The 70,939-nt window shown below is 44.5% G+C and overlaps 1 protein-coding gene across 1 annotated transcript; it reads left to right on the forward strand.

Moving 5' to 3' along the window:
* Positions 1-28,696: 28,696 nt before the first annotated feature.
* Positions 28,697-56,966, forward strand: ACADL (acyl-CoA dehydrogenase long chain). The gene is made up of 11 exons (XM_069733430.1): positions 28,697-28,837; positions 34,437-34,607; positions 38,675-38,812; positions 38,897-39,061; positions 39,143-39,209; positions 41,326-41,490; positions 49,166-49,267; positions 51,058-51,171; positions 53,556-53,683; positions 54,920-55,006; positions 56,699-56,966. The coding sequence occupies exons 1-11, from the start codon at positions 28,749-28,751 to the stop codon at positions 56,790-56,792; spliced, it is 1,320 nt and encodes a 439-aa protein (XP_069589531.1). The 5' UTR covers positions 28,697-28,748; the 3' UTR covers positions 56,793-56,966.
* Positions 56,967-70,939: the final 13,973 nt, after the last annotated feature.

The raw sequence follows: 70,939 nt of genomic DNA on the forward strand, positions 1-70,939 counted from the left end.
TATGTGTTGCAAAAGTATCTTTTTAGGGCTCATTCACACGTCCGAGATTAGACATGAATGTGAAAAACGCTACCGGAGTCATCAGTGTTGTGCATCAGCGTGTTCGTTTTTACCATCAGTCATCAGTGTTTTTCACAGTTGGGTAAATTACAAATCTTCTATTATACTTTGCAATATTAGACGCGGACACGACACAGATGGCACACAGATGGGACTTGTATTGCCCTTGTTATCCATGCTGCTGGGAAAAAATGGACATGACTCATTGTGTTTTACATGGACACATAGTCTGTGTAAAAACAAGGACATGTGAATAGCACCATAGGTTATAATGGGTACGTGAAAAAATAAATAACACACATACTGGAAACATGGACATATGAAGTCCTTAACCCCTCTCCGACCCTAGACGCATCCATATGTCCCAGTGGCCTGGTACTTACCTACCTCTGCGGTGAGGATACGTTTAGGAGATTTTGTGTACAGACGCTGCACATACGCGATCGCCACCGGGTGTCAGCTGATTCTGACAGCTGTCACCCGCACTCAGTGCCAGGACCAGTCCCGCACTTTAATACCCTAAATGCTGCAATCAAACTTGATTGCAAAATTTTGAGAGCAGGCAAAGGTGGGAAGAAAGCCCCACTGCCCTTCAATCGGATGACGTTGTGGGGTTCAGATCGTTGCCATGGTGACCGTAGTGCTCAGAGCATGATGAAGCAAGTTTGTTTGTGCAGCACTGACAGTTTGCATAGCATAGGGATGCTCCTGCTCTCCTATGATACAAGCGTTCAGCCTGGAAGAAAGTCTCATAGTAGACTAAAGTGCAATAGTGAAAAAAAATTGTAAAAAATATAGAAATAAAAAAATTAAATAAATATATATATATATATATATATTATAAGGCTGGGAGCGTCACTCTGTCCGAAGCCTTTATAGACTGCGCAAGCGCCGGCGCAGTCTGGACCCCACAGAGTGACGCAGCCCAGGAGATCGCGGTATGCGTAAACACTGAACGCACACCGCGATCTCCAACGGAGAAGCAGGGACGTGGCAGGAGGGTGAGTATGAGCTATATTCACCTGTCCCGTTCCAGCGCTGCACATCGCTCCATCTTTTGGGTCCTCTGCCTGTGACATTCACAGTTCAGAGGGCGCGATGACGCGCTTAATGCGCGCCGCCCTCTGACTGACCAGTCACAGCCAGAGGACCCGGAACACGGAGCGGCACGCAGCGCACGGAGCAGGGTATGGGGCATATGGATGGGAGCAGCAAATTAAAGAACGGTGGCGCAGGATGGGAGCAGCACATGACAGAACGGGGGCGCAGGATGGGAGCAGCACATGATAGAATAGGGCAGCACATGACAGAACGGGGGTGCAGAATGGCAGCAGCACATGACAGAACGTGGGTGCAGGATGGAAGCAGCACATGAGCGAACGGGGGCTCAGGATGGGAGCAGCACATGACAGGATGGGGCGCAGGATGGGAGCATCAAATGACAGAATGGAGGCGCAGGATGGGTGCAGCACATGTCAAAATGGAGGCGCAGGATGGGTGCAGCACATGTCAGAATTGGGGCACAGGATGGGAGCAGCACATGTCAGAATGGGGGCGCAGGATGGGAGCAGCACATGACAGAATGGGAGCGCAGGATGGGTGCAGCACATGACAGGATGGGGGCGCAGGATGGAGCAGCACATGACAGGATGGGGGCGCAGGATGGAGCAGCTCATGACAGGATGGGGACGCAGGAACGAGCAGCACATGACAGGATGGGGACACAGGATGGAGCAGCACATACCAGGATGGAGATCATATACCAATATAAATGCTCGCCACCCGGGCGTAGAACGGGTTCAATAGCTAGTATATATATATTTACTAAATGGTAGCCCGATTCTAACGCATCGGGTATTCTATGTATGTAGTTTATTTATGAAGATTTTAGAATAATACATTGAATACACAGGATTCGGCCGGCCGCGACCAATTAGCGAAGCGTGGTTCAAATCCTGCGCCTGTCGCTGATTGTTCGCGGCCAGCCACGTAGTATATAGCACAGGCACGTAGTATATAACAGCCAATGTAGTAAATAGTACAGCTACGTAGTATATTGCACAGCCACATAGTATATAGCACAGCCATGAAGTATATAGCACAGCCCACGGAGTATATAGCACAGCCCACGGAGTATATTGCACAGCCCACGCAGTATATTGCACAGCCCACACAGTATATTGCACAGCCCATGTAGTATATTGCATAACTCACATAATATATTGCACAGCCCACGTAGTATATTGCACAGCCCGCGCAGTATATTGCACAGCCCGCGTAGTACATTGCACAGCCCGCGCAGTACATTGCACAGCCCGCACAGTACATTGCACAGCCCGCGCAGTACATTGCACAGCCCGCGCAGTACATTGCACAGCCCACGCAGTACATTGCACAGCCCACGCAGTACATTGCACAGCCCATGCAATATATAGCAATGTGGGCACCATATCCCTGTTAAAAAAAAGAATTAAAATAAAAAAATAGTTATATACTCACCCTCCGTTGGCCCCCGGATCGAAGCGGTTACCGGCACTCCTCGCACTCTCCGGTCTGAAGAGTGCATTGCGGTCTCGCGAGATGATGACATAGCGGTCTCGCGAGATGATGACGTAGCGTATTTTTTAATTATTTTTAACATTAGATCTTTTTACTATTGATGCTGCATAGGCAGCATCAATAGTAAAAAGTTGGTCACACAGGGTTAATAGCAGCGTTAACCGAGTGCGTTACACCACGGTCAACGCTGCTATTAACCCTGTGTGACTGGAGGGGATTATGGAGCGGGCACTGACTGCGGAGAGGAAGGAGCGGCCATTTTGCAGCCGGACTGTGCCCACCGCTGATTGATCGTGGCTGTTTTGCCACGACCAATCAGCGACTTGGATTTCCATGACAGACAGAGGCCGCGACCAATGAATATCCATGACATACAGACAGAAAGACAGAGAGAAAGACAGACAGACAGACGGAAGTGACCTTTAGACAATTATATAGTGTGTATATATATATATATATATATACAGTGGGGCAAAAAAGTATTTAGTCAGTCAGCAATAGTGCAAGTTCCACCACTTAAAAAGATGAGAGGCGTCTGTAATTTACATCATAGGTAGACCTCAACTATGGGAGACAAACTGAGAAAAAAAAATCCAGAAAATCACATTGTCTGTTTTTTTAACATTTTATTTGCATATTATGGTGGAAAATAAGTATTTGGTCAGAAACAAAATTTCATCTCAATACTCTGTAATATATCCTTTGTTGGCAATGACAGAGGTCAAACGTTTTCTGTAAGTCTTCACAAGGTTTCCACACACTGTTGTTGGTATGTTGGCCCATTCCTCCATGCAGATCTCCTCTAGAGCAGTGATGTTTTTGGCTTTTCGCTTGGCAACACGGACTTTCAACTCCCTCCAAAGGTTTTCTATAGGGTTGAGATCTGGAGACTGGCTAGGCCACTCCAGGACCTTGAAATGCTTCTTACGAAGCCACTCCTTCGTTGCCCTGGCGGTGTGCTTTGGATCATTGTCATGTTGAAAGACCCAGCCATGTTTCATCTTCAATGCCCTTGCTGATGGAAGGAGGTTTGCACTCAAAATCTCACGATACATGGCCCCATTCATTCTTTCATGCACCCGGATCAGTCGTCCTGGCCCCTTTGCAGAGAAACAGCCCCAAAGCATGATGTTTCCACCACCATGCTTTACAGTAGGTATGGTGTTTGATGGATGCAACTCAGTATTCTGTTTCCTCCAAACACGACAAGTTGTGTTTCTACCAAACAGTTCCAGTTTGGTTTCATCAGACCATAGGACATTCTCCCAAAACTCCTCTGGATCATCCAAATGCTCTCTAGCAAACTTCAGATGGGCCCGGACATGTACTGGCTTAAGCAGTGGGACACGTCTGGCACTGCAGGATCTGAGTCCATGGTGGCGTAGTGTGTTACTTATGGTAGGCCTTGTTACATTGGTCCCAGCTCTCTGCAGGTCATTCACTAGGTCCCCCCGTGTGGTTCTGGGATTTTTGCTCACCGTTCTTGTGATCATTCTGACCCCACGGGGTGGGATTTTGCGTGGAGCCCCAGATCGAGGGAGATTATCAGTGGTCTTGTATGTCTTCCATTTTCTAAATATTGCTCCCACTGTTGATTTCTTCACTCCAAGCTGGTTGGCTATTGCAGATTCAGTCTTCCCAGCCTGGTGCAGGGCTACAATTTTGTTTCTGGTGTCCTTTGACAGCTCTTTGGTCTTCACCATAGTGGAGATTGGAGTCAGACTGTTTGAGGGTGTGCACAGGTGTCTTTTTATACTGATAACAAGTTTAAACAGGTGCCATTACTACAGGTAATGAGTGGAGGAAAGAGTGGACTCTTAAAGAAGTTACAGGTCTGTGAGAGCCAGAAATCTTGATTGTTTGTTTCTGACCAAATACTTATTTTCCACCATAATATGCAAAAAAAATGATAAAAAAACAGACAATGTGATTTTCTGGATTTTTTTTCTCATTTTGTCTCCCATATGTGAGGTCTACCTATGATGTAAATTACAGACGCCTCTCATCTTTTTAAGTGGTGGAACTTGCACTATTGCTGATTGACTAAATACTTTTTTGCCCCACTGTATATATAAACACACTTGTGCTCAAATTTTTATATACCCCGGCAGAATTTTTGCTTTCTTGGCCATTTTTCAGAGAATATGAATGATAACACCAAAACTTTTTCTCCGCTCACGGTTAGTGGTTGGGTGAAACCATTTATTGTCAAGCTATTGTGTTTTCTCTTTTTAAATCATAATAATGTAAGAAGGAGAGCTGACCCTGGTGTGCCATGTCCAGGACGAGTCCAGAACCATCAGTGCTGTCACCCGAGTTGCAGGGGGTAAGCTTAGTTCTCTGGACAGACCTTTAAACTTGAGACCGGGGTCGTGGAGAATATAAAAGGACGACAGTGCGTAGCAACAAGCAGAGTGGTGGCGGGACGCTGTAGTGCACGGAGGTCGACTGTAAGTTCTCCCTTGCTATATAGTCAGGACAAAGTAGGCCCAAGCCCGAGGAACCCACGGAGTCTTACCGAAGACGATAGGCAGTGATGCCTCCCGGTATCCCTGGCAGTTCCGACTCCCATAACGCCGCTGAGCCTGAGTGATTCCTCTTCACGACCCAACCGCAGGGGATGCACTTCGAGACAGGACAACCAGGCCACAGACCGAATACAGCTGCCTCATATATCTGCTCCCGCATACTGCAGTGCTGTGACGGCGCATAAAAGAAAGGACTGTCACTTCTCCAGCGATTCTTCTCTTGGATCCAGGACCCGCGACTGGACATCTCAGTACCACGGACAACATCAGGACTCAGGACCTCTTCCGGACCTGGACTACTCCGGATCCTTCAAGTGTTCAAGCCGGGACACCTCCACCATCATCGCAGAGACTGCTCCTCATCTACGTCTGATTGATAAGTTTGATACCTTTGAACTCTCCCCTACCCAATCTTACCACTGTTGCCCCTAAGTTTACCAAGTATAGCTTGCTTATCCTCCCCTCCACTTATTTTCTCCCTGTGTAGAGTAACGCTGTTACATTAAATCCCTCTGTTAACCCTTGTTCTGCCTCCGACTGTTACTGCATCCTGGTACCTGCTATAATGACAACCCAAAACATCCAATGACCCTGATCAAGAGTTCACATACCCCATTTCTTAATGCTGTGTATTGCCCCATCTATAACCAATGACAGCTTGAAGTCTTTTGTGGTAGTTGTGGTAGAGGTTCTTTATTTTCTCAGATGGTAAAGCTGCCTACTCTTCTTGGCAAAAAAACCCAGTTCCTGTAAATTCCTTGGCTGTCTAGCATGAACTGCATGCTAGAGATATCCCCAGAGTACCTCAATGATATTGAGGTCAGGAGACTGAGATGGCCACTAGTGAACATTCACTTTGTTCTACTATAGCCAATGACAGGTCAACTTGGCCTTGTGTTTTGGATCTCTGTCATGTTGAAACGTCCAAGTATGTCCCATGCGCATCTTCCAGGCTGATGATTGCAAATTTGCCACCAGTATTTGCTGATAACATGCTACATTAATCTTTCCTTCAACTTTGACCAAGTTTCCTGTGCCTTTGTAGCTCATACGTCAACAAAACAGCAGCGATCCACCTCCGTGGTTTACAGTAGGAATGGTGTGCCATTCATCATAGGCCTTTTTGACCGCTCTCCAAATGTAACATTTATGGTTGTGGTCAAAAAGTTCAATTGTGGTCTCATCACTCCAAATTACCTTGTTCCCGAAGTTTTGAGGCTTGTGCTGCTTTGTATTGTAGGCGAGATACTTTGTGGCATTTGCACAGTAATGGCTTTCTTCTGGAGACTCGACCATTCAGCCCATTTTTCTTCAAGTGCCTCCTTATTGTGCATCTTGAAACAGCCACACTGCTAGTTTTTCAGAGAGTCCAGTATTTCAGCTGATGTTATTTGTGTTTTTTTTCTTTGCATCCCAAACAATTTTCCAGCCAGTTGTGGATGAAATGTTTGTTTTTTACAGAGCCCCTGATTTTCCATTTGTTAATCACAGTTTGAACACTGCTGACTGGCATTATCAAATCCTTGGGTATCTTTTTGTATCCCTTTCCTGTTTTATACAGTTCAACTACCTTTTCCCATAGATCCGTTGACAATTCTTTTGCTTTCCTATGACTCACAATCCAGAAAGGTCAGTGTCTGGATGAAAAATGCAAGAGTCTGTCTGGATCCCAGAAACTCACTCAGCTTTTATGCACACACACTGATTACAAGCAAACAGGTCACAGGTGAGGATGTTACCTTTAGTAGCCATTCAAACCCATTTGTATCAACTTCTGTGCATGTTATCAGGCCAAAATCACCTGGGTATGTGAATTTTTGATCCGGGTTATTTGGATGTTTTGGGTTGTCATTATGATATAAAAAGAGAAAACACAGTAGTTTGACAATAAATGGCTTCACCCAACCACTGACCATGAGTGGAGAAAAAGTTTTGGTGTTATCATTCATATTCTACTGGGGTAAGTAAACTTTTGAGCACAACTGTATATACTGCTCTGGAAAAATTAAGAGACCACCACATCAAAACCCTGTCATGGGCAGCCAAATCTCCAGACCTGAACCCCATTGAGAACCTCTGGAATTTAATCAAGAGGATGATGGATAGTCACAAGCCATCAAACAAAGAAGAACTGCTTACATTTTTGCACCAGAAGCAGTGTGAAAGACTGGTGGAAAGCATGCCAAGACGCATGAAAGCTGTGATTAAAAATCATGGTTATTCCACAAAATATTGATTTCTGAACTCTTCCTGAGGTAAAACATTAGTATTGTTGTTTCTAAATGATTATGAACTTGATTTCTTTGCATTATTTGAGGTCTGAGTGATTCCTCTTCACGACCCAACCGCAGGGGATGCACTTCGAGACAGGACAACCAGGCCACAGACCGAATACAGCTGCCTCATATATCTGCTCCCGCATACTGCAGTGCTGTGACGGCGCATAAAAGAAAGGACTGTCACTTCTCCAGCGATTCTTCTCTTGGATCCAGGACCCGCGACTGGACATCTCAGTACCACTGACAACATCAGGACTCAGGACCTCTTCCGGACCTGGACTACTCCGGATCCTTCAAGTGTTCAAGCCGGGACACCTCCACCATCATCGTAGAGACTGCTCCTCATCTACGTCTGATTGATAAGTTTGATACCTTTGAACTCTCCCCTACCCAATCTTACCACTGTTGCCCCTAAGTTTACCAAGTATAGCTTGCTTATCCTCCCCTCCACTTATTTTCTCCCTGTTTAGAGTAACGCTGTTACATTAAATCCCTCTGTTAACCCTTGTTCTGCCTCCGACTGTTACTGCATCCTGGTACCTGCTATAATGACAACCCAAAACATCCAATGACCCTGATCAAAAGTTCACATACCCCATTTCTTAATGCTGTGTATTGCCCCATCTATAACCAATGACAGCTTGAAGTCTTTTGTGGTAGTTGTGGTAGAGGTTCTTTATTTTCTCAGATGGTAAAGCTGCCTACTCTTCTTGGCAAAAAAACCCAGTTCCTGTAAATTCCTTGGCTGTCTAGCATGAACTGCATGCTAGAGATATCCCCAGAGTACCTCAATGATATTGAGGTCAGGAGACTGAGATGGCCACTAGTGAACATTCACTTTGTTCTACTATAGCCAATGACAGGTCAACTTGGCCTTGTGTTTTGGATCTCTGTCATGTTGAAACGTCCAAGTATGTCCCATGCGCATCTTCCAGGCTGATGATTGCAAATTTGCCACCAGTATTTGCTGATAACATGCTACATTAATCTTTCCTTCAACTTTGACCAAGTTTCCTGTGCCTTTGTAGCTCATACGTCAACAAAACAGCAGCGATCCACCTCCGTGGTTTACAGTAGGAATGGTGTGCCATTCATCATAGGCCTTTTTGACCGCTCTCCAAATGTAACATTTATGGTTGTGGTCAAAAAGTTCAATTGTGGTCTCATCACTGCAAATTACCTTGTTCCCGAAGTTTTGAGGCTTGTGCTGCTTTGTATTGTAGGCCAGATACTTTGTGGCATTTGCACAGTAATGGCTTTCTTCTGGAGACTCGACCATTCAGCCCATTTTTCTTCAAGTGCCTCCTTATTGTGCATCTTGAAACAGCCACACTGCTAGTTTTCAGAGAGTCCAGTATTTCAGCTGATGTTATTTGTGTTTTTTTTCTTTGCATCCCAAACAATTTTCCAGCCAGTTGTGGATGAAATGTTTGTTTTTTACAGAGCCCCTGATTTTCCATTTGTTAATCACAGTTTGAACACTGCTGACTGGCATTATCAAATCCTTGGGTATCTTTTTGTATCCCTTTCCTGTTTTATACAGTTCAACTACCTTTTCCCATAGATCCGTTGACAATTCTTTTGCTTTCCTATGACTCACAATCCAGAAAGGTCAGTGTCTGGATGAAAAATGCAAGAGTCTGTCTGGATCCCAGAAACTCACTCAGCTTTTATGCACACACACTGATTACAAGCAAACAGGTCACAGGTGAGGATGTTACCTTTAGTAGCCATTCAAACCCATTTGTATCAACTTCTGTGCATGTTATCAGGCCAAAATCACCTGGGTATGTGAATTTTTGATCCGGGTTATTTGGATGTTTTGGGTTGTCATTATGATATAAAAAGAGAAAACACAGTAGTTTGACAATAAATGGCTTCACCCAACCACTGACCATGAGTGGAGAAAAAGTTTTGGTGTTATCATTCATATTCTACTGGGGTAAGTAAACTTTTGAGCACAACTGTATATACTGCTCTGGAAAAATTAAGAGACCACCACATCAAAACCCTGTCATGGGCAGCCAAATCTCCAGACCTGAACCCCATTGAGAACCTCTGGAATTTAATCAAGAGGATGATGGATAGTCACAAGCCATCAAACAAAGAAGAACTGCTTACATTTTTGCACCAGAAGCAGTGTGAAAGACTGGTGGAAAGCATGCCAAGACGCATGAAAGCTGTGATTAAAAATCATGGTTATTCCACAAAATATTGATTTCTGAACTCTTCCTGAGGTAAAACATTAGTATTGTTGTTTCTAAATGATTATGAACTTGATTTCTTTGCATTATTTGAGGTCTGAGTGATTCCTCTTCACGACCCAACCGCAGGGGATGCACTTCGAGACAGGACAACCAGGCCACAGACCGAATACAGCTGCCTCATATATCTGCTCCCGCATACTGCAGTGCTGTGACGGCGCATAAAAGAAAGGACTGTCACTTCTCCAGCGATTCTTCTCTTGGATCCAGGACCCGCGACTGGACATCTCAGTACCACTGACAACATCAGGACTCAGGACCTCTTCCGGACCTGGACTACTCCGGATCCTTCAAGTGTTCAAGCCGGGACACCTCCACCATCATCGTAGAGACTGCTCCTCATCTACGTCTGATTGATAAGTTTGATACCTTTGAACTCTCCCCTACCCAATCTTACCACTGTTGCCCCTAAGTTTACCAAGTATAGCTTGCTTATCCTCCCCTCCACTTATTTTCTCCCTGTTTAGAGTAACGCTGTTACATTAAATCCCTCTGTTAACCCTTGTTCTGCCTCCGACTGTTACTGCATCCTGGTACCTGCTATAATGACAACCCAAAACATCCAATGACCCTGATCAAAAGTTCACATACCCCATTTCTTAATGCTGTGTATTGCCCCATCTATAACCAATGACAGCTTGAAGTCTTTTGTGGTAGTTGTGGTAGAGGTTCTTTATTTTCTCAGATGGTAAAGCTGCCTACTCTTCTTGGCAAAAAAACCCAGTTCCTGTAAATTCCTTGGCTGTCTAGCATGAACTGCATGCTAGAGATATCCCCAGAGTACCTCAATGATATTGAGGTCAGGAGACTGAGATGGCCACTAGTGAACATTCACTTTGTTCTACTATAGCCAATGACAGGTCAACTTGGCCTTGTGTTTTGGATCTCTGTCATGTTGAAACGTCCAAGTATGTCCCATGCGCATCTTCCAGGCTGATGATTGCAAATTTGCCACCAGTATTTGCTGATAACATGCTACATTAATCTTTCCTTCAACTTTGACCAAGTTTCCTGTGCCTTTGTAGCTCATACGTCAACAAAACAGCAGCGATCCACCTCCGTGGTTTACAGTAGGAATGGTGTGCCATTCATCATAGGCCTTTTTGACCGCTCTCCAAATGTAACATTTATGGTTGTGGTCAAAAAGTTCAATTGTGGTCTCATCACTGCAAATTACCTTGTTCCCGAAGTTTTGAGGCTTGTGCTGCTTTGTATTGTAGGCCAGATACTTTGTGGCATTTGCACAGTAATGGCTTTCTTCTGGAGACTCGACCATTCAGCCCATTTTTCTTCAAGTGCCTCCTTATTGTGCATCTTGAAACAGCCACACTGCTAGTTTTCAGAGAGTCCAGTATTTCAGCTGATGTTATTTGTGTTTTTTTTCTTTGCATCCCAAACAATTTTCCAGCCAGTTGTGGATGAAATGTTTGTTTTTTACAGAGCCCCTGATTTTCCATTTGTTAATCACAGTTTGAACACTGCTGACTGGCATTATCAAATCCTTGGGTATCTTTTTGTATCCCTTTCCTGTTTTATACAGTTCAACTACCTTTTCCCATAGATCCGTTGACAATTCTTTTGCTTTCCTATGACTCACAATCCAGAAAGGTCAGTGTCTGGATGAAAAATGCAAGAGTCTGTCTGGATCCCAGAAACTCACTCAGCTTTTATGCACACACACTGATTACAAGCAAACTGGTCACAGGTGAGGATGTTACCTTTAGTAGCCATTCAAACCCATTTGTATCAACTTCTGTGCATGTTATCAGGCCAAAATCACCTGGGTATGTGAATTTTTGATCCGGGTTATTTGGATGTTTTGGGTTGTCATTATGATTTAAAAAGAGAAAACACAGTAGTTTGACAATAAATGGCTTCACCCAACCACTGACCATGAGTGGAGAAAAAGTTTTGGTGTTATCATTCATATTCTACTGGGGTAAGTAAACTTTTGAGCACAACTGTATATACAGCTCTGGAAAAATTAAGAGACCACCACATCAAAACCCTGTCATGGGCAGCCAAATCTCCAGACCTGAACCCCATTGAGAACCTCTGGAATTTAATCAAGAGGATGATGGATAGTCACAAGCCATCAAACAAAGAAGAACTGATTACACTTTTGCACCAGAAGCAGTGTGAAAGACTGGTGGAAAGCATGCCAAGACGCATGAAAGCTGTGATTAAAAATCATGGTTATTCCACAAAATATTGATTTCTGAACTCTTCCTGAGGTAAAACATTAGTATTGTTGTTTCTAAATGATTATGAACTTGATTTCTTTGCATTATTTGAGGTCTGAAAGCACTGTTTTCTTTTTAATTGACCATTTTTCTTTTTCAGAAAAAAAATACAAAATTTATTGCTTGGAAATTTGGAGACATGTTGAAAGAAGTTTCTAGAATAAAAGAATAATTTACATTTTACTAAAAAAAATATAGCTATAAAGAGAGAAATCAGACAAACTGAACATTTTGCAGTGGTCTCTTAATTTTTGCCAGAGCTGCATATCTATAATATATAGCCGCTGTGACCAGATTATTAGATCACATTCTAGACTGGACAGGTAATTAACTGTATGTCAACTAAGAAATAAGAATAAATATAGAATGTGTGACACAAATTAATATATTGACATACATCTGCTAGAATGTGTCCTGCTTCTGGCACCTTCTATTGGCTGCGAACGGTTTTTAATGCACCTATTTCCAGTATCATGCCTCCCCCGATGAAGGTTTGTACCGAAGCATGTGTTGGGGTGGGCGCCACATTCAATACTCCGGACCACCAAGTGTCACTCTCATGTGCCTTCTATCATGTTGAACATTTACGTGCCATTAACTAATTCATGTATTGTTTCTGAGATCTATCCATCATCCTTCTTTCTCCGCCAAGTTGTTACAAACTTATACAACTCCTTGTATAGACCCTGCAAATATGTGTGTACCCCGGTCTGTCTGTTATTTGTCCTTGTTCATTTTTCTGTCATCTGACAAATAGATATAAAGTAGAATTCTGCTTGGTTGACTCCACTATCCTTTACTTCGGCTATCCCTCTCTTCTTTATACACTATTAGCTCTCAATCATTTGTGACACCACACTTTCTATCTATTTTATTCTGACATGAGTCTTCCCACTATATTGTCTCATATTTGGGGGTGTCCTTATTGGGTCAGTTTTACATCTTGTGGTTCCCTTATTTTGACATACAGCCCCACCTTGTGGACTTAGACAGTATCATTCTACTTGTCAGTTTTATCCTACTCATACCCAGCATTTTATATTCCTTTTATTCAATCTTTCCCACTTGGTTATTCCTTTCATGTATTTTAGATAAGCATTAACCTAGTTCCAATTGCCTATGTTTTGTGTTGCTATTTGTGTATTGTGGCGGGTTGGGTGTTTATTTTATTTATTAAGGTTGATTTTTACGATAATTTTTCCCCTTGTTCTGTTTTTGGCATATACCTCTGTCCTGTGTGGTCTGGGGTGTTTTAGTTTATTATTCACCCTTGTATTTACATGTGTATACCTACCATTGATGTTTTTATTGCTGTGTGGGCACCTGTCTTCTGAAGCGCCACCATATGGCCATTGTTTGCTCATAAAGGTTTTCTACTTTTATTATTCTTGTTCTGACTTTTTTGATGACCACAGGTTTGGTTTTTCTTCTTTGGGTATATATTTTCTCTGATTGATCTGGCATTTCACATTCTAGTTGATGTTTGTCAATATATTGATTGGTGCCACACATTCTGTGTTCATTCTTATTTCTCGGTGATGCAAGGTCAACTTCCCGAGTCCAGAAATTGACGTGTCCACCTGATGATGTCAGCAGCGGCTGCAGCCAGAGCAGCGAGATAGCGCCACTCAGAGGCAAATGTGTCAACATGATGTATTTACAAAAAGGCTTATTTGAAATGTTTAAATGAATGTGCATAATATAGATTATAGTGGACCACCTCTTTAACAGTTGTGTTAGGAAATGGGCTCCCTCCTCATCATTTACATCTGGAAGTCATACTTTCTCTGCCACATTTCCAAAGTTGCGTAATATTGCTATATCCCTAAATATGTCTTCACTTTAACCTGTAAATTGTTGGCTTCAATATGTTTTTGTTTTAAATGCCTTAAAGTGAGAGCAGGTCTTAAATTATTCAATTTATTTACAGCCTCTGTGATGATGCAAGTTCCAGATGCTAGACGTTTCGAAATCTCGATTTTTTGACTACTGTATATTATGTATTACCAACAAATGAGAATTAAAAGCTTCCAAAGCAATTCATTGTAACTAGAGACACACCACTGACTATAAATACCTCCAAGAGGACAAAAAAATAGGTGCAAAGGTCTCTTAAAAAATACAATGTTTATTACATTTATTAACTACAAAATATAATACATTTCATATTCCAACAGTGTATCACAATGGAGGACCACATGGAGTATAATTGTTATAAACATGTAAGGCATCAGAGTAGATACATCCTAGTATTTATTATTATCCCTACTTTTTCCTGAAAAGGTATATAGACCATACGAGTTCATCGCCATTACACTAGAACCTGAGCCTCATAACTAGATACTAAAAAAGGAAAAATACTCAAATATCAGATAAGTTAGTATAGCATGTGGTCCTAGAGCCCTATGTCCTGACAAAGCAAGGGTGAAACTTTTTTTTCCTTTGTTCAATTTTTAATTGACCAAGTTAAAGGGAATCTGTCACCTCATTTTTCGCATATAAGCTGCGGCCACCGCCATTAGGGGCTTATCTACAGAATTCTGTAATGCTTTAGATAAGTCCCCTATGTAAAAGATAAGAAAAAGAGGTTAGATTATACTCACTCAGGGGCGGTCCCGCTGCGGTCCAGTCCGATGGGTGTCGCAGGTCCGTGTCTGGTGCCTCCCATCTACATACGATGTCCTCATCCTCCTTGCTTCTTATCATGGCTCCTGAGCAGGCATACTGATTTGCCGTGTCGAGGGCTGAGTAAAGTATTTCAGTGCGCAGTCGCCGGGCCTCTCTGAGCTTTCCCAGCGCCTGTGCACTGCAGTACTTCGATGAGGGCAGAGAATTACGCCTGCGCAGGAGCCGCGACAGAAGCAAGGAAGAGGACGTCATCGCATGAAGATGGGAGGCGCTGTCAGTCAGACCCGGGGGTTAGTGACTGAAACCACACTAGCACCACCCTGTGACTAAAACCCGAATGCTGCCAAAGGGAATAAAGTTAATTGCCTCCTGTCACCAGGGATCTAAATGCCGGTGCCACACATTCTCAGAACACTATTATCCTGTAAATTAACCCCATATCTACAAGTTCATACCTATCTTTCTTGTGACAGGTTTCGTTTAGCGATACCCCCTCCTCAAGCCCTGCATGAACAACCCTGGTCTTGATGAATCAAAGCCATAGTGGCTGCTGTCTGGCCTTGAAGGACATCCCCCTCTGAATCTCTATGTTTTCCCCTAAGTAAAATAATAACACTTATACTCACTTCCGGGGCCGACGTTGGCTTCACTCTCCCCTCCTTTGGATGTAATTGACATTTGGAGGAAATGAGAGAGCTGCAGCTCTCACATCCTCTCGATGTCTGATTTGTTCAAAGGAGGGACATATCAATGTCACATGAACCCTGGGAGAGCCAGTGCTGACACCTCTGGGATGACGGACCAGAAGTGAGTCTAAGTGTTATTATTTTACTATGGTGGCAACATAGGGATTGAGAATGATTGTGCAAGTAGTGGACAGTCCCAGTGAAGGGAAGCGGTCAGGTGAAAAAATACTATCGACCTTCAGATATAGTGTTAATCTGTAGGATAAGAGCGTTCTAAAGCTCCCCGGCCGCCAACATGACAGTCCAACTACCAAGAGGTAATGAACCTTATTCCTCCTGGCAGCCTTCAGCTTTTAGCCATAGGGTTCTGTCCACAGAAGCTTGAGTCATCTATCAGTACATAGTGAGGTGTGGCTGTAGCCATGCTCTGGCACTGACAACCGGATCTGTACTGGTGCACTACTGAGCTGCCTGTCTGTCAGTGCTGGATCATGGTTACAGCAGACACTCGCTATGTACTGAATGGTTACTGAAGCCGAGTCTCTGTGTTTGAAAGCTAGAGGCCACAAGAAGGAATAATGTTAAATTCCACCTGGTAGCCGGACTGTCAGATGCCCAGCTTAAGATGGCTATTACCCTGCAAATTAACTCCATATCTGCAGGTTAATAGAGTGAAAAACTTCAACTGGTGCTCAATGGTTAAAATCAGTATGCAGCACTTCAAAAACTGTAGCCTAGACCTAACTGACAACTGGGCATTGCTATTCCCCTTCTCAAAGTGATGTGTTCTTACACAATCTGATATTAGGAGGGATAATGGTACACTGCCAGACTGTTGTTAGAAGAATAGTGCCAATTTATTCAATTGTAATTTGTTACCATCTTTTCAATTAGCCATTAAAAGGTATCAACCACTGAGGACTCTCACTTCTAAATATTTTTCAATTAAGGCTGCATTCACCCATCCGTGTGTAGTGGTTCCCATACAGGACATCATTTATGAACTGGCCACGGGTGTTTTGACCCAAAATTGACAACCTCATAAGCATATACTGTATTAGACTGTAAAGTTCAGGTCAGGAGACCTGCGGCTGCTCACAGAGGTATCATAAAGACAAACAGTCGCACTCAAAAAATCATATCTTTAATAAAGAAAAAGATTTATTTAAATCACAAAAAAAGTGCAATAAATTCACCACTGTCAGGTCAAATGAGGAAGGCAAAGGTTTGACCTGACTGCGGTGAATTTATTGCACTTTTTTGCGATTGAAATAAATCTTTTTCTTTACTAAAGATATGATTTTTTGAGTGCGACTATTTATCGTTATGATGTCGTCTGTGGATTAAATCCACTTCCAGTCTGCACTTCCATTATAGCAAGAGTGCGAGTCTTTCTCTCCCTATTGCTCACAGAGGTAGACACAGGAACACCTCTTTTGGTAATCTTCTGCTAGTTTATTTAGAACACGGCATAAATCAGTGCAGGGTTCGACAAAATAAACATGGCCTTTCTGGCATAATAGGAAAACAAAATAAAATGTATAGCACAGTCCATATGCCAGCGGGGATCTGTCCACTCAGGTTGCCACAAGGTTCAACACAGTGTAACAAACACTTCTCTGGAGCTTTCATGTCCAGACACACCGAACACCTAATCAACTATGTGGCCGAACATTTACCTGCTGAACCAGACACTCAGGGTGGAGATATGGTGAGTAGCTGTTCTGCCCATCTCTTACAGGTACTCACAAAAAAACTCACCCCGTCATGGCCGATTAACCCTTCAGCACATAACATGCTGGAGAGAACCTTCAGGGTTTCACATCGCGGAGGATAGCAACCTTCGTGACACATATCTCCCCTCAAAACCATTGCCAGTGACCCTGTCACAGTGGGTAGAGTGAAGCCAGTGCTGACTTAACACTGGAATGCGATCCGAGTACTGACACCGCTGGAACGACGATAGAACTTGAGGTGAGTATAAGTTTTATTATTTTAAAAGGGAAAACATTAGGATTGACAAGGGGTTGTCTGACAACCTCTTTAAAGTGGTTATTCAAAATAGCAAAGCAATTGGTGTAAAAAGTAAAGCAAAATTCGACATGACCTGACAGTGTTCTACAATTTGGGTTGAGGACACTTCTTGTGTGGCTAGGGAATTTTGTGTTCCAGGGCTGCTTTTTAGTCCCAGTGCTGCCCTGAATCACCCCCATTATTTGAATGCAAGGAAAAATGTGATAATGTGCTAATTGTGCAGTAACACTTTGTCATCTCTGCTCCGTCCTGTCTTCCAGCACAAGGTTAAAAATTCTCCGGGTCCATATCTGGCTTCATGGCTTGATCATAGATGTTGGATCCTGATACCCAAGGAAATCCCACTAACCCAAGATTGTGAAAGAGACACACAAAACACTTTTATTGGATGTTAAATCGACCACATTTTATTACAAATCGGATTATTACTATTTAATTCAGTGTCTGAAATTTAGAATCAGACAATTACTATGAAGAAGACACTGAAAATCGCACAACCCCCGACTCACGAAGAATCATCCTTCAGCACTCAGGAGAGGAAAAAACCCCTGTGGAGGAAACCTCTAGGGAACCATGGCTAGAGGAATGCCCTTCCCTTTGCCTTAGAAGGTTAATGCCAACACGTAACAGTAAATTGTACAAGAATTTGCAAATTGTATCATATTTACAGTGACACATAATATACATCCACTATAGATATGATAGCAGTGACATCACATAGTCACACAGGTTACACATTACATCAGCAGAAAACAGACAGTAATGGAGAAGGTCAAAATCAGTGCCCTGTGCGAGCTCCCTATGGAGAAGCCTAATGCGACCTCTCCAAGCCGTACACAGAAAGGTGAAGGCAGCTAATACTGGATGTGAGGGAGATCTGGCTGCAACATCTGTCACCCCATTAATCGCTAGGGTTAGTTTGATCTGAATGGCGAGGCGTATGGCTGATCTGGCTGGCTGGCTGGCTGGACGGTAGGGCTGATCTGGCTGGCCAAGCTATATGGCTGATCTGGCCTGCTAGGCGGTATGGTTGATCTGGCTGGCTAGGCATTATCCCCTTCCTCCCTCACAGATTGTGGAGTGATGAAGCTCCAGGTCTCCAGACACATCAAGTACGCGTCACTTCATACGGCTGAATAATAATAATAATAATAATCTTTATTTATATAGCGCCAACATATTCCGCAGCGCTTTACAGTTTAACAGTTTCACACGCAACAGTCATAGTCATAGGTAACAATGTTAACAATATAGTGATAAAGCAAAATAAGACGACCCTGCTCGTGAGAGCTTACAATCTACAATGAGGTGGGGGAGATACAAAGTACAGGTGTGTATTTACAATGATGTATTTACAATGATCGTCCAGCCATCTTCAGGGGGTGGGGGGTAGATGGAGATAGTGAATGGCTACACACACACACACAAACACAAACATAAAATGACTTTGATTAGTTTAACATGGTAGGCCGCTCTGAACAAATGAGTTTTGAGCGAGCGCCTAAAACTATGCAAGTTGTGGATGGTCCTAATATCTTGGGGTAGAGCATTCCAGAGGATTGGCGCAGCACGGGAGAAGTCTTGGAGTCGGGAGTGGGAGGTACGGATTAGTGCAGAGGTTAGTCGAAAGTCGTTTGCAGAGCGCATCGGTCGGCTAGGCCGATAGACAGAAATGAGGGATGAGATGTAAGGGGGTGCCACACTGTGGAGAGCTTTGTGGGTGAGAACAAGTACTTTGAATTGTATCCTGTAATGAATCGGCAGCCAGTGTAATGACTGGCGAAGAGCGGACACGTCCGAGTAACGATTAGCCAGATGGACAACCCTGGCTGCTGCATTAAGGATAGACTGGAGAGGGGAAAGTCGCGTGAGGGGGAGGCCAATTAATAGAGAGTTGCAGTAGTCCAGGCGGGAGTGGATTAGGGCGACAGTGAGAGTTTTTGTTGTCTCCATGGTGAGAAAAGGGCGGATTCTAGAGATGTTCTTTAGGTGTAAGCGGTACGAGCGGGCAAGAGATTGTATGTGGGAGGTGAAGGAGAGATCGGAGTCAAACATAACACCCAGACAGCGTGCCTGCTGCCTAGGTGTTATTATGGTGCCACCCACGGAGAGGGAAATGTCAGATTTAGGGAGGCTAGTAGAAGGCGGGAGCAGAAGAAGTTCAGTTTTGGAGAGGTTGAGTTTCAGATAGAGAGCGGACATGATGTTAGAGACTGCAGACAGACAGTCAGTGGCGTTCTGTAGTACAGCGGGGGTAAGGTCAGAGGAGGATGAGTATAGTTGTGTGTCATCAGCATAAAGATGGTACTGAAAGCCAAATCTGCTGATGGCCTGTCCAATTGGGGCCGTGTAGAGAGAGAAGAGAAGGGGGCCAAGGACTGAGCCCTGAGGTACCCCGACAGTGAGAGGAAGAGGAGATGAAGTGGAGCCGGAGAATAGAACACTGAAGGAGCGTTCAGAAAGATAGGAGAACCAGGAGAGAGCAGTGTCCTTAATGCCTAGTGACTAGTGTTGAGCGATACCGTCCGATACTTGAAAGTATCGGTATCGGATAGTATCGGCCGATACCCGAAAAATATCGGATATCGCCGATACCGATATCCGATACCAATACAAGTCAATGGGACATCAAGTATCGGAAGGTATTCTCATAGTTCCCAGGGTCTGAAGGAGAGGAAACTCTCCTTCAGGCCCTGGGATCCATAGGGATGTGTAAAATAAAGAATTAAAATAAAAAATATTGATATATTTACCTCTCTGGCGGCCCCTGAACTCAGCGCGGGTAACCGGCAGGCTTCGTTGTTCAAAATCAGCGCTTTTAGGACCTGAGAATCACGTCCCGGCTTCTGATTGGTCGCGGGCCGCCCATGTGACCGCCACGCGACCAATCACAAGCCGCGACGTCACCGCAAGCTATTAACGCGCTCATTTTTAAAAATGAGCGCGTTAATGACTTTCAAAGACGTAGCGGCTTGTGATTGGTCGCGGCCACGCGACCAATCACAAGCCGCGACGTCACCGCAAGCTATTAATGCGCTCATTTTTAAAAATGAGCGCGGTAATGACTTTCAAAGACGTAGCGGCTTGTGATTGGTCGCGTGGCCGCGACCAATCACAAGCCGCTACGTCTTTGAAAGCCATTAACGCGCTCATTTTTAAAAATGAGCGCGTTAATAGCTTGCGGTGACGTCGCGGCTTGTGATTGGTCGCGTGGCGGTCACATGGGCGGCCCGCGACCAATCAGAAGCCGGGACGTGATTCTCAGGTCCTAAAAGCGCTGATTTTGAACAACGAAGCCTGCCGGTTACCCGCGCTGAGTCCAGGGGCCGCCGGAGAGGTAAATATATCAATATTTTTTATTTTAATTCTTTATTTTACACATCTCTATGTATCCGATACCCGATACCACAAAAGTATCGGATCTCGGTATCGGAATTCCGATACCGCAAGTATCGGCCGATACCCGATACTTGCGGTATCGGAATGCTCAACACTACTAGTGACTGGAGCCTAGAGAGTAGGAGAGGGTGGTCAACAGTGTTGAATGATCTGTGGTTCTGGAATCTTCTTTTGTATCATAGATGAATGTTTTTATGACATCAGCACAGTTACCACAGGTGTTTATTACTGATGCTGCATTGGATAGAAAGTCTCTTTCAGTGTTCCAAAGAATTAACCCTTGAATGACTGGAATTGTGACTTTCTCCAGAAGCCTGTAAAATAAACTTGTCACTAGGCAGGACCAATTTTAAATCTGACCTAGCCAAAGTCTAATTAGTGAGCACATCTATAGATTTGATTTGTAACAAGCACAATAATTCCTTTAAGCTCTACTAAATGCATAAATGCACAATATGGGTACAGAGCAGTCCCATAAAGAATGAATGATATGGAGGTCAAAGCAGTTAGATAAAGAAGTGGAAAGCCAAACCAGGGTGTTTCCCATAGTATAATACAGCGTACACTGTGAGGAATGGCATGCATGGGTGTCGTCTCCTAAAGCCAAGGCACAAAAACGCCAGTTTTCAAGTTGCCAGTGCCTATGCTGAAAAATATTAAGACTACAAGGACCCTATACTCTGGAGTGATGAGATCAACATAAATATTTTTGGAAATGATGGCTTCAATACAGTATGACATCACAAAGGTGAGGAGTACAAAGAAAAATGTATGCTGCCTGCAGTGAAACATGGAGGTGGCAGTGTCCTTTTGTGGTACTGCATGAGTGCTGCTGGTGTCGGGGAGCTACATTTCATTGATGGTATCATGATGAATTCACAGATGTACTGCTCTATATTGAAAGAGAAGATGATACTATCATTCCATGCCATTGGTATATGTGCCCTTTTACAACACAACAATGATCCCAAATATGCATCTACGTAAATATCATATGCAGCTTTAACCAGCTCTGCGAAAATGGGCAGAGCTGAGTTGTAAAAGTGGTAAGACAACAGCTCTCCTAATTCATGATGCGCTGCAGCATATGTAATGCTAGAAATCTTACTTCAGTCCACACACAGCGCTTGTCAGAAGCACCAGGATTCAATAAAAAATCAAAGGGACAGTAGGAGAAATCAGCGCAAAATAGGGTCTTATCCAGTAGACATAATAAATTAACCTGATATATCCGTTGAAAAAGCATGGAATGTGAGTATCAGCTGCTGCAGATCCATGGGTCAGCAAGGGACCATTAGACATCAAGGAAAGGGATTTTTGTGGATGGTTTTCCCGCTCCTGGATTAAATGAGAAAGGTAGTGGTTTATTCAACGTGTTTCAAAGTACAAAATTACTTCTTCCTCAGGATTGACCACATGTATACAGAGAATGCAGAGGCACCATTTAAATAGGTCGATTTTTTGAATGTGGGCGCCAACTGAACCACATGACAGGAACGTCAGAGTTCAGTTGGGTACCACATGATGCAGCACATGATATGCATAAGTACAAAAAACATTAAGAAAAAACATAAGCTTTTCACAGTGTGACCATACAATTGTCTGCTTTCCAATAGTATTTCTAATAAAAACATTACAAAAAAAGGGGGACGAAATGTAAAAGGATGAGAAGAAGAGTGATGTGCCTGCTGGGAGAAAGAGACGAGAACCCATGCAGAACGAAATATTGGAACTGAAAGGGTGTCTAGAAGTCGTTCCTATCTAGTGAGTTGTTTCATCTGAAGGGAAAAAAATTTGAAAATAATAATATGTAGAATGTGATTAATCTGTTTTGTTTGATCATTCTGTGGTATAAAACCATTTAATGTTCCTATAGATAAAAAAACCCCTACTCTTTATTAGGGCTCCTTCTCACTTGCGAGAAATACGTCCCGAGTCTCGCAGGTTAAAACTCCAGAGTGGAGCGTGCAGCTCCATGTATTGCTGTGCGGCCGCACGCTCCGCTCTGGAGTGCTGGCACCAGAGCAGGGTTTTACCCTGCAAGACTCAGACGTATTTCTCGCAAGTAAGAAGGAGCCCTTAATCTGTGATGACAAAAAATGTAATTTTTTTTTTCTTTTTAAATGTGGTGTTTAAACTTAATTTTCCTAAATGATGTATGAATAAAGTTAATATATTTATTTTATTAGGGGAGATATTTATTAAAATCATTTTAGAATATTTATAGAAGAGAGTTATAATAAAAATGAATTCTAGCAAATTATTATAAATAACGTTTGCCTCATAAGTAAGTAATTGTAAGTAATGTTTGCCTCACTGCTGTCTTGCAGAAAACCACTCTTAAGATTGTCTACAAGAGTGTTTTGATACTCCAGCATGCGTGCGTCCCTTTCCAGGGAGGGAAGCTTCTGGCAAAATTTAGTCTTGTTCCATGGATCTAACAGAGTGGCAACCCAGTAGTCCACTATTTCTAACCCTAAGAAAATGGGAATCATGTTGGCGATACTGCAGCAAGAAGGCGCTCTTGTGTTGGGCGCTTCCATGAGGTCCAAGACCATGGTGTGTTGATGGCGGGGTAACACTCAAGGTTGCTTCCTCCATCTCCTCCCACCAATCACAGACAACAGAGAGGGGATCATTATCCTCTTCATTTGCCCGTCCTTCACGTCTTCCTCCTCATCCTCCTCAATTTGTTCCTCAGCTCCTGCACCTTCACTAACAGTTTGTCTGGTATTATGAGCCCCTCTTGATCACCTTGATCACTGTAATCCACCCTCCCATGGCACCCGCCTGTGAGACGACAGTCCGGAACTCAAAAATATTATTATCTCTTTCACATCATCCTCTGCTTCCACCTCTTCCTGTGGGACCACCACCTTCTCACGCAGACTATTCAAAGTGTGCTCCAGCATGTAGATGACCAGAATAGTGATGCTGATGACAGCATTGTCAGCGCCAACCATCTTAGTAGCTATTTTGAAACTCTGCAGAGGGGTGCAGAGGTCTTTCATCTGTGCCCACTCCGCAAGCATGATTTGCCCCAGATCCATTCTGCGCTGGCCCAGGCTATGCAAAAGGACATACTGCACCAGGGTTGCTGCCGCCACAGTCAGAGCAACACGCGCAGAGTGGAATTCCACCGTGTTGGAACATTGCAAATCAAACAGCTAAACCTCTGTGATATAAAAAGTCTGAAATTTTGAGAATAAGGGAACAATGACAAAACATCATCATCATTGAGATGCAGGGAGCTTTGACAGAGAAAGAACCATTGAGATGCAGAGAACTATGACAATGAGACCTAACCTTGAAATGCAGGGACAGTCCTGGATTTGTGCCTCTGTCCCGGGTGGGATCCAAGTGTCCCACCCTGCACTTATCAGCACGAGTGTCCTCTGAGAATACGGAAGCGGTTTATCACTGCTATCTGTTTTCTCTCCTGCAACCACATAGAGCTCAGTGAGCTTCATGAGCTAAATAGAAGCTTCAGGACACAGCCAAGGCTTCTACCAGACCCAGTGGTCAGAAAACAGCAGTAGGTGAGTATATTAATACACGCACACTATATTACATGCACACACATTTACTGTATAAAACAATGACCCAGTATACAGCCAGAAACTTGCTGTACGTAACTTTTCACTTATAAAAATTGTTTTACCAATTGTAATAAATATATTAACACTGTCTTATAAAAAACAATTAAGCAAAAAAAGTCTATTAACGAAGTCTATATTGTGAGATAGCGCTTACTGCATGTGTTGGGGGACACTCGCTTAGCAACGGGATTCAGTCACACAGGCACGTTTCTCTCTATTAAACAGTCTATGCGGTTTATTATGGCATCATAAACCGGGTCATGCACAGTCCATTACACTTCATATACGGCTTCATCTCACAGACACTAAACATGCTGGACATTACTTTGTCCAGTTGTCATGGGTGACCGCATGCCGCACAGTTCATTAGTTCATGGAACACAATAAGCACCAACAGTCTGTGAAGGTACCATACGAGAGCTCCTGCCCCACCCGCTGACTCCTTGTCAGTTCTCCCTATCCTCTGGAGAAGCTGCCGAACTGGGATCACCATCCCGGACAATGCCTTGCTCACTAGGCCACCTGACAGTCCAGATCCTCAGACGGGCTGTAGCTCCCGCAGTGCAGTGCCATCACAGACTCTGCATACACGCCTTCCCATGTGCTCTTCAGGGAGTCGTACTCCCAGGATCTCCCAACACACAAGCCTTCAGGTCCACTGCCTCTCAGTGCACTATTCGGGGATCCGATCCTACTCCCAGGATCTTCCAACACACAAGCCTTCAGGTCCACTGCCTCTCAGTGCGCTATTCAGGGATCCGGTCCACGCACATGACATCCCAACACACAAGCTGTCCAGGACCTACACACTCTCTACCACAGAGACCATGTGACCACACCATGGTCACATTATGTACCTGTAACCACTCCCATAGGTGGGAGGTGTAGGTGGATAGCCAGACCCGCCCAGCTTTCCGACTAACCCTGCAAGCCTCCCTCTACAAACTATACAAATACTTGTGGGACTACAGGTCCCAGAGCAACATTACTTCAGGCTTACAGTGCAGACTCCCTCAGAGACACAACCCGGCCATTTACAATCATGCCGGACACTGTTTCATTATCCCCATTACAGAAACGCCTCCATGCGTATCCCGAGGAGCACCTACAGTGCCCCCTAGCTGCAGCACAATATACATAACCTCAATTATATGTGTAGAGGTACGACAATAAAATGCACAATATAGAAGATTAAAAATAAATCTTTATTGGTATTTAATGAATAAAAAAATATATTCAATAGAATGATGATAAATCAAGCTTCTGGAACAAAAGAAGAGTGCGGGAGCATAAGGACACAAGGTAAGTACTTTTGAACATAGGTGCTCATTATAAAATCCAAGAAAAAAATTAAAAAAGAGGAAGGGAGGATTTTCAGTTGAGAAAATAAACTGTTAAGTCAAGACCAATTCATAAATAAGGTGTAAAGAGCATAGAGCATAGTGTCAACATTCATTATGAATCAGTAAAATGTTAGAAGCACAAAGCCAAATCTCAATAAGAAAGTGACAAGTGCATGGGCAAAAAAGGAATGGCTGATATATAACACATAATGCTAGAAATTGTGCCAAAATCCAGTGCCAATCAGTGCAAGTTAAAAAATAAACTAAATGAATGAAAGTCAGTGCTAAAGAGTACCTATAAAGTGCTTTGTGTGCGGGTCCCAGCTGCCACGCGCTCTCACCCCGACACTGCCGTTTCGCAGAATGCTTCTTCCATGGGGCGTGTATACTTATAATTGAGATTGTGTATAAAGACAATTGTAATAAAAGTTATATTTTATTGACGTCTGAATCTCTGAAGGACCCGCTCTTGGGTTTTGTCTATGCCCAGATACCCACCCAAGACATGAGAATGGGCCAGGTTTAACACCCTACGTCTATAGGGTCCCAGTACTGACAGTTGCCCTATGACCTCCCCTCACTTTAGTAATCCAATAGCTGCCTGGACATGCTGCGAGTTTTAGTTCGCTCCTTTTTATACAGGAAGTGGAGGTGTAGCTTGGGGTATGTATCCTGGCCGGACTCAGCTAAGATTTTCCTGCCTTAGGACCACAACAACCATTAACCCCGCACCATCCTACATGTAATTGTAACTTATAAAATGCAAGTTTCCATGAATACAATGCTATTGCTTTCAACTTGGTATCTGTAGTTGTCTTTTAACTTTTATTACTGTACAAAATTTGGTTAATCACTGCACATATTTGGTTTATTCCTGCACCAAATGTGTATTACTGCTCAATAAAAAATACTCTGCTATTTAGAACGTAACATTATCATATGCCCCTGTTAATGTAAGGTCCATCATTTGAGTAGTCCTAAATTCCACCCAGTAACTCCAAACTCAGGAATGGAGGCCTCATGGGTCGTTGTCTCGTCCTCATCATCATCAAGGACACACAGGGGAAACTGATTTCGGAAATCAACTGGTGGGGGAGTGTGGCCCTTACCAGGGTCACCAAACTCCCCAAATCCAAGCGTCCAGAAACCAGAATTCCATGCCTGTGGCCCCACGCCGGGACAACAGCCTACACTGCAGGTCGGATAGGAATAATACGAACAGCGCCTCCCTATGCTGCAGTCCATCTGTTCGGGGGACATTGGACAACGGATGGCTATGTGCCCAGGACTGTGACAAATTCAACAAATTACCCTTCTTTTGAGAGTCAGGCTCCTATTGGGCACCCCAGTACGGGGATGCTTCAACGCCCAGTTTTCTTAAGGATTTTTTGACCACTTGGTACTTTTCCACTAGGCCAACCCAGGTCTGCACCGGCCTATGAAGGGAGTGAATAAACCTGTCCATAACAACACGCTAAACCATCTGGGCTGAAGTGGAGGACTACAGCTGCAACCACTTCTGTGCAAGATGTAGCAGGTTGAACATTTGGGAGGGAGGGGGTTTGTTACCGCAATACGCCCAGTGGTAGTCCCTCCCTACTCCCCTGCAGTCAGTGCCCGGCGCCTGCTCCATACTCCCCGCAGTCAGCGCCTGCTCCATACTCCCCTCCGGTCACCGCTCATACAGGGCTAATGCCAGCTGTAACGGACCTATGCAGCATCAATAGTAAAAAGATCTAATGTTAAAAATAATAAAAAAACAAAAAACCTGCTATTCTCACCTTTGGTAGTCCGACGATGCGCTCGCGCCTGCCGCCAGCTTCCAGTTCCAGAGATGCATTGCGAAATTACCCATAAGACTTAGCGGTCTCGCCAGAGGTTTGCTGGATCCCGCCAGGTGAGTATGTAACTATTTTTTTATTTTAATTATTTTTTTTTAACAGGGATATGGTGCCCACACTCCTAAATGCTACGTGGGCTGTGTTAGATACCGCGTGGCTGCTATATACTGCGTGGGCTGTGTTCTATACTGCATGGGCTGTGTTCTATACTGCATGGGCTGTGTTCTATACTGCATGGGCTGTGTTCTATACTGCGTGGGCTGTGTTCTATACTGCGTGGCCTGTATTAACGCATCGGGTATTCTACAATATGTATGTATGTATGTATGTAGCAGCCACATAGTATATAGCACAGGCCACATCGTATTTGCTATATACTACATGGCTCCAATATACTACGTGGCCTGTGCTATATACTATGTGGCTGCTATATACATGCACACATGCACACATTCTAGAATACCCGATGCATTAGAATCGGGCCACCATCTAGTATTTATATATTTGACCGACTTCACAAGTCCGTGAATCAGATTGTGCTTGGATTGTGACACTTGACCCAACCAGTCCTGGCATTACTATCTCTATATAGGCCTATAAGGCAGTTAGCGCCAGTCAGAAGGCTGCCAGTCACATCCGACATTGTGATCTGAGCACAGACGTGTCAATTTGGCCTTGGCAAGTGTCACAAAATCATGTCCCCCAATGTATGTGTCATCATGGACATAAAGAGGCCAATCCCCCTAAGGCCTCATTCACACATCCGTATACGTGAAAAACCTGAACCAGTGTCATCAGTGTTTTCCTACCGTGTGTCCGTTTTTAACATCGGTGTTTTTCCAGTATAGTTAAAGAAATATCTTACAAAGCTTTTCCTATACTTTACAATGTTAAAGATGGACAACACACGGATGGCACACAGATTACAGACGGATACCAACCGTGTGCTGGGTTTTTCACTGACCCATAAACTTGTATCCGTGCTGATGGAAAAAAAACGGACATGTGCATAGCACCATAGGTTATAATGGGTACGTGTGGCATACGTGAAAAAACGGATACAACACGAACTGGAAACACGGCCGTGTGAAGGAGACAAGGACATGACCTGTAAGTTGGGAGCCATTACAACTGGATGGAAACAGTTGCTGGTAGAATTTCCATTAGTTGCCACGAGAGGGCAGTGATGTGCTGCCATGAACCCTCTGAGCACACTGTCACTGCTGCCACCCATCCTGCTTCTCTACTTCCTGCCTGTAGTCTGCACAGCACACACGTCTGTACAATGGCTGCCGGCCTGAGAATCCTTGGGAGATCCGTCCAGCAGCTGAGCAATGTCTGCTCGGCCAGAGTGCCTGTCTGTGCCAGTATTAGGTAAGCCTGTGCTGTCAGCTGTGTGGTGTACTCCATACCTGACCCCAAATATCAAGGTCGGCGGTCCCAGATGTATGGTGAGTAGTAAGTGGTCGTTCTTTCTATACCCCGTGATGGCTGACTCGTCCTCCAGATGCAAAAATCCTTTACACGTATCTAACATTTCCATCCATTTACAGATTGACACATCCTTCGGTGCAGACTGCGCTCGCTCGGTGTCGCTGTGAACTTTGTCCCAGTGCTGTGCTGGGAAAGTAATAAGAGCAGACTGGGAATTACACCTTAACCCCTGAGGCGGCCGTCGGCACAGAATCCATGTAAACACGTAGGAGCGCACTTATATTTTGCAGCCCATAATAATGTTCAGTATCAGGGCTCAGGTCCATGGCAGTACGAGGGCGCTATGTGGCCCCGGGACCCTATCTTTTGCATGAGCACTTCTAATCCTGCCAAACGAATGAAAAGCGAGGCGCCGCAGCAGGCGGGAGTGATTATAACCTTGGACTTAGTGCAACTTCCATTATTCTACAGAGCAAAGTTCTCCGGAGCAGATTCGCTTATAAGGCCTCATTTAGACTTCCTTGTGTCACGTCCATGTTACATCCATGTTTTTATGTAAAGCACTGTCTTCAACGATGCCGATGTCCCCGGGTAACCAGGGTAAACATCGGGTTACTAAGTGCAGGGCCGCGCTTAGTAACCCGATATTTACCCTGGTTACCATTATAAAAGTTAAAAAAAAAAAAAAAACAGTACATACTCACATTCCGATGTCTGTCACGTCCCTCGGCGTTCACTGTGTCAGCGCCGGCCGGCTGTAAAGCAGAGCACAGCGGTGACGTCACCGCTGTGCTCTGATTTACGGCCGGCCGGCGCTGACACAGTCAGTGTGGGAAGCTGACGGCGGGGGATGTGACAGACATCGGAATGTGAGTATGTACTGTTTTTTTTTTTTTTAACTTTTACAATGGTAACCAGGGTAAATATCGGGTTACTAAGCGCGGCCCTGCGCTTAGTAACCCGATATTTACCCTGGTTACCAGTGAACACATCGTTGGATCGGCGTCACACACGCCGATTCAGCGATGACAGCGGGTGTTCAGCGACCAAAAAAAGGTCCTGATCATTCCCCAACGACCAACGATCTCCCAGCAGGGGCCTGATCGTTGGTCGCTGTCACACATAACGATTTTGTTAACGATATCGTTACTACATCACAAAAAGCAACGATATCGTTAACGAAATCGTTATGTGTGACGGTACCTTTACACTGAGTTGTGACTTCCGGATCGCTCAGCAAACACTGGAGGGAACCAGCGGGTCACAACCTGCAGAAGACCAACCGGAACGACACCAATAACAGAAGAAGATGGCGGCTGGTAAGTATGAGACTATGGGCAGGGAATTTAGATTACTGGCGATAAAGTAAGAGAAAACTCTGGAGCGGTGATTTAAGGCTGTGCACATATCAATGTTTTTTTGCGGACTGAGTAATCCACAAAATATAACGGAAACATGTCAGATTTTGATCTAAATTACCCAAACAAATCTATGGGTCCATGAGAATTAGGCTGGGATCACACACAGCGAGATACGGCCGAGTCTCGCTGGTTAAAACCAAGCTCCTGCACCGGCACTCCGGAGCGGAGCGTGCGGCCGCATAGCAATACATGGAGCTGCACGCTCCGGAGTGCCGGTGCCAGAGCTTGGCCGTATCTCGCTGTGTGTGACTCCAGCCTTACAGAAAGCTCACGGATGGTGTCAGAGTACAATCCCTGTGCTGCCCGTGATTAACATACTAATGGATACAAGAAACTTCTACATTTATTTATTCTTCAGTGAAAATAACTAATGAAACACTAATGGTAAAAACTGTCCTACTGAGAATACTACTCCAAAGACTGATGAAAAACTGTCTGTACTTTTATGCCCCCAAAAAATCATGGACGCTCAATGAGGCCTAAAGTTAGAAAATCAGCACACCCTTGTTCCTCAGCTGGTAATAATGATGATGACCTGTCACCCACTCAAACACTTGAGTTAAATTAAATACCTTGAAAAAATCCCTAAGCGCCCTTGATTCTGACCTTTTTTTTGTTCTGCCTCACTCTATGGCAGAGATATTCACATTTCCTGCCCTTGGAGCTCAATATGTGAATTGTTTCTTTCTTTGGCCGTATGCTCTCACCCCTTCTTGGTGGAGTGAGAGTGCACACCCCTGAAGATGACTCTGAAGCTGCCAGACTGCTGAGCTACGACTGCCAACATTTAGGAGGGAGGGATGAATGCGCACGCACCCACTTGCACTACAATCAGAGATTTCACATACTGGCTTCTAAAGCAATAAATGTGAATATCTCTACAATGGAGCAATGTAGTACAAAATGAAAAAAGCGTCACCTTCAGGGGGGACCAGGGATTTATACAAGGTATTTGACTCAATCATGTTGAACAAGTCACAGGTCCTCTTTAATAAAGGCATATAAGATATGTATGAACCTCTGAATGAGGTTTTAGGCTGTATTCCAAGTGGCATTCAGCTAAAAGGGTGATCCTTCCAAATATGCCTGCAGCAGGATACCGGGTACAATATACAGCTACCAAACTCAGATTCCGGGACCTGTTTAGTGGGGAGCCTGGGAACAGAGGCTTCTGCGCTGTGTTATAAGATTGTCTGGTCATTTGAACGGAGGACACGTAAAACATAATTTCCACTTCAGTGTAAACATGGGGCTGCCTGCAGAATTCTCTGATAGCTACTGAAAGCTTGTTGGCCATAGTTGTGGGTCCTGAGTCATCGAAGTGATTACGCCAGAATTCTGGAGTAATCGCTTTGCATAGTGGCTACTCCAGTCTGTCATTCATTACAGTGAAACCGACAGCTGATCCCTGCTGCCCGACCCACGAGCAACATGCATCAGACACCGGCCGCACGATTCCAGTCTTGCAGGTTTGACTGTGAAATCCTGCAACATTTCAGCATAAACATGCTTCAAAAGCCGTTGGGCACTGAGCCACATGGGACTAGTTGGACAGATGAGTCTCCATTGGCTTTTGCTGCCTGCTATCCTTGATAGACAAGTCCTTCCCTACACACACACATGCTGACAGACCTGTCGCTCAAGGGGAACAGGTAGAAGCGGACGAGTACCGGCCTTTCCAAATAGTCTCCCATACGACTCAGTCCCTGGAAGCTCTTAAAGTATGTTATTTTTTCTGAAGGCTGCAGTGTCAAAGATATATGGCTGAAATCATGAAGCCAATATCTGATACTGACTGATATATGGGCAAAATGTATGTGTCAGCTTTTAGGTTCCCTGCATTTTTTATGCCAAATTTCTGTGCCAGTTCCTGAACGGAGTTGCATTTCTGGCAAAGATGCTGAATTCACTTAATCTGCACTTCTTAATGAATTTGGCACATCGTACTCCAGCGAGCTCTTTGTTATGACTGGTGTCATGAATGTGTCACGTCCACCTTGGAGGACATATTACATATTGTGAATCGCAGGTCTTCCATTTAGCCTGTGTGTTTTGTTACTCTTATTAAATGGACTTTATTTCCTTTGGTGCTGAAGAGGTTAAATACTCTTTCTATGCTGGTTAGAGTCATGCAGCTCCATCTCACAGCTGCTCCTTACCTGCACATTTCCTCTCTCTATAAATCATGGCCAGACCTGCTCATCCCTGACCAGTGGAAGTTTACTTCCTGATTTGCTGGAGTTGGTGTGCTGAAGTTGGAATTTGTAGTTACTGCTGGAGATTGTTGCATGCTGTTTTTTGAGTGTATGCTTTCTTCATTATCTTATTCCCATTTGGTTTGTACATTCCTATACTTCCCTATATTCCGCACTACCTTTGGTGAGTGGTTTTTGTATGCATGTTGTTATATTATTTATTTATTTATTTATTTTAGCCCTGTTTGACTTACATGTTTATACACTAACATATCTGTCCAGACCTCCTGGGGGAGGCGACGGCTTAGGGTATTACAGGAGAACACAGGCTGGTGGCCCAAACATCCTCACCTTTAGAGGTACCTTTGGGAGGAGGGATAGTTAGGGCCCAAGCTCTAGGGACGGTGCAGGGACCCTTTCTCTAATCACGTGACGTACAGCCATAGTGTGACCTTAATAACGTAGCCTTAATAAATTGGCCCCAATAAGTACCATATTTTTAAGAACATGTCTATGTAAAGCAATAGCTGGTGATCTATAAAAAGACTTCTTCCTACAGAAGTGAGCATCTGCCACTTCAGGATTGGCACACTATCCTGGTGCTAACATGTCTGTCCTCACTCATTCTTCATTGGCGACCTTGGAGATGTTGCCAGTGGTCAAAAAAAGCTGTCATTATCAAGCCAAGTAACTGACCCGAATGGTGAATTACATGTGCTGCAGAGCTGAACTCCTAATGCCAATGTATAGCGCAGGGAGTTGAGCTATGATTATATTTTTAGTCAAATGGAAACTGGAGATGGCAAAGTATGACATCTTTGAAGAGTGGTCCCTAGCGACAAAATCATGTTTTACACAGATCAGTGGCCAAAAATGCTGATAATGTTTCTCCAGTGTATGAGGACTATCAAAAGGGAGAACACTGTATAAACCTGAATAATGAGAATACATATTGTAGCACTCTATGTATGCAGTAAGCTTTGCCTGGCGATGACCTTGGGGTACAGCTCCGGACTCTGATCCTTACAGGCACTTACACTATACGACAAACTGTAAGGAGCTTCCATATCGGCCATTTCAGTTTCCTTTGATAACAATTCAGGAAATATCAGGATCTTTCTCATGTCCACTTCCAGGTTATAGATGGGGTGTCCCAACAGAAAATGTGGATGTCAAATCACTACGATATTTCTGATTGGGACTGGTGGAGACCACAGAGCTCAGATGCCGCTAAATATGAAGTGGGATATGCCATCTCTTCTTAAAGGGACAATATATGTCCATGAATGCATTTTGGGCATTGGTACCGATCAGGTGGCTTTCTCTAAGAGCCAAAATAGGTGCTTTCAGAGAGCTGCCGCTCCACCCACATGACTGGTACTGAACGAAGCACGGTGGTGATCTAACTTCTTATTTTCTTCCAGTCAAATTACTGATTTACATGTGGATATGATAAATAGATATAGCAGTATACTATTAAAACATTAGGCAAATAAGGAAAACTTTGAGAGTTTTTCAGGGGTTTGTACAGGGCTTGCAATAAGAGATCTGCTTTTTTTCTAGAGATGGCACCATACAGTGAATTGCAATACCAGACACGGCCCATGAACAGATGTGGCGCTGTTTCAGTGAGAAGGCAGAACTGTTTTTCTATTCCTGAAATGGTTTGCTGTCCGTGGTGGTTTCTTGCCACCATCACATATTTTCCTTCCCATTCATGGTTTCTCTGGAACACTTGCCTTCAGTGCATTGTCTGGCAATCTCCTGCGCTCACCGTATCTACCGTATTTTTTTTCTGGTAATATGATGGAGAATGTTTTGATAAATTTAGAACATTCTTCCCAATGCTGGTCGCATCTCAGCAATTTATTCTGGAAATCATTTTCATTCTTAAAATGATAAAATGATTTTATTCTATTCTAGATGCCAGCAAACTCAGCCCAGTTCCCATGAGCAAAGATCTCGCTCAGAGCCCAGCCAGGCCAAGAGCTTAATGGACATTGGTACAAGACGCATATTCACTGCTGACCACGACATCTTCAGAGAGAGCGTCCGGAGATTCTTCCAGCAAGAGGTGGCACCTTACCATGCAGAGTAAGTTGGGTGTAAGTTCTCCACTAGAGGAGAGAAAAGAGTCTAGATAGTTTCTTTGTCTATGAACTACTACTCCCCACGGGTGCTAACAACCTGTGTTTGTCAGAACATGCTAGGAGTTGTATTTTTGAAGCAGGTGGAGAGCCAGAGGTTAGGGATTGCCCTACGTTAACTCCATTGTGAAGTTACGACCTTAAAGAGGTGGAAACAGGTTATCATCTATCCACAGAGTAGGTGATAATTTGCTGATGGGTGCTGGTCCATCTACTGTGACTTGTGCCAGTTGGCAAAACGGGAAGCTTTTATCTGCATTTGAATGGGGCGGCAGTGCACGTACACAACTCTGCTCCATTTGGTCTCTATGGAGCTGCTGAGGGTTGTGTTCGGCTCTTTCCGGCAAACCTCATAAATAATGGGGCAGCGGTCAGGTATTCAACCTGCTGCGCCATTTTGTAATGTGAATAAAAAACTGCTTGATCTACTGATGTAAAGGTACCGTCATATTTAGCGACGCTGCAGCGATCCACACAATGATCCCGATCGCTGCAGCGTCGCTGTTTGCTCGCTGGAGAGCTGTCACACAGACAGCTCTCCAGCGACCAACGATGCCGGTCCCCTGGTAACCAGGGTAAACATTGGGCTACTAAGCACAGGGCCGCGCTTAGTAACCCGATGTTTACCCTGGTTACCAGCGTAAACGTAAAAAAAACCAAACACTACATACTTACCTTCCGGTGTCTGTCCCTCGGCGCTGTGCTTCTCTGCACTGACTGTGAGCGCCAGCCGGAAAGCACAGCGGTGACGTCACCGCTGTGCTCTGCTTTCCGGCTGGCCGGCGCTCACAGTGCAGAGAAGCACAGCGCCGGAGGACAGACAGCGGAAGGTAAGTATGTAGTGTTTGACAGGCAGCAGCGATCAGGATCCTGCTGTGCCATCGTTGGTGGGAGCAGAAAGTCCAGAACTTTATTTTGTCGCTGGACCTCCTGCAGACATCGCTGAATCGGCGTGTGTGACGCCGATTCAGCGATGTCTTCACTGGTAACCAGGGTAAACATCAGGTTACTAAGCGCAGGGCCACGCTTAGTAACCCGATGTTTACCCTGGTTACCAGCGTAAACGTAAAAAAACAAACACTACATACTTACCTTCCGCTGTCTGTCCTCCGGCGCTGTGCTTCTCTGCACTGTGAGCGCCGGCCAGCCGGAAAGCAGAGCACAGCGGTGACTTCACCACTGTGCTTTCCGGCTGGCGCTCACAGTCAGTGCAGAGAAGCACAGCGCCGGGGGACAGACACCGGAAGGTAAGTATGTAGTGTTTTTTTTTTTTTTTACGTTTACGCTGGTAACCAGGGTAAACATCGGGTTACTAAGCGCGGCCCTGCGCTTAGTAACCTGATGTTTACCCTGGTTACCAGTGAAGACATCGCTGAATCGGCGTCACACGCCGATTCAGCGATGTCTGCAGGAGGTCCAGCGACAAAATAAAGTTCTAGACTTTCTGCTCCGACCAACGATGGCACAGCAGGATCCTGATCGCTGCTGCCTGTCAAACTGAACGATATCGCTAGCCAGGACGCTGCAACGTGTTTTCCTAATTTCCCTCAAGTGAACCTTTGAAAACACTATTTAGCAATACTTTTCTTACCATATTGTAAAAGCATACAATTATATATCACTAGATGGTAGCCCGATTCTTACGTATCGGGTATTCTAGAATATGTATGTAGTTTATTTATGAAGATTTTAGAATAATGCATTGAATACACAGGATTTGGCCTCCCGCGCCAATTCGCGGCCGGACTGCGCCTGTCGCTGATTGTTCGTGGCCAGCCACGTAGTATATAGCACAGCCACGTAGTATATAACAGCCCACGTAGTAAATAGCACAGCCACGTAGTATATAGCACAGCCCACGGAGTATATAGCAGAGCCACGTAGTATATAGCACAGCCACGTAGTATATAACACAGGCCACGGAGTATATAGCACAGCCACGTAGTATAGAGCACAGACCATGGAGTGTATAACAGCTCACGTAGTGTATAACAGCCCATGCACGCAGTATATATCACAGGCCACATAGTGTATATCACAGGCCACGTAGTGTGTAGCACAGGCCACGTAGTGTATAGCACAGCCAACGTATATTGCCCAGCCCGCGTAGTATATTGCACAGCCCGCGTAGTATATAGCAATGTGGGCATCATATCCCTGTTAAAAAAAAAAAAAAAAAAATAGTTATATGCTCACCTTCCATTGGCCCCCGGCTCCTCGCACGCTCTGGTCTCAAGAGTGCATTGCGGTCTCACTAGATGATGACGTAGCGGTCTCGTGAGACCGATACATCATCATCTCGCGAGACCGCAATGCATGGGTCGGAGCATCGCGAGGAGCGGGAAAGGCATTGGAAGGTGAGTATATAATGATTTTTTATTTTTTATTATTTTTAACATTAGATCTTTTTACTATTGATGCTGCATAGGCAGCATCAATAGTAAAAAAAAAGTTGGTAACGCAGGGTTAATAGCGTTAATGGAGTGCGTTACACCGCGGTCCATTAACGCTGGCATTAACCCTGTGTGAGGACTGACTGGAGGGGAGTATGGAGCAGGCACTGACTGCGGGGAGGAAGGAGCGGCCATGTTGCCGGCGGACTGTGCCTGTCGCTGATTGGTTGTGGGCGGTTTGCCATGACCAATCAGCGACTTGGATTTCCATGACAGACAGAGGCCGCGACCAATGAATATCCGTGACAGACAGATAGAAGGACAGACAGAAAGACGGAAGTGACCCTTAGGCTGCTGTCACACTAGCAGTATTTGGTCAGTACGGTATTTTACATCAGTATTTCTCAGGAAAAACCAGGAGTCGGTGATAAATGCAGAAGTGGCGCATAGGTTTCTATTATACTTTCCCTCTGATTGTTCCACTCCTGGTTTTGGCTGAGAAATACTGATGTAAAATACTGACCAAATACTGCTAGTGTGACGGCAGCCTTAGACAATTATATAGTAGATTTTCTCTATGGTCACTAGAGGGAAGCCGACTCAAACTTGTTAGCTAAAAATGAATGGAAACAGCTAGCTATAGAGATATGCCTGTATACATACCTATAGATTGTTGTACCAGTAGATTCTTCAAAAGTCCCACACTCCATAAAAACAAAATCCTTTATGGATACAGTTTTATAAGTTAGTGCATGTCCATCTTGTGCGTTTTTAGGGTTACTGCTCTTAATTATAGATTATGCTGAAAAGGCGTAAGATGGACATGCAGTAGCTAATAAAAGTGCATTCATAAAGGATTTTGCCTGAATTTTTAAGAATCTGTTGTTGAATCTTGAAGCCACCAAGAGATCCAGTGCACCCATTGCTTTACGGGACACAGACTTACCCTGTACAGCAGAATACACGTGGGAGCGCTCTTCTGTCTGCATATATTGGTATACACCTATATACAATAGCTCACAAACTACTCACATGGCCTGTGATAATGTGTGCATTAATAGAGCATAATAATCCTATAGCTTGTCATTTATGTTCTGTGGTTTCACTGTCCCAGTGAGGTCAGTATAAAGATATTGTGATTTCCATAAGCCTATCTATCTTCACATAATGTTACATCTCTGTAATACCAAGGAAATTCCCACCAGTGGCTTCTACACGGACTGCGGCACACTGCAGACCACCCAGGAGCAGAGCTGCTAGTACCACTATCCCATGGTCCTGACTGGTACATTGTGCAGTTTCTTGTAACTGTGAAGACCACATCTCGATAATATAAGTTCTTATCACCGAAGAAGGGGGAGACCAGACCACCCTGGGACCACTCCTTGCTATTTATGCCCTTGGATTCCCCTAACGTTGACATTTCTGGGACCATCTGTGTAGAAATGCTTTGCTTGGAAACCATCCAAAAATGCTCTGCTGTTATTTTTTAGCAGCTTGTGTATTCTTCAATGTACTAACTACTCACTAGATGAAGTATTATCAGCTGCTATTAGACAAAGCTTTATACATATTTATATGGAATTGAATGATGGTGCTTTGTGTTCTTTGAACTTTTCAGGTGGGAGAAAGCTGGACAGGTGAGCCGGGAGTTGTGGGAGAAGGCTGGTCAGCAGGGGCTCCTAGGTGCCTCCATCCCAGAAGAACATGGAGGCATTGGTGGTGATATCTTGTCTTCTGCTGTTGTATGGGAGGAACAGTAAGTTCTTGAGTCACTGATGCTGGAGCAATGCATTACGTATTGATACCCTACATTCTGCAACTTTTATATCTCCATCTACAGAATGTACGTGAATTGCACAGGTCCAGGATTCAGTCTTCACTCTGACATCGTGATGCCTTATATCTCAAGATATGGTAGTAAGAGCCAGATACAGAAGTACATCCCTCAGATGACAGCTGGCAAATGCATTGGGGCCATAGCAATGACTGAACCAGGAGCTGGAAGGTATGGTGTGCAGATTTGTAGTCTACATCTTGTGCTGTGCAGTTTAACATCCTGATCTCCTTTCTTGCTCTGTCCTTTTAGTGATCTGCAGGGCGTGCGAACAAATGCAAAGAAGGATGGGAGTGACTGGATCTTAAATGGCAGCAAGGTGAGGTTTTATGCTGATCTACTTAACGTGTTTAAATACTTGTGGACCACCAACGTCTTAAAAAGTCTACCCAAGGACATTTTAGAGCGTCATTGCAGAATCGGAAGCTGCACAGAGATTGTACAGCTGCAGGTGCGGGGAACCAGCTGTCGAAAATGGCCATGCTCTCCAAAGAGAAAGCACAAGATTTCTTATTATCTCTGCCTTCTTAATTGCTGTTTTCACAGTTCTGAACTAGTCAGAACAATAGACCTTCATCAGTACACAGATTGTACTGAAACATGACCAAGGGAAATAGCGGCGTGGTACGTAAGCGGTGTCGACCATTCTCATCTGCGTGCCATGTTTCATATCTACTACTGTATGGGATAGGATCCTACTTGGGCACCTGCAAGCCAGAAGTTCCATGTCTTTTTCCCTGCTTCACAGTAGGATATGCAGCTGTATCTGTACTAGAGATGGGTGGACAGCCCAACGAAAGGGTGCAGGTGGTTACTTTCTGGCCATGGACAGGAGGCTTGAGAACTTCTTGAGATTCTTTGTTCCCCAGAGAGCTGTTTGGATTCACCGACCTGGCGTGACGTCATCTGCCCGGCGCACAGGTGATGTCTCATCAGCTCTTCTAATCATGAGCTGATCCGGGAGGGTAAATCAACTCGTGCAGCTCCTGTCCACCGACAGAGACTACTGACCTGGACTATGTACTGGGATCATGTGAAATGATCTGCTCATCTCTACTCTATACACATCTTCATTTTTTCTCTGCCTATGACTTCATTGTTCACTATACTGTACTCCATATTCAGCATTGGAGCAAACGTGCTAGTATATGAATATAGAACCTATATATGTATCTCATGTCTATAGATGAGCAAATAAAAATGTGAAATCTAGGGATAAATCACACGTCCAGGAATCCCATTGTTGCAGAGAAGAACCTCACAGAGCCATCCGCTATAAAAAGCAAGGACAACGTGAACTGGTGGGATCTTTGCAGAAGTGTGGAGATTGTGTTCCCTCGGACCCTTTAGATTCTGTAGGCGGAAAGTTTACCAATATTGCTGTAAAATGTCTAATTTTATGACATGGCGCAATTTGTCCAATTGTCGCTAAACATCTATTTTTTTTATAAAGGTCATTGAAATATTGATGCATGTCCATAAACATATGAATGGTATTAAATTAGTACTACAAGGTCACCTAATGAACTTCAGACACTGCCTGTACAGAGGTTTTCTTTACTCGTAGGTGGTCAGTCACCAAATAGTGACTCGTATTTTAGACTTTGAAAATGTCCTTGAGATTCGTGCCAACTCCTAGTTCCCGAACCCTCCCATAATGAAGGGCATTGGTACTATGTAATGCCTCCGGCCCTGATGAAGGAAGTTCTGGCCTCGTTGTGAGTTCAGAATTTCCGAGGAGTGGGGAGAAGAATTTTAATGTGAGAATCGCCTTAAAAAAATCGAAGTATTTGGCATCTGGCAACATTTGGCACAAATTACTGTTACAGAATTTCAGTCTTCAGCCAAATCAATTTTCAGTGTGACCTCCCCCGCAACACATGTTACAGTAGCTGCATGCTGTCTATACACCGTACTGTAGCTGACAGACCTCACTGCCCTGTGCACTCTATTTTACTCCTGGATAAGTTATTGTATTTTCTTCTTGAGACAGCCAAGGTGAAACGTACGTCGGGGTCGTGATTGTGTTATCAGTTTTTCTCTTTTTTACTGATGGTATGCCTGTAATCTTATATTTCCACTGAATTTATATTATTCTATTATTTATATTTTTGATCCATGTTCAGTGGATGTATACATTTATAAAGTACATTTTATTATTGTTTTTTTTCAATGTTCTATATTTTGCATACAGCCTTTTTACACTTTTAGACTATTTGCATTATGTTTATACCTATACCTGATGCGTTTGTCATGAACTTTCTTTTGTGACGTTTTTAGTATACATCTTTTTTACGTACATGTATTAATAAAGTATATATATTTTCACTTATTTGTAGGTTTGATCAGTATAGTTGAGAATATTCACTTATTCTTACATATATTATATTGTTGTGTGTATGTGTATAAGTTATTGTGTATACTTTTATGTGTAGGTATTTATTACGAATGGATTTATGAGTGATGTGGTTATTGTGGTGGCAATGACTAACCGTGAGGCCCGCACTCCGGCTCATGGTATTAGCCTCTTCCTCGTGGACAATGGGACTAAAGGTTTCATCAAGGGAAAGAAACTGGAGAAAATTGGTCTGAAGGCACAGGTAAGTTCCTAGATGTCTGAGCCTTTTCATTACACGTAGGGCTCTTGCAGACAGTTGTACTACTGCTCTGTATAGAATGGGATTCAGTCCTATTGTTTTAGATCGTTCAGTTTCATCCAGAAAAGGGGACAATTTTTTTCTCCTTTGTCATCTATATGCAAGCCATGTGAAATCTGCTTTCTTACAGCAGCTATTAATCATTTACAGTTTCTTGTGATACCGAATTGCAATGTATCTGTACAATTCGGATGCTATACTGTGGCACACTTTTTTTCTTGAGCAGCCATAGACTTGATTGAGCTAGTCTCATGCTATTTGCATTGGAAATTCGTGCATACTGTGATTTTTGTTTTCTCCTTCACCTCATTGGGGGACACAGGACAGTGGGGTGTATGCTTCTGCCGCCAGGAGGCTGACACTAAGTAAACTTGAAAAAAAAAAGTTAGCTCCTCCTCCATCATATACACCCTGACACCGGCTACCAGAGACTCCGGTTTATGCTTAGTGTCTCAAGGAGGCACATCTCTGGGTCCGGGATTTTTTTTGGACCCGACTTTCAACTTTTGGATTGAGGGGACGACGGACCTTTTTGAGGGTCCGATCTCCCCAAATCATCAACGGGCAAGCACGTGTGATACTGCTCCATGTTTCCTTTCCTGCTACGTGGGATTTTTCTCTGGACTTGGCCCTGACCACCCTGAGGTATCTAGACCCCAGGCTGTACAGGTGCTCCTAGACGTCCGTATGTTCCCCCCTGTTTTCTACACCCCTGCCGGGGGTGTTAGCTGGGGTGGAGGACGGTCCCTCTCCTTATTCTGGGATAATGGAGTTTGGGTGCCTGCACCGTCATTTTTTCCACCCCTCGCTGAGTGTGGTGTGTCAGGGGGTGCTCCTGAGTACCTGTTGCGCTGGCCCTGGGTAGTGCGGTGGTCCGGCTCCGGGTGAGGCTGGCGTCCTTTTTTTGTGGATCGGCGGTGGTCCAGCGCCGAGGCGCCTGCGGCTCTCTGGAGCGGCGCCGCGGCATTCGGTCGGCGGCGCCGCAGCGCTCCGGAGCGGCGCCGCGGTGTAGAGAAGATCGGCGCCGCTGTTCCTCCGGAGGCTGCGGCTTTGCCTGGCAGGCGTGGGGCTGTTCCTGGAGCCCGGGACTTCCGGGCGGCAGACCGCGCTGCGGGGCTCCGCCTCTTCCGGCGCGTCACGTCCGGTTCCGGTTTCTCCGGCCTCTGAGGGGGAAATTTAGGCCGCGGCTTCGGGCCTGCTCTAGGCTGCGGCTTAGTTTGGCGATCCCTCCCCCACTATAGCCTGCTGGACATATAAGGCAGCACGTTTGGAGATAGTGCTGTCAGGATCCATTTCGGTATTCGTGGGGACACAGGACTGGGGTAAGTGCTTCTCTCTCCAGCTGGACTGAAGCATTCTTTTTTTTCCCCAGTCTCTGGCCCTGGGTATAGCATTACGGATCATTATGTCTAGAAAGGTTAAGACTCACACGGTTCTTTTTACCAGTTGTGTATCTTGTAGTGCCCTTTTTCCGCACGCCCAAAGTAATCGCCTCTGTGAGGCCTGTGACCCTGAACATGTCCAGGAGCCCCCCCCCCCTGCCAGTCCTCCAGTAGTCTCTCCAGCCCCAGTCCCTCAGCCAGATGCTGTGGTAGCTCCACCGGAATGGGTCACGTCTTTGTCACAATCCATGGCGTCCCTTACTGAAGCGATCAAATCACTGCAGACCCCGGCGGTCGGGACCGGTAATCCGCCTGTCTCACAGAGGGCCTCGGGGTCTCAGGAATCTGCGGCCTGCAGGGGGCGCGCTCTCACTCGACAGACGCATGGAAAGCGGATTCGCAAAGCGTCTCCCAGGCACTCAGGTGCTTCTGCATCCTGGAGTTCCGTATCTCGCTCTCCTTCCCCTGCAGAAAGCGGTGAAGTTGAGACTGACTACGAGTCAGAAGGGTCTCTTAATTTTGATAAACCTGGGTTTCAGGAGTCAGTAGACAGCCTAATTGAAGCTGTCAATCAGTCTTTGGGGATAGAAGACGAGCTCGTCTCTTCTTCTGATCATAAGGTCTCATTTAAGCGGTCTAAACGGGCCCATAGGGTTTTTTCCTCTCATCCTGAGTTCGAGGACCTGATTCGACGCAATAGGGAGCACCCGGACAAACGCTTTTCAGGGCAAAGAGCTCTGAAGGCTAGGTATCCTTTTGCTTCGGAACTTTGTAGTGATTGGACAGAAAATCCGTCTGTAGATCCTCCAGTGTCCCGTTTAGCCTCTAACACGTTACTATCTCTCCCTAATGGCTCATCGATTAAGGATCCTACGGATCGTCTTATAGAGAGCTTGGCTCGTTCCGTCTTTGAGGCCTCAAGCTCAGCACTTTTTCCTTCTTTTGCGGCAACCTGGGTTGCCAGGGCTATGATATCTTGGTCTGACTCGTTATCTAAGGCTCTCCAGGAAGGTAATGTGTCAGCAGAATTGGCTGAAATGTCTTCTCAGGTAGCTATGGCCGGTAGCTATCTGATTAACGCATCTCTGGATGCGGCAGATTGTGCTTCCTCGGCTGCATCTAATGCTATTGCCATCAGAAGGGCCCTTTGGTTAAGGTCCTGGCGGGCTGATTCTACCTCTAAGAAATCCCTTACATCCCTGCCGTATCAGAGTGGTCGTTTGTTCGGAGAAAAGCTGGATCAGCTTATTTCTGACTCCACAGGAGGGAAAAGTAAGTTCCTTCCTCAGCAGAGGGCCAGACAGCCTTTTCGGCGCCATTTTCAGGCTCGCTTTAGAACCTTTCGCTATGTCAGATGGGCCCCAGCATCAAGTTCTCCTGCGCAGGGTCGGCCCAATCAGGACCGAGACGGTCGGACCCCTTATACGGCCAGCCAGGGGGGAAGAATGCGTCCCCAGTCTTCTAGATCTAGAGGATCTAGGATGCAAAGATTTTCGGCCAAGTGACTGGAGGCCTCTTCCGGGCATCTCCAAAAGGGTAGGCGGACGTCTACTTTTATTTCGCCAGGTCTGGCTTCAGGTAATCCACGACCAGTGGGTGGCAGAGCTCATATCTTCAGGTTACAAAATAGAGCTGGTCGGTCTTCCTCCTCCCCGGTTCTTCCCATCCCGTCTTCCCAAGTGCAAATCTCTTCGTCAAAGCTTGTTCAATTCCATAGAGTCTCTCCGTATCAGCGGTGTCATTTCTCCTGTTCCAAAGGAAGAAAGATTCCAGGGCTTTTATTCCAATCTTTTTGTAGTGCCCAAAAAGGATGGAGCAGTGAGGCCTATCCTAGATCTCAAACTCTTAAACAAGTTTGTCCGCGTTCGACACTTTCGGATGGAGTCTCTGCGGTCGGTCATCGCCTCTCTGGAAAAGGGAGAATTTTTGGCCTCCGTAGACATTCAGGATGCTTATCTTCATATTCCCATCTTTCCGCTCCATCAAAGATTTCTCCGGTTTGCCGTAAACAATCTACACTTCCAGTTCACGGCATTACCTTTCGGTCTAGCTTCCGCTCCCAGGGTGTTCACAAAAGTCATGTCGACTGTGGTGTCCATTCTGCACTCCCGAGGTATTGTCGTCTTGCCATACCTAGACGATCTGCTGATCAAGGGACCAACATTTCAGTCTTGCAAGGAAAATGTCGACATCACTCTGGACACTCTTTCCCGTCTAGGTTGGTTGGTAAATTTAAGGAAGTCATCTCTACGGCCGTCTCGAAAAATCTCTTTTTTAGGCATGATTTTCGACACCTCTCAAGCCTTAACAATCCTTCCCCAGGACAAGGTCCTAGCCCTTCGGCGGGAAGTGAGGAACCTTCTACAACCATACCCTCATACGATTCGGTCCGGGATGAGGGTGTTGGGAAAGATGGTTGCAACCATAGAGGCGGTTCCGTTTGCACAGTTTCATCTTCGACCCCTCCAACGTGCAATCCTATCAGCATGGAACAAAAATCCTCTCTCTCTCAACCGCAAATTTTGGTTGTCTTTCCAGACCAAACAGGCTCTCGCTTGGTGGCTAAACAGCTCATCTCTACTCAGGGGGAAGCCCTTTCCCCCAACCAATTGGCTAGTGGTCACAACAGATGCCAGTCTCCTGGGTTGGGGAGCAGTGTTCTTCCATCACACAGCTCAGGGACGCTGGTCTCCTCGGGAATCAGAACTCCCCATCAATATCTTAGAGATTCGAGCGGTCCGGCTAGCCTTGTTACGTTTTCACCATCTTCTGGCGGGTCGCCATGTCCGGATTCAGTCGGACAACGCCACAGCGGTAGCTTATATAAATCACCAGGGGGGCACCCGCAGCAAGGCAGCCATGCAGGAGGTAAAACAGATCCTACTCTGGGCGGAGAGAAATCACTCTGTGATCTCAGCGGTCCACATTCCGGGCGAAGAAAACTGGGCGGCAGATTTCCTAAGCCGTCAGGGTCTAGCCTCCGGGGAATGGTCTCTCCACCCCGAGGTATTTTTGCAGATTTGCCATCTTTGGGGAACTCCAGACGTGGATCTAATGGCGTCCAAGGTGAATGCCAAGGTGCCCAGTTTTGTCTCTCGGTACCGAGATCCCCAGGCTATCGCCGTGGATGCGCTGGTACTGTCTTGGAACCAATTTCATCTCTCCTATCTGTTCCCTCCTCTGGCACTGCTCCCGAGAGTAATCAAGAAGATCAAATCAGAGAGAGTGCCGGCCATCCTGATCGCTCCGGATTGGCCACAACGGACCTGGTATGCAGACCTCGTACAGCTTCTAGCCGGGGTTCCTTGGCGGCTCCCCGATCGGCCAGATCTTCTATCTCAAGGGCCGATCTACCACCAGAACTCAGAGGTCCTACGTTTGACGGCCTGGCCGTTGAATCTTGGGTTTTAACTCAGGCTGGTTTTTCTCAAGAAGTAGCTGATACCATGATCAGTGCTCGTAAGTCCGTTTCGGCCAGGATTTATTATCACACTTGGAAGGTGTTTCTTTCCTGGTGTAGAGAACGCGGGCTGCCCCCTCTGCGTTTCTCCGTCCCAAACATTCTAGCCTTCCTTCAAGCAGGCCTGGATTCTGGGCTTGCTCCGAGTACCCTTAAAAGGCAGGTTTCGGCTTTATCAGTACTTTTTCAACGCAGGATTGCTCCTAATCGTCAAGTCAGGACTTTTTTCCAGGGAGTCGCTCATAAGGTTCCTCCTTATAAGACTCCTTTGGAAGCTTGGGACCTTAATCTGGTCTTAAGGGCTTTACAGGACGCTCCTTTTGAGCCTCTTCAAGAGGTTTCTTTGATGTTTCTCTCTTGGAAAGTTGTATTTTTAGTGGCCATAACGTCCATAAGACGGGTATCGGAGCTGGCAGCTCTTTCTTGTCGTCCTCCTTTTTTGCGATTTCATCAGGACAAGGTGGTGCTCAGACCAGCACCGTCCTTTTTGCCGAAGGTTGTTTCATCATTTCACATTAATGAAGATATTGTTCTGCCCTCTTTTTGTCCGGCACCTACGCACCGTGTAGAAAAAGCTCTCCATACGTTGGATCTGGTGAGGGCTCTGAGGAGGTACGTTTCCCGTACGGCCCGCTTTCGCCAGACGGATGCTCTGTTTGTCCTTCCGCAGGGTCGCAGGAAGGGATGCGCGGCTTCAAAATCTACCCTGGCCAGATGGATAAGGGCGACCATTCAGGAGGCTTATCGCTCCATGGGCATGACGGTTCCGGCTGGAATCAAGGCTCATTCGACTAGAGCAGTGGGGGCTTCCTGGGCCGTTCGGCACCAGGCCTCAGCAGAACAGGTTTGCAAGGCTGCGACCTGGTCTAGTCTGCATACATTTGTCAAACATTATAATGTCCATTCCCAGACCTCTGCAGATGCAAGTCTGGGTAGAAGAATTCTTCAAGCGGCAGTGGCGCATTTATAGACAAACATTATCTGGATGTCTTTTTCTGGTGAGTGATTTTTCCCACCCAGGGACTGCTTTAGGACATCCCACAGTCCTGTGTCCCCCAATGAGGCGAAGGAGAAATAGGGATTTTTGGTTACTCACCGTAAAATCCTTTTCTCCAAGACGCTCATTGGGGGACACAGCTCCCTCCCTGGTAGCCTTATGGCTGCTTTGGTTATATCTGATTACATTAGTCAGTAGGATCTTTTCTAGACATAAAGTTTCTGTATTTATGCTGTTACATTATTTTTTTGTGTTTTGTTCTCCTACTGCTTTTTGCACCAAACTGGAGTCTCTGGTAGCCGGTGTCAGGGTGTATATGATGGAGGAGGAGCTAACTTTTTTTTTTCAAGTTTACTTAGTGTCAGCCTCCTGGCGGCAGAAGCATACACCCACAGTCCTGTGTCCCCCAATGAGCGTCTTGGAGAAAAGGATTTTACGGTGAGTAACCAAAAATCCCTATTTTCACAGGCCGATTCGGTCAGTGAAAAAAATAATTAATCTGCACTTGAATAACATTGGTTCGAGTGTAACCTGTTTTCTTAAAGGATAGCACTCGAATTTATGAGCTATAATAGAACATTTGAGTTACTATGCGGTTTACAAACCAATTGTCTTTTTATTCTTGAACTCCTTAAAGGGAATCTGTCACCACATTTGACCTTTACAAGCTATTAATATGGCCATACAGGTTATACGGTATGTGCACACGTAGAAAGCTCCTCTGCGGATTTTTCCGCGATTTGATAAATCCGCAGTGCAAAACCGCTGCGGTTTTTCCTGCGGATTTATCGCGTTTTCTACTGCGGATTCCGTTGCGGTTTTACATCTGCAGTTTTCTATTGGAGCAGATGTTAAAACGCTGTGGATTCTGCACAAAGAATTGACATGCTGCGGAAAATAAAACGCTGCGTTTCCATGTGTTTTTTTCCGCAGCATGGGCACTGTGGATTTCGTTCCCCATAGGTTTAACAGTGTACTGTAAACTCATGGGAAACTGCTTCGGATCCGCAGCTGCGGAAACGCTGCGGTTCCGCAGCAAAATCCGTAACGTGTGCACATACCCATAGACTGCTGAAAACAGTCCTCCTTGTGTGTCTCATATCAGATGTCTTGTTGTTGATAATCATCTTTTATCACTTTATATAAATGACCTCTTCCAGGCTCTGGGGAAGATGTTACCTGGAAGATAACTCTGCCCCCGGAGATTATACATGAAGGGTAGTTACCAGTGTGATGTGTAATGGCCGCTCTCTGCTCTCCTGATGTCACTGCAGAGCTGTGTGTGATTATACCTGACACATCTGCAGGTTCCTCTCCGCTTCCATCTCACAGGCAGACAGGGCTGCAATACTATTGCAATACAGCAGCGCTGAGGGAGAAACAAAAAAAGTGTTTTCAAGAAGACAAATGTCATTTCTCCTATTCTGTGTTAGTTACTTGTCTCACACTGGTAACTCCCCCTTTATGTAAAACAAGCTCCGGAGGCAGAGTTATCTTCCAGGCAGCGCCCTCCTCAGAGCCTGGAAGAGGTCATTTACATAAATGGATAAAAGACGATTTATCAACAACAGATCTGAGACATACAGGTAGGACTGTCTATAACCTGTATTCCCATATTAACAGTTTAGATAGGTCAAATGTGGTGACAGATTCCCTTTAAGATGCTCATCTGCTGGGATTTGTAAAGTATTTTGCAGAACATTAAAGTGGCCTTTATCCTCTGAATGTCAATTTCCCTGTGATGGAAGATTGCATAATGCTATTCATTTTACTGTCTAGGACACCGCAGAGTTGTTTTTTGAAGATGTCAGACTCCCTGCTGAAGCTTTACTGGGAGAAGAAAATAAAGGCTTCTACTACCTGATGAAAGAACTTCCCCAGGTAAGTACACTTTTTTTTTTTACTTGTTTTAGGAAGCGGTAGATTAAATAACAGCAAGATGATGAACATTTACACGGTCTCCAAGAAGGTTAGTGTTCCAAACGGTAAATGCGAAAATTAAATTAACTAATAGCTATGAAAAATGAGGGAAGGTGATTTATTGGGTTGTGGTCTAGAGAAATTACACTTATACAGGCTTTTGGAAAGCATCAATAAGGTTGACCGTGGACATCGCTAACAGGTCAGCTCCTCCACTGCAGTGGGACAGTTAAGGTACCATCACATTAAGCGACGCTGCAGCGATATAGACAACGAGCCGATCGCGTCACTGTTTAGGTCGCTATAGAGACGTCAAACACAGCAGCTCCAGAACGATGCAGGAGCGATCCAGTGACGTACTTATCGTTTTCGCTGGTTGTTAGCTCAATGAAGAAACATTGCAGGCATCGTTGCTTTTGCTGTCAAACATGACGAATCACGCCGACCTGACGACCAAATAAAGTTCCGGACTTTCAGCGACGACCAGCGATGTCACAGCAGGAACCTGATCACTGCTGCGTGTCAAACACAACGAGATCGCTATCCAGGACGCTGCAACATCACGGATCGCTGTCGTTCTCGTTGGAAAGTTGTTCAGTGTGAAGGTACCTTTAGACTACTAGGCACTGCACAGCAAAGTGCTAAAAGATAGATGCAAACTGTCAGCACAAGCTCACTGTAGACAATTAAAGGCATTTTCTATTGATTACCTAGCCTTACAATAGGTCATCCTATAAGATGAGTGGGAGTGAGAAAGCCGGTTCCCCCACTGATCGGCTGTTGTCACCTCCAGCACTGGTCAAATGTAAGTGGTGACCGGAGCAGAACCCTGTTGCTCTCTACAGTGTTTAGTGGCTGCTGTCAGGAACTGCAGATCAGCTCCATTGATAAGAAGAAAAGCTGATCTTCACTACTCGGCAGCAGCCACTAAATAGTTAATGGAGCTGCTGGGCTCCTCTCCGTAGACTTCTTATATTTGGCCAGTGCTGAAGGTGATGATAGTTGACCTGTCGGGAAGCTGAGTGTCTTTCCCCCAATGATCTTATATTGGTGACCTATATTATGGAAAGGTCATCGATGTAAAAATACTGAAGGTGGCCATAACTGTTAGATGAATATTGGAGGGACCGGACAACTATCTACTGTGTATGGAGGTCTTTCCATCTTACCCAGGATGACAGATCTTTGGATGAAAAGACGGGCTGGGTATGTTAAATGAGCCAATGATTTGTTCTCATCTGTGACCAGCTACCCCCTGGTTGAGGTTCCTGGCAGCAGCTTGCTCCTATCTACTCGCCACATCACATGCTTGGTCAAGCGTGCCTGCATATGGGTAGTGTGTCTGGAGGCACAGGTGTCGGCCAAGCCAGTGTTCACCAAACGGCTTTCTGAAGTCTATAGTCAGTTTTGGTGAGTAAGTTATTCTAAAAGATTACTGCTCAACCAGCCACAGAATTGAGAAGACCGTGGCCCCGGGCAATAACTTCTTGTAATGTATACGGGTATTTGTGTGTGCATTGTATTGTGTATGGATCGTGTAGTTTGGGAAGGCATTCCCTCTTCAGAAATCTTTGTGTTAGTCTTTTCCCACCAAAGTCTTTTATGGCATATCCACCAGATATGCCATTAACGCTCAATAAGAGAGAACCCAACCTCCAGGACCAAAGGTGAGGACAACTGATCAGTTATTCTAGCAGAAGCAGTCGGCCAAAAAGTCATAATAGTTTTGTTTCCCTATTGTCACATTTCAGGAGAGACTCCTGATAGCCGACATGGCGGTTGCTAGCTGTGAATTCATGTTTGAAGAAACCAGGAATTACGTCAAGCAGAGGAAAGCCTTCGGAAAAACGATTGCACACTTACAGGTAATATAAAGACGCCGATAAATAACAATGGACGTATGATGGAGGTAACTGCAATACGTTCAGTGCCCTAATGTACTCTCTTAAAAAAATAATCCCTATTGTAAGTGGGAGCAGTCTGAACCTGGAAGTAGAGAAATACGCCAAATACATTTCCCAACAACTTGTCGAGACTTTGGCCTTGTATGGCTCTATAACGTCTCAGGTTGGATAATGCAGCTGTTCAGATCTTTCCTTTTCAGTCATACTTTTGAGAGATGCTTCCCTGTTTTCTGATCTGATGCCATCCTTGGACCTAGATATACTGCTCCTGTAGGGAGAAGTAAAGCAGTTAAGGGTATTTTATGAATCTAGATGACAAAGGTTATTCCAAAGTTAATAAGATACAGAACACAATAGCGGGAATTTAATATGAAACCCAGTAAGGTGCTTGCACATGTAACATAATAGTTGTGCTGTTTCCAGAGGAAAATCTACAGTGTAGTTCAGTAACACACATGTAGATAATACGTAATAGATCACGTCTTGATTTTTTCGCAGATATTTTCTGCTTATAAATTGACATAAAATGCGGATTTTCAAATCCACTGCTTGTCGATTCAATGTAGATTTAACCTTTACAGACCATAGGGTGATATCTGTGGCAGTTCCCTAAGAAAATCTGTATGTGCTGTACATTCTATTTTAAGAGTTAGTCCCAACATTACACAAAGAATAGGTGATAACTGCTGGATCAGAAAGTAGCCGATTGCTGAGATCCCCACTGATCCTGAAAATATGACTCTGAAAAGCCCTGTAGCAATGGAGTGCGTCCTTATAGGAATGCTGGAGGTAGCGGAGTACAGTGCTCTGCATCTTGTAGTGGTCCCACGGAGAATGCTTCGGGAGGTGGTGCACATGCATGACAACCACTCCAATTCAGGGCCTCGTGTTAGGGTTCAGCAGGGGTCCCAGTAGTCAGCTACTCCCTCCACCACCTTTACTGATCTGTAAGTTATTAGTATTTTATTTATTGCCTATGGGAATGCCAGAAAAAAACAATTACAGTAGTCTAAAAAAAAATCACCGAAAAAAGGCAGCTGTATTTACTATAAGACACAATACTAAATGCAGCATGCTTCCATGATAAAGGGATATCCATTTAAATGAATGTACTATTATGGCTCACCCGCTGAGGTGGGATTCGCTAAACCGTAAGCAGCATGAACTCAGAAGAATTAATGCAGTGGATTTGGATAGGCTGGACGGCACGTGGAGCAGTGAGGATAAGTAGAGCTGAACATTCTGGTTAGCACGTGGAGCAGCTGAGCTGTTTATGCTGACAGGGACCTTGGAATAGCAGAGCTGAGAGTGCTGAAACCTTGGAGTGGCAGAGCAATATGTGCAGTCAGGCATTTTGGTACAGCAGGTTACCCGCTTAGCATGCGCACAAGAGAGCCTGACGCAGGAGAGAGAAGGAGAATAGAGCATGTTATGTCTGTAGAGGCACAATCACACAGGTAACATACAAACCAGGTGAGACAAACGCCTGAACCTGCAGACTAGGAAAGTCCCTAATCTGACCGTGATTGGTCCCTGCCTGACCTCGGAGGTTGGCACCCTAAGTCTACGCAATGGCGCTCCTGCTCAACGTCAACTAACCCTGAATATCCTTAACTGCACCCTCTCTATAAACAATGTGAAATACACTAAAATCTGAGCTAACGTCACAGGCCTATGAACGTGTTCACAGAGACACACAGGAAAGACGAAAGAAAATATGAAGAACTACACAACAAACTGAATACGTGGAAAAAACTCCCAGACCCCAAATGTAAAAGAAAGGAAAGGGTACTGGGGAGGAAGACACACAAACAACCGTAGGAAAAGCTACAGAGTTTAACTAGGTAAGATACTCCCTAGCTGAGGAACTGGTTCTCCAAACACCATCTGTCTTGAAATATAGCCAGGAAAGATGCAGGTACAAGGGGAGTATAAAGAGTCTCTCCCAAGAAGTGATAGGACAGAATCATCAGCAGTTGGATAGAGACCAAACTGGCTGTGGCTCAGCAAAAAGGGAAAGGCATGAGAGCAGTACTAAAACCGGGATGCTTGAGTAAAACATACAGTGTGCAGTATATATATCATTTTTTTTTTTACTGCATGGAATATCAACAGCTATTTTGGGCAGCAAAGACATATATACGGCCCAAACTGAGGCCAAAAGTACATCGGAGGGATGTTCACTTATATTTGACACACATGCGGGAGCTTTCCTGGTGCATACAGAAAAGATGCAGTATGAATGCAGAGTTAATTGTGATTTTCATTGTGTACAAGGCACTAGGCGGTTTCCTTCATTTAGTTTTTTATATTATATTTTATTTCATGTATTTTTTTTTCCCAAGACCGTACAACACAAGTTGGCAGAAATGAAAACGCAGATCTGTGTAGGTCGCACCTTCTTAGACAACTGCCTCCAGCTTCACACAGATAGACGCTTGGATTCTGGAACCGCTTCCATGGCAAAATATTGGTATGCATGAGAAAGATGCTTTCCACAGAACCCCACACTCGTACACACTCCTGTTTTATTACTTTTGCATTGTACTAATTTCATTGTAAACCTGCATCAGGATTCCTTAATATCTGCGTGAAAGTTTATGTGTCTTCTCTTTAGTTGATGAATCAGGTCCTCTTCATATCTCGGGAAAGTCTACCCAAGTCTTCGGGGTTAAGCTTGTTGACTGCCGTCCCAGTCTCCATGGAGCTGTCCTTTTAGCTCTTTCACAAGTCTGGCATTTGTTTTCACTTGATCTTTTCACAGCATTGTCTGGTTAAAGGAAAGTAGGCATTAAATTGCCCTTTTTACAAGCACATAAAGTACACTTCTATTTAACACTGGAGGTATGCCGGCTGACAAATTGGTCCGGTTCATTGGAGACACTCTAGAAGTTTATCGTACTTTCTTTTGACTACACTTATGGTGGTCACCACTTATATACTTTCCTGACGTAAGAATGTAAATGTTATTTTATGTGATAACCATAGGCTCCCTCTTTATCGTCTTTTTCTCAGCTGGATGGTTTATTTATTGGCTTGTGTTCTCTGACACAATACTATAGTCACATAGTAGGTACAATGCCGGTGGACAGATTCACATCAAATGTCCCAAAAAATCAATAGCGAAATACAAAATGTATTTGGAAGGAAAACGTCTGAAAATAATAATGTTTGATATGTAAAACTTCCAGCAGATGTGCAGTCACGAGCACAAAAATATCCTGTCGATGGGTTATGCTGATCTTCTATTTCTTTTTTTTTTTTTACGTACTGCTGGGTTGGTTTTTTAGCTAGGCTTCTGCTGTGAGGAGGCTTTTCAGCCTTGCAATGATCCTCTTGGAGTTTAAATATGCAAATTACCTCTTCAGAGAAGAGGACTAGAACTTTAGTGCCACCGATTGAAAGTTGCAATCCTAAAAGTCAATATCAGCCTTGTCACATAACTTAGGATAAAAGCCAAACTAGAATCCCCATCCACAATGGTGAATAAAGCAAACCTCCAAAACAGATGAACATATTAACAAGTGACTTTAAAAAACTGCAAATGAAAAGATGAAAAACAAAAATGGTAGCAAAGCTAGACAAAAATGGCACTAAAGCAGTGGTGAATCAGCCCCGACAGTCTTTTGGTAAATCCGGTCATAATTCTGGGGCATTCCGCTTGATAAATGTCCCTCACTGTCTAATAGGGTTGCCTGATATTTTCCAGGGCATCTGACCTCCAGAACGCAGTGGCTACTCAAGGTGTCCAACTCCATGGAGGATGGGGTTACATGTGGGAATATCCCATTGCAAAGTAAGTCGCATTTTAAAGTACACCGTCCATAAGAGATATAGTCTATAAAACATACAAAGACTTACTATAGGTTTTTTTGCCAGAAAAATCATCATTAAAAAAAACTGTGATCATACCCTATTAGCATCTGATATTTTATATATTTCATGAAAAACCTACTGTATATACTCGAGTATAAGCCGAGTTTTTCAGTACATTTTTTTTTGTGTGCTGAAAACGTCCCCTTCGGCTTATACTAGTGTCATTGTCCCAGAAGATGGCGGGGGAGGGGGAGCGGCGTATCAGCAGGGCACAGGAGGCAGGAGCCGGCTGTTGCGGCTAAGTCCTATGCCCGCTGCTGAAGAGATATGAATATTCACTTCACTAGCAGCGACCGGGCAATCACTGCTGCGGGCTACTTAACACTTATGAATATTCACCTCTATCCACTCCCACAAGCATGGAGTGGAGTGAATATTCATTACCTTAATGAGCGAGGGCACGTGATCACCCAGCCACTGGAGCTGCGGGCAACAGAACAAGATGCAGCGAGGGCATAAATTGAAGGTAAGTAGGATGTTTGGTTTTTGTATGCTTTTCTCATGGGGGCCATGCGTACAAGGATAGGGATGAGGAGCCATGTACACCAGGATGGGGATGAGGAGCCAATCAGACAAGGATGGGGATGAGGAGCCATGCATACCAGGATGGGGATGAGGAGCCATGCAGACAAGGATGGGGATGAGGAGCCATGCAGACAAGGATGGGGATGAGGAAGCCATGCAGACAAGGATAGGGATGAGGCAGCCATGCAGACAAGGATGGGGATGAGGAGCCATGCAGACAAGGATGGGGATGAGGAGGCCATGCAGACAAGGATAGGGATGAGGAGGCCATGCAGACAAGGATGGGTATAAGGAGGCCATGCAGACAAGGATGGGGATGAGGAGCCATGCAGACAAGGATGGGGATGAGGAGCCATGCAGACAAGGATGGGTATAAGGAGGCCATGCAGACAAGGATGGGGATGAGGAGCCATGCAAACAAGGATGGGGATTAGGAGCCATGCAGACAAGGATGGGGATGAGGAGCCATGCAGACAAGGATGGGGATGAGGAGCCATGCAGACAAGGCTGGGGATGAGGAGCCATGCAGACAAGGATGGGGTGAGGGGACAATGCATATCCAGCTTAAGTTAAGAATAAGTTTTCCCTGTTTTTCGTGGCAAAATTATACTCTGGCTTATACTCAGGTCGGCTTATACACGAGTACATACAGTACTTTTAGTACAACCCATATTTCCTTTGAAACAATGTTCTCATCTTAACATTCCTTATTTTGTCTCCTTTCCAAAAACTTATGTCTGCAGGCTCAGTTACCTGTAAAGAAAGCTACTGAGCTTTACCTCTGAGCTCAGTGATTGGCTGCAGCGGTGTAGTAGTGATGTTACTACTGCAGTAAAACAACAGAGACAGTGGCGAGGCACAGCACTAATGAGTTAAGCTCAGTGGGTTTGCTTTGACAGGTTACTGTGCCTGCATTCAGAAGTTCTTTGAAAGGGGACAATCTAATTAATCAGAGTTTTTGCAGCTCCTTTTTTATAGGTTTCCTCCACTTAAAAAAAAAAAGAAAAAAGGAGCAGCCACAATCTAGAAAATGTCGCTTTTAGTGTTTTACACGTAATAATTTTTTTTTCTCCCGTTTTCTGTGCAGGGCTTATGTAGATTCTCGTGTTCAGCCCATATACGGTGGCACAAATGAGATAATGAAGGAACTCATTGCAAGAGATATTGTGAAAGACAACTGATGGTTTTCTGTAGATGCCACCAAGTGCCTGCAATTTATACAAATTTGCCACCTAAGGACTAATATGCGAACCAACGATTGATTTCACACTTGGAAAAGTGTAATCTTTGTACAAAATCTATTTAACTGTAACATTGTCATCTGATTTGATAATAAATAATAATAAAAGGTTTAACCCTGCTGTTCTGTTAGGTCAAAAATGACCGTTTTTGAAATTCTATAATGTTATAAAAATTCAGCGTGTGATTCTGAGACTTGAGGCTCCCTGACTTTTCGTCATTAGGGGGGTACTCTCTGTGGGAATTTTTTTTTTTTTTAATTTTTGTTTACTTTATTTGGTACAATTTTTTTTACACTTGTACTGTTCGGTCAAAAATGACCGATAGGCCTTTATTCAGCTCTCCAGACAATTTTTGACAAAAATAAAGGTGCTATCACCTCATTTTGAACTATATATTGCATCTACTACTATTTATCAATGTATCTGACTACTTTTGGTCAGAAAAGATTTACACATACCAACATTTTCAAGTTGCGATACAGCCGACGGATTCGCTTCCAGTATAGCTATGCGCAATTTATTTCACTGGTTTTTATTTACCCTGCTGTTCATATAGATCTAGTTCCATTCAGTTGTCAACATTTCATATTGTAAATCATGATTTTCTGATTTTCCATGTGTTTGCTGGTTGTACAGTATTACACTGTCAATGCTGTCCTAAGCAGAATTCACCTAAAGTGTTGTACTGTGAGCTTTTTCCTGCTGCAGGGTGGTGTCTGCTCTGATCTTATCTGTAGACAGATAACATAGCAGTGTAGAGTTTCAGTTCAGCTGGAGACAACACGGAGTGAGCAGAGGTTCAGACGTCAGAGCTCTGAAGTCCCATTTTTACAGGTATGTTACAGATAAATTATTCTTTTATTCTAAAATTATTCAATATTCTCACTGCTGTGATAAAATGGATGATAGGGGGTTAGCATTAGGGTTGTGTAGACTCAATGTCTGCTTATGAGTACATATTCTCACTGCTGTGATAGAATGGATGATAGGGGGTTAGCATTAGGGTTGTGTAGACTCAATGTCTGCTTATGAGTACATATTCTCACTGCTGTGATAGAATGAGTGCATGCCTCATTTTTGTTTGCAACGCTCCAGCACCATAATCACAGGGCATATCTCAATGTGTGACGGGACGTTATTGTGTGTATTGTTGCGAAATTGTTTTGATTTTTTTTTTCATTCATTGTTTATGGATATATTTTATTTTTTCATTCAACAGTGATGCCTTACAGCATGAGAAGAAGACACTTCACCCAAGCTGAATTGGAGGAGTTTATAAACGACTCCGATACAGACGAGGATGTTAGGTCCGGTCAAAAATGACCGGGAACAGTATAAGTGTATAAAAAACAACGTTTTTTGCCATTTTATAGAGAAAAAAGCTTTTTTTTTTTTTTGCCTTTGAAAAAAGTATATCTACATAATGTTTGATATTATTACTTATAGTTAACATTTAGATCAAGATTTTTTTTTTATCTGCAAAAATAATCAATTTTTACAAAAATCGAAAAAATACCATGTTCCCTTTTGGATATAAAAAAAATATAAAACAAGCTTTGTATTTATTTTTTTTTCTGGTATTTGAACAACCATCTTCACAAGCAATATAACAGTGCAAAAACTGTTTAAAAAAACCACTTAGATTAGCTAAAAATGATTATTTTATAAGGACGGTCAAAAATGACCGGGAACAGTACAAGTGTATGTGAAATCTAAACAGAACAGCAGGGTTAATAAGATGGATTTAAGGGAGCAGAGATGTGACCACACTTGCAGCCCACGTGCCAAAACAGAGGATATATACACTATAGGGCCGATGCATCAAAGTGGTTACGATAGTTTTTTGGCATAAAGCACTTTGAAAATTTGTCAAGTTTTTGTGCAACGCAAGGTTGCACAAAATTTGTGCGAATTTTGGTGTTTTTATGCCAGTCCTGTGCAGCTCTGCCAAAGTGGGCAGCCCATGGATAGGGTATAATTCATCATACATCACTCCACACAAGTGTTGTCACTTACACCACAAATGTTACACGTCTCACAAGGAGGAGTACACCGCTGAGAAGAGGCATCCGATTTATAAAGTTGTTTGCACCTCTAATGAATTTTTGCGCATCATATCCCACCTTGGACGTTTATTTAGACTGGCGGGTACAGCAGCATCTTTAATGAATTGACCCCCAACATGTATATAGTACCAGTTGGTCACACTCTAGATATTGGTGTACATCGAATGACCCTCCTGACATTACATTGTGATTGAGAATGCATGACCAAAAAAGTGTGCGTGGCTGATCTGCAGTTTGCTGCCCTATTGCTATTTTAGTGCCGAGATTTTACTGTAAAACAAAACAAAATCACAAGCGGGTCACAGTCCGTATTTGGATTTTTGGCCCTAGTCATGTTGGAGTAACATGCTGCAACTTGACTTACTGCATATAGTTAAATGCCAAATCTGGGTGTGCGATTGTGATCTTCACGTTGAACAACCAAAGTTGCCTTGTAAACACCCAATAATCTGAGACAGATCTCTATAACTGCAAACCGTCACCATGATTTACTATAAAATGTCATTACCTTTTTCGATGTCCGGAACAGCACTCTAGCAACCTGTTCATAAGTGTCCGACCCCCCCCCCCACATATCTAATAAAATACCTTTTTTAATCATGTGCCAAATGATAAAAGTTGACATCCAGTCCAATGGGTGTTACTAGTCTGCACTCGGCACCTCCCCTATCCCTGCAATCACCGCCTCTCCTGCCTTGATTGATGTGACTGGTGTCTTCTGTCACCCACTGTCTGTTGTATCTGGGCAGCTTCTGTTCTCTAGGTAGGCACCAGGGCCGTTCTCTAGGCAGGCACGAGGGCTGTTCTCTAGGCAGGCACGAGGGCCGTTCTCTAGGCAGGCACGAGGGCCGTTCTCTAGGCAGGCACGAGGGCCGTTCTCTAGGCAGGCACGAGGGCCGTTCTCTAGGCAGGCACGAGGGCCGTTCTCTAGGCAGGCACGAAGGCCGTTCTCTAGGCAGGCACGAGGGCTGTTCTCTAGGCAGGCACGAGGGCTGTTCTCTAGGAAGGAACGAGGGCTGTTCTCTAGGCAGGCACAAGGGATGAAAAGACTGGACGATGTAGGTGAGATCAGCCGCTCAATCAAGGCAAGAGGGCCAGCAATTTGAGGGGAAGCAGGAGGTGCCGAGCAAAGACCAGGGACACCCATCAGACCAGACACTGATGATCAGCACACGGTGCTGTATTATTTTAAAACATCATTTCTTAAGATATGCGGGGAGCTGGGCAATTATGAACAGGTTGTTGGAGTGCTGTTCAAGAGGACATAGTTTATATAGGGAGAACCTGATCACAGGTTCCCTTTAAATTAGGATTTCTAGTTTATATAATCGTCTAAGGGGCACTTCCGTCTCTGTCTGTCTGTCATGGAAATCCCGTGTCGCTGATTGGTCGTGGCCGACATAACGCGGTGCAAGGCAGTCCGTTAACGCTGCCATTAACCCTCTGTGTGACCAAATTTTTACTATTGATGCTGCCTACGCAGCATCAATAGTATAAACATATAATGTTAAAAATAATTTTAAAAATCATTATATAGTCACCCTCCGACGGCTCCCCGAATCCAGCCCAGGCCTTTCCCGCCCCTTGCGCGCCGCTCCGTCCCCCAGAATGCATTGCAGCAATGACCGGAGATGACGTAGCGGTCTTGCGAGACCGCTACATCATCACATGTTATTGCCGCTTGCGACCAGAGCGGCGCGCGAGGAAAAGCAGGAAAGGCTTGGGCTGGATCCGGGGGCCGTCGGAGGGTGAGTATATAACTATTTTTTATTTTAATTCATTTTTTTAACAGGGATATAGTGCCCACATTGCTATATACTGCGTGGGCAGTGTTATATACTGCGTGGGCTGTGTTATATACTACATCGGCTGTGCAATATAATACGTGGCTGTGCTATATACTGCAGGGGCTGTGCTATATACTGCGTGGGCTGTTATATACTGCATCGGCTGTGCAATATACTACGTGTGCTGTGCTATATACTACGTGGGCTGTGCTATATACGTGGACTGTGCTATGTACGTGGGCTGTGCTATATACTACATGGACTGTGCAATATACTACTTGGCTGTGCTATATACTACATGGGACTACGTGGGCTGTGTTATATACTGCATGGGCTGTGCTATATACTACGTCGCTGTGCTATATACTACGTCGGCTGTGCAATATACTACATGGGCTGTGTAATATATTACGTGGCTGTAATATACTGCGTGGGCTGTGTTATATACTGCGTCGGCTGTGCAATATACTACGTGGCTGTGCTAAATACTACGTGGGCTGTGTAATATACTACGTGTCAAACCAATCTAATCAGTTTTTATGAAGAGGTAAGCTATAGACTGGACCACGGTGAGTCATTGGACGTGGTATATCTCGATTTTTCCAAAGCGTTTGATACCGTGCCGCACAAGAGGTTGGTACACAAAATGAGAATGCTTGGTCTGGGGGAAAATGTGTGTAAATGGGTTAGTAACTGGCTTAGTGATAGAAAGCAGAGGGTGGTTATAAATGGTATAGTCTCTAACTGGGTCGCTGTGACCAGTGGGGTACCGCAGGGGTCAGTATTGGGACCTGTTCTCTTCAACATATTCATTAATGATCTGGTAGAAGGTTTACACAGTAAAATATCGATATTTGCAGATGATACAAAACTATGTAAAGCAGTTAATACAAGAGAAGATAGTATTCTGCTACAGATGGATCTGGATAAGTTGGAAACTTGGGCTGAAAGGTGGCAGATGAGGTTTAACAATGATAAATGTAAGGTTATACACATGGGAAGAGGGAATCAATATCACCATTACACACTGAACGGGAAACCACTGGGTAAATCTGACAGGGAGAAGGACTTGGGGATCCTAGTTAATGATAAACTTACCTGGAGCAGCCAGTGCCAGGCAGCAGCTGCCAAGGCAAACAGGATCATGGGGTGCATTAAATGAGGTCTGGATACACATGATGAGAGCATTATACTGCCTCTGTACAAATCCCTAGTTAGACCGCACATGGAGTACTGTGTCCAGTTTTGGGCACCGGTGCTCAGGAAGGATATAATGGAACTAGAGAGAGTACAAAGGAGGGCAACAAAATTAATAAAGGGGATGGGAGAACTACAATACCCAGATAGATTAGCGAAATTAGGATTATTTAGTCTAGAAAAAAGACGACTGAGGGGCGATCTAATAACCATGTATAAGTATATAAGGGGACAATACAAATATCTCGCTGAGGATCTGTTTATACCAAGGAAGGTGACGGGCACAAGGGGGCATTCTTTGCGTCTGGAGGAGAGAAGGTTTTTCCACCAACATAGAAGAGGATTCTTTACTGTTAGGGCAGTGAGAATCTGGAATTGCTTGCCTGAGGAGGTGGTGATGGCGAACTCAGTCGAGGGGTTCAAGAGAGGCCTGGATGTCTTCCTGGAGCAGAACAATATTGTATCATACAATTATTAGGTTCTGTAGAAGGACGTAGATCTGGGTATTTATTATGATGGAATATAGGCTGAACTGGATGGACAAATGTCTTTTTTCGGCCTTACTAACTATGTTACTATGTTACGTGGCTGTGCAATATACTACATCGCTGTGTAATATACTACGTGGCTGTGTTATATACAACGTGGGCTGTGCTATTTACTACGTGGACTGCAATATACTACGTGACTGCTATATACTACTTGGCTGTGCTATATACTATGTGGGACGTGTTATATACTGCATGGGCTGTGTTATATACTACGTTGCTGTGCTATTTACTACTTGGGCTGTGTAATATACTACGTGGCTGTGGAATAATACTACGTGGCTGTGCTATATACTACGTGGGCTGTGCAATATACTACGTGGGCTGTGCAATATACTACGTGGGCTGTGCAATATACTACGTGGGCTGTGCTACATACTATGTGGGCTGTGCAATATACAACGTGGGCTGTGTTATACACTACGTGGGCTGTGTTATATACTGCGTGGGCTGTTATATACTGCGTGGGCTGTGTTATATACTGTGTGGGCTGTTATATACTACGTGAGCTGTGTTATATACTACGTGGCTGTGTTATATGCTATGTGGGCTGCTATATACTACGTGGCCGGCTGCGAACAATCAGCGACAGGCGCACTCCGGCAGCGAATTGGCGCAGGATTGGAATCACGCTTCGCTAATTGGTCGTGCCCGGCCGGCCAAATTCTATGTATTCATTGTATTCTAAAATCTTCATAAATAAACTACATACATATTCTAGAATACCCGATGCGTTAGAATTGGGCCACCATCTAGTGTGTTTATAACAGTAAGGGAATTTCAATCACTGAGTGACTCACCGAACCCTTGATTTAGAGGGGGTATATCAGAGCTCTCCACATGTATTAAACAATTTATTGCAAATCTGGTTGAAGTGGGTACCAAGACTGACACTAGTTTTCCAGAAATTAACGATTGATGACATAATTAGGTCTCGTGCACACGACTGTATTATAGATCCAAGTGCGATGCAACAAACATCAGATCACACCCGGACTAATGTTATGCTATGGGGCTGTGTACATGTCCAATTTTTTTCCATCAGACAGAGCTGGTCCAGGGAACAAAATCGCAGAATGCCCGAGTTTGATTTAATATTTGGATCGCACTTGGCCATGCAAGTCATTGAGTCTGTGGAAAACATCTGACTGCACTCGGATGACATCTGAGTGCAGACCGATTTTCCACAAACAGGCACAATGGAGACATTTTTTTCTCTCTCTCCTCCTCATATTAGAGAATAGGATTAAAGTCTGATCAGAGTGTGATTGGCATAATCGGCCTGATTCTCTCAGATGAGAGAACATGTGCTGTGTGCACTTAGCCATGGACTACATCTTCAACGTGAGATCATAGTAATAACTTACACGTTCACCAGTCTAAAATCTAAAGAAAAGGCTATACAGAAGCAGGTGCACTCCTATAAATCCAAAAATAATTTTTTTTGCCACATTATACCTCCACAATTAAAAACAGTCTCCCCATAAACATGAAATCTAATGAACCATATATAGAGACATAGGCCCTAATAAATATTCCAAATTACATAAATACAGCTAGGTATGGATCCATACAATAATATGTACCAGACTTACAACATGAGCATCCCAAAAATCAACCAGATATCCTCATTGTAAATCATGCGAGCAAACAATGCCACAGGTATCCATAAGACAGACCTGAAATAGGTCACATAATAATGAACCAAAAATATATAATAAATATAAAGTGCAATAAATACATAATAAATATCACAATGAAGTATAAAGGAAATCTACTTTGGCAGAGGCCAAATTTAAGTAATATATGAGCAGAGCACCACAGATTCCAGTGATTGGGAGAAAACCAGTAGTATTGAGCAGTGATAATAAGCAAAGTATGGTGCCACTGTGTTATGTCTCATACATTGGCCCTATCCTGATCTCATCATACCTAACAGACCGGACATTCAGCGTCTCCCACTCACACACCACCTCCTCACCTCACCCCTTATCTGTCGGAGTCCTGCAAGGTTCAGTTCTAGGGCTCCTGCTCTTCTCCATTTAAGGTACCGTCACACTAGACGATATCGCTAGCGATCCGTGACGTTGCAGCGTCCTCGCTAGCGATATCGTCCAGTGTGACAGGCAGCAGCGATCAGGCACCTGCTGTGCTGTCGCTGGTCGGGGAAGAAAGTCCAGAACTTTGTTTCGTCGCTGGACTCCCCACAGACATCGCTGAATCGGTGTGTGTGACACCGATTCAGCGATGTCTTCGCTGGTAACCAGGGTAAACATCGGGTAACTAAGCGCAGGGCCGCGCTTAGTAACCCGATGTTTACCCTGGTTACCATCCTAAAAGTAAAAAAAAACAAACAGTACATACTTACCTACCGCTCTCTGTCCTCCAGCGCTGTGCTTCTCTGCACTCCTCCTGTACTGGCTGTGAGCGTCGGTCAGCCGGAAAGCAGAGCGGTGACGTCACCGCTCTGCTTTCCGGCCGCTGTGCTCACAGCCAGTACAGGAGGAGTGCAGAGCACAGCGCTGGAGGACAGAGAGCGGTAGGTAAGTATGTAGTGTTTTTTTTTTTTTTTACTTTTAGGATGGTAACCAGGGTAAACATCGGGTTACTAAGCGCGGCCCTGCGCTTAGTTACCCAATGTGTACCCTGGTTACCGGCATCGTTGGTCGCTGGAGAGCTGTCTGTGTGACAGCTCTCCAGCGACCAAACAGCGACGCTGCAGTGATCCGGATCGTTGTCGGTATCGCTGCAGCGTCGCTAAGTGTGACGGTACCATTTACACCTCGGACAGCTCATAGAATCTCACGCCGACAACACACAGATCTACATGTCTGGACCAGATATCACCTCCCTACAAACCATAATTCCACAATATCTGTCTGCTATTTCATCATTCTCTCCTAGATTTCTAAAACTTAATATGGACAAAACAGAATTCATCATCTTTCCCCCATCTCACTTGACTCCCCCAATAGACCTATCCATTAAAGTAAACGGCTGCCCACTGTCCCTAGTCCCACAAGCTCGCTGCCTCGAGGTAATCCTTGACACTGATCTGTACTTCAAAACACATATCCAAGCCCTTTCCATTTCCTGCCGACTTCAACTCAAAAATATTTCCCGGATCCGTACATTCCTCAACCAAGAACCCTAGTCCATGCCCTCACCATTTCCCACCTTGACTACTGCAACTTCTTGCTCTGTGGCCTCCCCTCTAACACACTCGCACCCCTCCAATCTATTCTAAACTCTGCTGCCCGACTAACCCACCTGTCCCCCCGTTATTCCCCGGCCTCTCCCCTCTGTCAATCTCTGCACTGGCTCCCCATTACTGAAAGACTCCACTTCAAAACCCTAACCATGACATACAAAGCCATCCTCAACCTGTCCCCTCAATACATCTGTGACCTCGTCTTCCGGTACTTTCCTGCACGCAACCTCAGATCCTCACAAGATCTCCTTCTCTACTCCCCTCTTATCTCCTCTTCCCACAATCGCATACAAGATTTCTCCCGCCCATCTCCCATACTCTGGAACTCTCTACCCCAACACATCAGACTCTCGCCTACTGTGGAAACCTTCAAAAAGAACCTGAAGACCTACCTCTTCCAACAAGCCTACAACCTGCAGTAACCACCAAAGGACCAAACTGCTGCTCAACCAGCTCTACCCTCGCCTTCTGTATCCTCACTCATCACTTGTAGATTGTGAGCCCTCGCGGGCAGGGTCCTCTCTCCTCATGTACCAGTCATGACTTGTATTGTTTAAGATTATTGTACTTGTTTTTATTTTGTATACCCCTCCTCACATGTAAAGCTCTATGGAATAAATGGCGCTATAATAATAAATAATAATAATACCTTGCCTATATCACTTCATGACTGCTCGGCCCAAACACTAACGAAGTGTTCTGGTCAGGATTTTTCCCTGGCCCCATTTTTGGGGAGACCCTTACAAAGGATAAATATTTGTGGGGTTTTCTAACTTTCTGCTCATTTCTTCTAAGTAGTAGTCTTAAATCTACATTAAAGAGCTATGGTGAAGTAAGTAATGAAAATCTCAGTTTATGTTTCGTGGGGATTTTCTCAAATGGAAAATATTTTAATAGCACTGATAAGCATTCAATTTTTAAATTTTATCTTCTAATCCATTTCACATATTTAATCAGAAACCAAATCTGATTCCTTATAATAAACATTGAATATACGCTGCTAAAAAAAATAAACACTTAAGCAACACAATGTAACGCCAAGTCTATCACACTTCTGTGAAATCAACCTGTCCAGTTGTGAAGCAACACTGATTGTGAATTAATTTCTCCTGCTGTTGTGCAAATGCAACAGACAGCGGGTAGAAATGATAGGCAAATAGCAAGAAAACCTCTATAAAAGAGTGGTTCTTGCAGGGGCTGACCACAGACCATTTCTCTGTTCTCATTCTTTTCGTTGTTGTTTTGGTAAGTTTTCCATTTTGTCATTGCTGACAACCCAACAGCAGGACCACTACCTCATCCTTTGTGCAAGGAGAAGTGCTAGAGCCCTGAAAAAATGACCTCCAGAATGCCATTAACATCCATGTGTCTGATCAAACTGTCAGAAACAGACTCCATGAGGGTGGTATGAGGGCCCGACATCCACAAGTGGGTGTTGTTCTTACAGCCCAACACTGTGCAGGGTGATTGGCATTTACCAGAGAACAAGTTTTGGCACATTAGACATTGGCACCCTGTGCTCTTCAAGGATGAGAGCAGATCACACTGACTACATGTAACAGACATGACAATCTTGAGACACCATGGAGGACTTTCTGCTGCCTGCAACATTCTTCAGCATGACCAGTTTGGCAATGGGTCAGTAATGGTGTGAGGAGGCATTTCTTTGGAGGGCCACACAGCCCTCCATGTGCTAGCCAGAGGTAACCCGACTGCCATTAGGTACTGGGATGAGATCCTCAGACCCATTGTGAGACCATATTTAGATGCAGTGGGCCCTGGGTTCCTTGTGATGCATGACAATGCTAGGCCTTATGTGGCTGGAGTGTGTCAGCAGTTCCTGCATGATGAAGGTATTGATGCTTTGGACTGGCCTGCCCGTTCCCCAGAACCTGAATTCAATCAAGCACATCTTGGACATCATGTCTCGTTCCATCCATCAACACCACCTTGCACCACAGACTGTCCAGGAGTTGGCGGATGCTTTAATCCAGGCTTGAGAGGAGATCCCTCAGGAGAACATCCGCCGCCTCATCAAGAGCATGCCCAGGTGTTGTAGGGAGGTCATACAGGCACGTGGAGGCCACACACACAACTGAGCATCATTTCCTTATCTTGAGGCATTTCCACTGAAGTTGGATCAGCCTGTAATTTGATTTTCCACTTGGATTTTGAGTATCATTCCAAATCCAGACCTCTTTGGGACATTCATTTTGATTTACATTAATTATATTAATGTTTTATCGTTCTCATCGCAGTCCACTATGTAATGAATGAAGATTTGCAACTGGAATATTTAATCCAGTGATATCTAGGTTGTGGTATTTTAGTGTTCCCTTTATTTTTTGAGCAGTGTATATATCATCACGGTTGCATGATTTAAAGTTCCACTATTAAATCATCTTTGATATAATTTCCCAAATTTGGCATTAAGTATAAAGTGCCCACACCCAGGACATGTACAGCCTGCAGTCATACATGTGTATACACAGATCTTGGCATGTTGATTTGCATGTTATTAGAACTATAACCTTCTCAAAAGAATTGGGTGAAAAAATACCAATACAAAAATATAAATATTTTTAATAATATTAAAATACATATATAGATTAAAAAAGGGGGACAACCTAAAAACAGAATAAGAAAAACCCCCAGTGCAATAATTGGAGTGGTTACATGGACACAGTCATAAACTGATACATTTATCAAAAGAACCCATTAAAATATAGCCAATATATATTTGCAAACCTGCATTCAAAAGTCAATAAGGCAACAATAATAGGATAAAGGAAAAATCTTATTGCATTATAAAGTCCATACCCAATAATATCCAGTTTCCTCCAACGCACATTTCGCCTGATAATGGCTTTTTCAAGGAGTCTCCTTACAGAAAGCACGCCAAAACTTTGCCACAAACTGCCCCCCACGATCAGACACCACATTCAGGGGTTCTCCATGCAACCGGATCACATGCTGCACAAACAATCTCAAAGTCTCAGCTGAGGGTAGTGCGGTCAAGGGTACAAAATGAGCCTGCTTCGAGAACAAGTCCACCGCTACCCATACCACCGTATTGCCCCTAGACAGGGGAAGATTGGTAATAAAGTCCATGGACAAGTGAGTCCATGGCCTTTCGGGAACTGCCAAGGGCATAAGTTCCCCAGCCGGCCAGCTGTGTGAGTTTTTAGAATGAGCGCAGACCCCACAACTAGAAATGAATCTTTCGACATCACAACTTAGAGTAGGCCACAAAAAGATCTTAGCCATCACCAGGCGCGTGGCCGAGATACCAGGGTGAGCCCTAAGCTTGGATTCATGAAAATCCTGCAGGAGTTTAAGCCGAAGTTGCAATGGGACAAACAACTTGCCCCCCGGCTTGGCAGCAGGAGCCAGAGACTGGTCCCCCTCAATCTCCCGTTCCAACTCAGATGAGACCCCTGCCAACACTACCCCAGGGCGAAGAATGGAGGACGGTGGCTCGGGGAGACACCGGATGAAAACTACGAGATAAGGCATCAGCCTTGATATTCTTTCCTGGACGAAATGTAATTGTAAACTGAAAACGGGAGAAAAAAAGTGACCAACGGGCCTGTCTGGGCGTAAGTCTTTTAGCAGACTTAATATATGATAAATTTTTATGGTCGGTAATCACAGTGACCAGGTGACTGGCCCCCTCCAAAAAGTGCCTCCATTCATCAAACGCCAATTTGACCGCTCTATTGTCTACATCATAATTCCTTTCAGCAGCAGAGAACTTCCTGGAAAAAAACACCACATGGCCTGAGGTTGGTCAGAGTGACGGGCCCCTGGGACAACACACCACCCACCCCCACCTCAGAGGCGTCCACTTCCACAATAAATGGTTTGGACGGACCTGGCTGTACCAAAACCGGAGGGCAGTAGTAAAGCATTTCATCAGAGCAGCAAAGGCCTCTTTTGCGGGCGAGGACCAATTTTTCACATCCGCACCTTTGTGTGTTTACATGGGCGCCCAGGGCCACAGACCAGGTTGCCGCCGCCGTGACACATCCCCTTAAGTATCGGACCCGGTACCGAGTACCCCATGGCCCTGGCGGGTGTTCCATAGACATGTCCATTTTTCCCATCAAAACGTCCCATACATGTGCACACGGAGAACACATATTGATGTCCTCCATATGATAATCATCGGCACCAGGGAAGAAGCGCTATAATAAGTGCTGTTCCTCGGAGGCAGGTGCTGAAGATGGCTCTCATCATTCTCCCCTGCTCTGCCAGCGATCGGCGCGAGCAGAGGAGAATGATGATAATTATTTTAAAGTCTGAACAATGACAGCAGGTGAAGGCTTTTGGGACTCTTACTCTCATCATCCGACACCTGCTGCTGCTAATAACTTTAGTCTGCAGTGTGATTCCTATAAGTGTGTACTAGAAGTGTGAAGATTAATTTAGAATTAAAACCAGAAGGATGTCTACAGACTGTGCCCTGCTATCTGCCACCATCGCACTCTAACCAGCATGTCTATTCTTGCTACAGGTATGTTCATGCACCCAGCTGTCCAGCCTGCTCTCCTGCCTTGTCTGTCTATGAAGTGCACATAGTACATCACCCAACTTTCCACACAGACTTTCCTCTGCTCCTAGCATTCACATGGTATGCCTCTCAGCTAACCCCAGCTTACCCCAGTGTTATTTATGACCTTGTCTACTTTGGCTTGATTACATGCATCTGGTCCACCCTTAATTCTCTGACCAAGATGAGGAGAGACCACTCCTCTCTGCTTCACACCTGAATGCACTTATTGCATAGCACGTCTGCAATGTGATTCCTATAAGTGTGTCCTAGAAGTATGAAGATTAATTTAGAATTAAAACCAGAAGGGAACTGAAGGTAACTGGCATTCACTGTAAACAATGTTTCTGATTGTTTTCACTTTCACCCCTAGAATTCTTCACTTTCTGCAAACTCCCCTAATCCCTACTCCTAGTAAAGAACTGTTCATCTCTTCTTCAATCCTCCCCATCCATCTCACCTCCTCCTCAGAACTGTTCCTTAACATACAATCCTCTGTCTCCAAGCACAGACAGCCCCCTCATGCCCTCTCCTGCTCCCACTTGCTAACACTTTCTCTGCTCCTTCTCACTGCTGGTGATATCTCTCAAAATCCTGGTCCTCCTCACCACATCCCCACAGTCAGTTCTACCTCCCATCCACGCTCTATCACTAATTTCCGTAACTTCTCTAACCTTATACCCATTTGCCCAGCCCCCACTTCCCAAGTCCCACTAACAGGAGCTC

Source organism: Ranitomeya imitator, chromosome 7, assembly GCF_032444005.1.
Source record: "Ranitomeya imitator isolate aRanImi1 chromosome 7, aRanImi1.pri, whole genome shotgun sequence".
NCBI classification, from domain to species: Eukaryota; Metazoa; Chordata; class Amphibia; order Anura; family Dendrobatidae; genus Ranitomeya; species Ranitomeya imitator.

Bases quoted from the DNA above. Each gene is read 5' to 3' on its own strand.
- ACADL (XM_069733430.1), top strand. From the start codon at position 28,749: ATGGCTGCCGGCCTGAGAATCCTTGGGAGATCCGTCCAGCAGCTGAGC. The intron at 39,062-39,142 runs GTATGGTGTGCA...CTGTCCTTTTAG, and splicing joins ACTGAACCAGGAGCTGGAAG to TGATCTGCAGGGCGTGCGAA. The intron at 41,491-49,165 runs GTAAGTTCCTAG...TTTACTGTCTAG, and splicing joins AAATTGGTCTGAAGGCACAG to GACACCGCAGAGTTGTTTTT.